The sequence below is a fragment of the Pinus tabuliformis genome, chromosome 7 (genome assembly GCF_031772625.1).
Source record: "Pinus tabuliformis cultivar Carrire ecotype Pingquan chromosome 7, CPIR1, whole genome shotgun sequence".
Lineage (NCBI taxonomy): Eukaryota > Viridiplantae > Streptophyta > Pinopsida > Pinales > Pinaceae > Pinus > Pinus tabuliformis.
The window spans coordinates 472,466,399-472,538,487 of NC_142293.1; the positions used below are offsets into that span (position 1 = coordinate 472,466,399).

Here is a 72,089-nt window from a genome sequence, read left to right on the forward strand (position 1 = left end):
CTACTTTCATAGCTCTCATCCCAAAAAAGGAAGCTCCGGAAACCTTCGAGGATTTTAGGCCTATATCATTATGCAACAGTATATACAAAATAATTTCTAAAGTGATAGCGCTCAGAATCAAACCAATTCTGTCAAGGCATATTTCATCTGAACAATTTGGTTTTTTGAATGGTCGGCAAATACATGAAGCAATTGGTGTGGCACAGGAGGTTCTCCACAGTGTAAAGCAGAAAAATAAGAAAGGAGTTGTCCTAAAAATAGACTTATCAAAAGCATATGATAGGATAAATTGGATTTATATCCGCCTGCTATTAACTCACATAGGCTTCAAAGTGGACTTTATCAGTTGGATTATGGGGTGTATCACAAATGTTAGCTATGCAATCCTCATCAACGGAGCAGCCACCCCTTTCTTTAAAGGACAGAGGGGGCTGAGGCAAGGCTGCCCCCTGTCTCCCCTGTTATTTCTTCTTGTTGCTGAAGGTTTGAGCCAGCTGATTCAAAAGGCCAAAAGGGAAGGTAAGGTAAAAGGTATAGAAGCGGCTGTAAACATGAATATATCTCACCTTCTTTTTGTAGATGACATTTTGGTTTTTACTAATGGTGCCTTTAATGAAATAAAGGAACTAAAAATCATATTTGATCTTTTCCTGAAAGCAACTGGAATGCAGATCAACTCCAGGAAATCACAGATTATAGTGGAAGGCCTAAACAGACAAGAAAAAGCTCAAATAAATTCCCTTTTTCCCTTTGAAACATGCAATATGGAAGCCCCATTCAAGTATCTAGGGTTCTGGCTGAAGCCGAATGCCTACAGGAAAGAGGACTGGAACTGGCTGATTGCAAAAATCGAAGCCAAAATAACTCACTGGAGTTATAAATGGCTCTCTAGAGCAGGGAGGCTGACCCTAATCAAATCTGTGCTGCTGGCCATCCCAGTCTATTGGGCTGCTCTAACATGGGTTCCTAAGGGAGTCTTGGAGAAAATAAGGAGAATTTGCAGCAGATTTTTATGGGCTGGTTCAAAAGAGAATGCGGTTCTCCCATGGGTTGCCTGGGAGAAAGTGGCAAGGCCAAAAGATTGGGGAGGATGGGGGATAAAAAGCCTTCCTGACTTCAGTCTCACATTGGCAGCCAAATCAGGGTGGAGACTTATAAAGATGGAAAATCTTTGGACGAGAGTGGTCAAAAGGAAATATATAGACCCGGTTCCATTAGAAGAATGGATCAGGTTTCCAGCAAAGTATAAAAAGAATGTCTCGGTGATATGGAAAGCTACGGTGGAGTCTTTCAAAGTGATAGAACAAGGATTGGCATGGAAGATTGGGAATGGTAGGAATGTGAAGATAGGGAAGGATCCTTGGGTCGGCTGCAATGAAAACTATGCCTTATCCCCTGGGCTCGTCCAACACTTAGAGAACAAAGGCATACACACCTTAAACCAAGTGGATAAGCTCGGACACTCAACCATTTGGGGACAAGCCTGGAAAGATGAAGAAGACCTAGAACTAGAGCATAGATGGAGGAATGAGTGGAGAACTTACATTCAGGAACTCTCTAGATCCAATGTAAGACTGAAAGATAGCAGGGACGAGTTAATCTGGGCGCATGCAGATTCGGGGGAATACTCATCAAAAAGCGGTTACAAATTCCTCATGACCAAGAAAGGGTGGGGAACTCCTGAATGGTGGCCGAAGCATCTGTGGAAACTCAAATGTCCACCAAAGTCAAAACTTCTATTTTGGTGCATACTTAAAAATAAAATCCCAACCTGGGACATCATGCAGTCAAGATATATGTACGGGCCTGGGAGATGCACCCTTTGCAAATCTGAAGATGAAACCATAAATCACCTGTTTCTTAAATGCCCAGAAACTCTCAAGATATGGGGAGAGGCAGAAAAATTACTGAATAACATGTTTGAATGGGTAGGTGATAACCTGCTAGAGGTATGGAAAAAATGGTGGCATCTATATCCTAATGGGAACATGCACAATCTACCTCTGATCATCAGCTGGGGGGTATGGATTGCAAGAAATAAGAGTATATTCCAGGATAAGGAAACCCCAATGACTGTCATAGCAATCCAAAGTGTTTCTATCTATACTAGTATTCCTGAAGCAGAGGAGAATCAATCTAAAAGACAAGACACAGGAATTCAAATAAAAGGAGTTCCCTGGGCCTTCTTTGACGGAGCTTCGCAAAATAATAGAGCAGGAGCAGGATTAGTCATCTATGAAAACACAAATCACATCCTCAAAGCCTCAGTCGGATTAGGGACCGGTTCAAATAACTATGCAGAAATGTTCGCTTTGAAACTTCTCCTCTGCTGGCTTATCCAAAGGAACACCCACACAATTCAGATCTTCGGAGACTCATTAAATGTTGTTAGATGGGTCAATGGTCAAAGTACATGCAAAAATCAAATACTTAAACCTTTGCTGGAGGAAATTCAGGTATTGAAATCCTATTTTAACAGTTTCTCTATATGTCATATTTTCAGGGACCGGAATGATTCAGCCGACAAACTTTCTAAGGAAGGTTTGCAGCAAAATCTGGGCAGCTGGCAAATTATAGAGGAAAAACAGGGACAGATCAGCAGATCAGATCAGCCGCCCCATGACTAGCATTTTGTCTCTTTTTTGCAGCGTTTTCTTTCAAAAGCTTTTAATTATCTTTCTGAAAACAATATTAAGACTTTTATATGAATACTTATATGGCAACTTACACAATATCCGCAGCTTGTAAGGGTCTTTTTCCTCTTTTGAGGAGACCCATTATTTTTTTGATGGTTGTTCTCAGCCCCTTTAAGTAAGGGTGGTCTCGGTACTTGACCGAACAGAAGGAAGGTATTTTAGATGTGCAGTTTTCCTTGCGAGGAACAGTTGCTCTCTAGCAAAAGGCAGGAAGTTTTTGTGGAAAAGACAAAAGCAGATTTTATAGCTCAATCAGAGATGCTGTAGCATATGCAACGTAAACTTTTTACTTCCTTAATAAAAAGTTTACGCTTTTTCTTCGAAAAAAAAAAAAAAAAAAAAAACAACAACAACAACAACAACAACAACAACAACAACAACAAAACACACACACAATTAGAGAAAATCCGAGGTCTAAAATGGGCCTCCTAAGGAAAATTATAAAGAAATAATGAAAATAATAAAATAAGGTTATATTACCTCATCAAATTTTGGAGTGAAAAAGAAAAAACTACTTTTTCAATTTGCATTTTCAACTTATATCCTTACGATTTTACTCAAATTTCTAGCAGGGGTACTAGTTGGATGCAAAATTTAATTTCCCATCCAAGGAGTACCCATGTTGAATACTTTTGATGTATCCTATTACAAACAATCACGTTTTTCGTTTATTTCTCATTTTTTATGTAGTTGTGTCCAACAAAGTATTCAACATGGGTACTTCTTGGATGAGAAATTAAATTTTGCGTCGAACGAGTGCTCTTGCTCGAAATTTGACTAACACTGTAAGGAGATAAGTTGATATATATATATATATATATATATATATATATATATATATATATATATATATAGTTTACTCCAAAAATGGTGAATCACCCCCATGGTTGACATCATCATCTTCAATTATATTGGTTCTTAGAAAGTTGATTTTGGTTGTACATTTTTGTATCAAAGCCCATTTTTACCTCAAAATTTACATGGGGGGAACGAAAGAAGATTCCCTTACAAGTAGAAGAGATTGTATCAATGGATCATACCTTGCATATAAATAGAGACGACTACAAATCCTTCACCTCAAAGTTCATTCCTTGCAATTCTTTCTTTAGGACAATTATTTTCCATGTTTTCCTCTCAATCCGCAGCCAACAAATTGGGCAAGTAGAGACAAAAGTGCAAATTGGGCATTCTTTTGTATGTGAAGAATAATATATTGTCATAAATTCACGTAATACCCAACAAATGATGAGATCCCCCGAGTGAAGGATACATTTTTTTGTAGGTTTCCTAGTCCTTAAAAAGTTTTTTTTTTGTTTGGAGGCTCCTTAGTCTTACATTAAGAAATTGGTTCATACTTTGGAGATTTCTTGAAATATCTATGCTTTGGTTGAAATATCTATGCTCAACAACATGTTGTGGTCAAGTTTGATCAAGTATGACCTTGTCAATAAGGAAAATGTTGGAAGTGGCATATCGCTAATGCTTATTTTGGGGGGGATATATGTGTTATTCGATATACCGATGAAAACACGATATTTTTTTTGTAATTTTGGGATATTCTAATAATTATATAGTAAATAACACATGTAACAATACATTCCATAATTAAGACTACTTACTACATGCAAAATAAAGCTTGCCAATAATACCCCATTTATAGGTTCTAAATTGAATATAATAAAATTGAATGATAATATAATTTCTCTTTTAAAACTAGTTCCTCACACACACACACACATATATCATCGAAGTTTGGATTTAGATTACTAGTCAAATAAAATTCCATTTCAGCTTTTTTTAGAGGTGAGGTGATAAAATTTATCATAATCTAGTGGTCAACTTACAATGAAAAAAAACCATTTGTTGTTATTTGTGAATGCATGCTAATTCATCACCATTATATAGGAAAACCATGTCTCTTACAATGCCCAAAGGGATGAATTCATGGATGAAAAGCGATGAGTTTTTCAGTGTTGGGTAAGGTTTAATTCCCGTGAGAGCCTAACCTTGAAGCCATGAGGGCACCTTGAGGTAGTGGTTGAATGTGTGATTGCACCTAGAGAAACAATATTTAAAATGGTTTTGTGGCCTGTGCACACATAAGTGGATTAAAGCCCACCCTCATGCACTTCTTTAAATTTTTTGAATTGGAGTAGGTAGGTTCAAATCATGTGATTTTTGACTAGGGTTTGTTGTGTATAATTGTCCATGGCTTGTTTAGTGGGAGGGGGCTCAACCCCCTCTTCCAGATAGATTATCTTAGGAGTTCATAGGAATGCTAGATCGATCAACAATTCGTCCCAAACTTCTTATCGTTCACATCCTTTTTACAACTCAACTAAAGGTAATGGAGATTTCTGTTACTCAAAGAAACCACTACTTAGAGCATTTTGGCAAGATAAATTTAAGGGCGTTGTCTACCTAAAGCAATGTAAGATCCAAAGTATGAGGTCAAATCTAACAAGATTGCAAAATACATCCAATATATGTAGGATCATGCTTTGATCTGCAAGTTCATCGGATTATGGCCCTTTCAAAGGTCCCTTATTAGTTAGATAAAAAAAATGGAACCTAAAGGGACAAATAGATCTGGAGCTAGGAGCAAAGGGCTTCTTCATAGTATTTTTTCTAGCTTGGAAGATAAAATGACGATTTTTAAAGGAGGGCCTTACTTTTTACAATGTTGGGTTCCTTATGTGATTTTGGAAAGAGTGGTACAATCTTGAGAAGCAAGACTTCCTTGCTACCCCGATATGGGTTTAACTCTTTTCTCTTCCAAAGGAATATTGAAAGGAAGAAATCCTTGAAGGCGTTGGCAATGCCATTTGTAGCTTTATCAAGGTTTCCGAGGCAACTAAGAGAGGGAGATACAAATCCTATAGAAGGGTCTATGTCTATATGAATATTTCACTGCCTCTTCCAAATTCAATAAACATTTATTATCAGGATAATCTTTGTAAACATAAATTGGATTATGGAATATCTCATTCAGATGCATGCATTGTAATGAATATGGGCATCTTTCTAGAGACTATCCTCTAATTGCAAACGATTTACCAATAGATCAATCAACTCACAAAGAACATGAAGGTTTTGGAAAATTTCCCAAAAGGACAAGGAGTTTGAGACCTCAACGAATGACAAATTCTGATCAAAACCCCATACCTAGAAACAAGTTCATGTCTCTCTTCTTTGAACACGACCCTAATGTAATAATTTAATCAATCAATCCCCCAACTAGCCGTTAGAAGTATTCCCAACTCTTTTTCGCCCCTAATAGAGCTTGAGAAAAAGAATCTTAAAGGTAATCTGCAAAATTCTTTGCCAAAGTAGCCAACTAACTCAGTAATGGAAGAAGATGAGATTAAATACCTCCTATAAGACATGGATTTGAATATTACATGATTGCTCACAGAAAAACTCGCCTCAATAACAATTCACAATCAATACCAAACCATCAAATATATTACACTCATTCTAGTTCGAGTTCTTTAAATTCCCAATTAAGGGCTCATACACAATCTTTCAAAAATTCCCCAAAATGGTCAAGGAAGACCAAAAAAAAAAAAAACAGAAGAAATAAGAAAAAGGGAAAAAGTGCAAGAATATTAAAGCCTTCATAAAAAACCAAAAATTAGTTAATTAAAAAAAATCATATCGATATGGAAACATTCCTCCTCAACCAAAAAAAACCCTAAAATTTTCATCCTAAATCTGCAGAGAATAAATATATTTATAAATTTACCAATATCTTTGATTGATGTGCCAAGATTTATAATCTTTTTATAATAAAAGACTATAAACGGTAGTTTATGGACTTTGAAAACCTGGTTACTTTTAATCATAATTCGCAAAGAAAGTAAGATTACCGTATCACTTAAAATAACTTGATGGTAATTCCCAAAAAGGTAAACTTTGACGCAATACCTTTGAATTTTAAGCTATACACCTAACTTCTTTCCATCTTATGTTAAATTAAAAACATTTTTTAATCCTACTACAAGATCAACTTTTAACTTAACCTAAACACAATAATAAATATTAACCTAAACGCTCCAAAGATTCTTTCCAATTTTCTCACTTTAATTGACAACACAAGTGTCATATTTTTTAAGGCTTTACTTTTGCATTTTGTTAATAATTTTTTTACGCTGTAGTTTAGTGGTAAATCAAAATAGGGTTAGATCCCCACTCATTACGGCGACAAAAGGTTTCATCCGCGCCAAATTGAAAATATGTAAAAACTTCTATCGTGGGGCAGTGTTGTGCCCTTCGCAAAAACCAAAACATAAATAAATTACACCTGTTACTTCAGATTTCTCACAGCTGCTTGAAAAGGACTTTGGACATGCTTGTCCTCGCCTCACCAACATTAGTTTCATTTGGCTGTGGCCATCTCACTCTACTTACCATGGAGTCCATCGGCTAAAAAATATATCAGGTTCGTCAAATATAAACGGAATTTTGCTTATTTTACAACTCTTGAATTTAAATCCCTCCACAAAATCACATCTGACCCTTTTATCTGCAGCTAACGACGTTCTGGGAGCTCAATCTCGAGCACCTGTAGCTCCGGAACGGGCCATATACGAAGATCACAATCTCGGAACAGTTTTTCACATTTCAAAGCTGGTCACGACAGGCGAAACCCCAGAAAATTCGACGAAATTGATAATATCACAAGGAAATCAACGCTCAAACCCTTCGGACTGGACAGAGGAGCCAGAAAACTAGAACCCTAAGTGCTATGGAGGGGAGTACAGGTGATGGCGGATCTTCCGCTGGCCTTGCCAGATGGAGAAACGATTTCTCTCGGAGATTTCAATATTACCTGGACAAGTCAACGCCACATCCTGTTGGGAGATGGCTTGGATCTCTTGCTGCGGCGACTGTATATATTTTGCGGGTTTATTATGTGCAGGGCTTTTACATCGTCTCTTACGGATTGGGGATTTACGTCTTGAATCTGCTGATAGGGTTTCTATCTCCTCAAGTTGATCCTGAGTTGGAAGGGATGGACGGGGCTTCTTTGCCAACTAAGGGTTCGGATGAGTTCAAGCCCTTCATTCGCAGGCTTCCTGAATTTAAATTCTGGTTTCTTCTTATTCCCAGGCCTTTTTTTTCTTCTCGTGTCATGCTTTTAGTCTTTTCAGTTACATTGTTATGAATGAATTTTTAGGTATTATAACACCCAAGAGACTCAATTTGTCTGTATGAGATAATTTGCCCGACCAATTTATTTTTGAAGATTATGGCTCCGGTCTAGATTTCGTTATAATTGATTTTATCTGATGCCATCTGTTATCAGAGTCTACAGTAATATATGGTTTATGTTTGGCCAAGGTGTTGCCAAAGTTTATTGACTACTGCTTCTTAAGGAGTCCATTTCACTTGATTTCTAAACGTTTCAATCGGCTTTCCATACCAAAATTGTTTTAAACAGTTCAAAAAATTATTTAATAGATTAGTGCATAGTAGTCATGTTCATTAAAAAAGCAGCAAACAATAAACAAAAAGGGGGATAGACATGGTTTGGTGTAGAACCAATGATAAGAAAGGTCATTTAAACTATTTTTGATGACACTTATGAAGTAGAGGAATTGGGTGCCTCCATTATTTTGTCACAGTTTCCAAGAATGAGCAGCGTGCAGCATGGGAACAGGTCCCAGTAGATAAGGTTCTAGATAGAAGCCACTAACAGTCAGCACAGGTCAGTTAAGCATGTTCTTCTGTGGTTGACTAGATAAGGCTTTCAGTGTAGGATTCGTTCCAGCAATAAATAGCCCCCAAATACCAAACTGAACGCTTTTTTGGCTTCTGATGCCCTGTTCATCAATGTTGGATTCTTTATCCTCAATGTTCCAAAATGAGGGGGAGTGCGATCATTTTCCAATTGGTTGGTGACATCTTTTCCTTAGCATCAGTGGTGGTTCCTTTCCAAAGGTATTTTTGCATTAGTTTGTTAATCTTCTTCAAAACCTCCACATGAGTAGATATCATAGGGTGGTGCATAGATTAAAGAGGCATTGTGGAGAGGGCATTTTAAGCTAGCATCTCTCTCCCTGAGATTAAGCTAGTGGAGCCCTGACATTGAGATTTTCCTTCTTAACTATTCTAATTTCAGTGCCCATTCTTTATTTCACAAAAGTTTTATTGCTGTGGGGATCCCAAGGTAGTCCAAGGACTGCTAGTTAACCTTGGCTGAGAACTTAAGTACATACACTATTCTATTTAATTTTGGGGCTTCTTCGTTCCATCAAAATATTTTACTTGTCATGTTATTTACTTCCCCCTACTCAAGCTGGTAGGAAGGTGTCAAGGTCATTTAAAAATCTTTTGGTGATTATTAGTTAGGCACTTCCCAAAATTAGTGTGTTGTTCACACATTGAGCTTGATTCAAAGGATTTACCCACTTGAAAATCTAATCTTATCTTATATTTATATATTTATGTTTATTACATTGCCTTCTCCTTTAGAAATGGTTTTGTCCTTAAATCATATTTATGGAAAGGCTTTACATCTTTGCTCTGGCTTGTAATGTCTTCACCTGATTATTTGTCCTTGATGTTGTCATGGTTGATGATATGGGGTGATGTAAACTTCTAAGTTCTAAGTAGAATTGTCAAATTGCAAATGGATTTGACCATCCAAATTTGATCTTTGTGGAACTATGCCCTCATATGACTCCCAAGATGAATTGTCTTTTGTGAAATTGAATTGCATTGATATCAATATTGTTTAGAAGATATGTCAATTGTTTTCATTTGGAGCGATGTTGATATAATGACTGGTTATGTTATCTTGATATAATGACTGGTTATGTTATCTAATTTTCTGGTTAGGATGTCAATAAGGTGTCCTTGTAGCATGACTTCCCCTTATTGTACTTGTAGTGTTTTCTAGATTTACTTTTGGTATTATATCTTCTTCATGCATCGGTGGTGTTTTGTTGATCATTGAATTTCTATCAGTAAGTACTCTTGGAATTTCCATTGTTTGTACTCCAACATCTAAAAATGTCCTTTCTTTTGATAGAATTTGCACCTTCTTGAGTTTGTGATGTTGATTGGATCTATATTTGTTCCTTTCTCCACAACTTGGATTTCCACATTTGAAGATTTCAATGCTTCCTTCTTGATAAGTTGTTCTAACTTGTTTTTTCTCTTATCACCTTTTAATTTCCTAATTAGTGCTATCAAGTTTTGACTATGATTTTTGAGGCGAAAAATTTCATTGTTTTTATTTACAATAGCTTTGTCAAATTCTTTTTTGTTAAAATTGGCAATTAGGGCCAATCTCCACATGGGTCATCTTATTTATGACAACTGATATCTTTCTTGGATTCCTCTCTCCCAGAGGTGTAGGATTGATCTAAAGATCATCCAATTCCGACATGTAAAAATGAAGATATGAATTTATTTATATTATGGACAAATTGTCAAGGTCGGTCAATAAGCAAAACAAGCATTCAAACTCCCAGCTCATCCTCAACGTTGCATATAAAAGGAGACCTCAAGTCATTTCATCCTCATCTCATCTTCACTATTCTCTCTCTCCTCACTTGATTGGGTACGCTAATCTGGGAAGCTATCTCTCACACGTGTGAAGGAAGGAGGACATTTTTTGTTTGGTTGCGTTGAACAGTTTGATCGAATTTCAAAGGCTGCTGTTTTGGGATGTGTTGACCAGCATTGACCTTCTTTTGATTGCGGATTTGGTGAGGTATCTTCCTCTTAGCAGGCCACGGATCTAGGCACTGAAATTGAGGTGATTTGACCTCTCATTTGACCACCCTAGGGCTGGCTGCAGTTCGAATTTTGTTGACCAGCTTTTGACTGGACTTTTTTGGACTATTTTGGGCTGTTTTGGCTTGTTGTTGGAGGTCGAAGTTGGTTGGGTTTGACTGAGCTTTTTAGAGGAAGAATTTTGCCTTGTTTGACCAGTGTTGACTTTTCTGGTTAGGGCTTTTTTGTTGCTGTCATAAATGATCAGATTTGTAATTTGTACTATCTCTCTCTTTGCTGAACTAGTGAGGAATATAAGAAGAATTGATCAAGGGTTTCCACACATTAGGGTTTGTCCTTGACTGGTGCCACATCTTGTGTCCTTTTGTCTTGGCTTGTCTTTTACTGTTTATATTTATGTTCTATCTGCATTTTACTATCATGCTGATGTGATTGCTAAACTGGATATTGATATTGGGCTAATAAAGAATTTGAAGTAAATTGCTCTTAAGCATAGAACATACCATTGTTACCTAAAATTAACATTTTTGCATCTTTTGCATAGACTTTTCATAATTTTGAAGGATCACCTTTGAGATATCTTTAATGCCTTCTATTGTTACTGAACTTGCCTCAATGTAACATCTTGTAATGTTATCATTTTCTTCTCTTAAGAGAATGCCAAAAGCTTCTCCTTCATGTTTAAGATGAAAGTCTATTAAAGTTGGCAAATATGGCCAAATTCTACTTTGGACAACTCATTTGATGGAGATAATTATTGCATTGAATTACTTTTTTTGAGAGGACTGAAATCGACCTAAAGATCACTAAATTTGGACAAGGAGAAATGTGTTTTTGAAGTGAATCCCACACATGTGCAAATTGTCAAGGTCGGCCACACCATCATGTAGGCTCATGAAGCCCAAGAGACATGTCTTTTGACCCACATCGACTCATATAAATAAGAGTGTCCTCCAACCTCATTTAGCACCTCATCAACTCAACATATCTTCTCTCTCCTCATTCCATTGGTTTGTACAACTAAATAATTGCAAGCTTCTCTCACATGTGCGAAGGAGGACGGAAAAAATCTTAGGGCCGAAAATCTGAAGCTGTTTGCAACTTTGACTAGTGTTGACTTTGACTCTCTGGGAAAAAATTTAGTTTGATCTTTTGGGCATCTTTTTGTTTGGGCAAGCCACACTATTTGGCACAGAAACTGAGAATTTCTGGGGACTTTGACTTGCATTGATTGTAGGCCTATTTGACCGTAAGGTGGACTTCAGGTTGACTAACTTTGATTGTAGATTTGTTTTTTGTTTTGGGCTGACTTTGACTAGTAAGAGAGGTCGAGTTCCTCTCTCCTTTGACCGAGCTGTTTTCGAGAAGTTTGACTAGAGTTTGATTGTTTTTGACTTTTTGGTTAGGGCTGATTTGACAGCTATTGACTGAGAGCATAATTGCAAATTTATTAGGGCTATTTTGGATAGTGATTTGGCAAGTCGATTTTGACTTAGACTTATACTATTGTACTCTCTCTCTCTATTGAACATTTGATATTTATAATAAGAAGAATTGATTAAGGGTTTTCCTCATCTTGGGGTTTTTCCTTGGCTTGAGCCAAATTCTTATGTTCTCTTGTTTTGGCTTGCTTTCTGCATTTTATTGTTTATGTTCTATGTACAGTTACTGTCAATGTGATTAATATTTTATGTGATTGCTATTGGAAAATAAATGGAAATCATCATTAGGCTAATAAAAGGACATTGAAGTAATTGTTGCAAGCATAGAACATACCATTGTTATCTAAAATTAACATAGTATCAGAGACTAGGTGAGGACAAAGCCCAAGAAAGAGAAAGAAAAACAATCATTAAGAGATTTGTTGGACAAAGATTATTAGACAAGTCTCCATGGCCTCTACATCTTACTTCAAGTATGAAGACAAGCTCAATGACAAATCTGACTATCATGCATGGAAGATGACTTTGGACTTGACTTTGGAGGAGCATGAAGTATTGGATTATGTGTAGGGAAAAGTGGTGGAGCTTCCTTCAAATGCACCTGTTGCTGCAAAAACGAAGTATAAAAAAGGTGAGGTCAAAGAAAAAAAAAATTTGATTGACTCCATTCAAAACATTTGGTTGCCGATATTTTTGATTTGGGAACTTCTAAGGAAATATATGATAAGTTGGTTGGGATGTTCAAAGTGAACAATACAAATCGAATTCTCTTTTTGAAGAGCAAGTTGAAGGATATCAAGATGGATAAAGGGGAGTCTATCCAATCATACTTCATGAGAATAACTCAAATCAACAATGACTTGCAATTTGTTGGAGAAGTTATTGCTGACAGGCTAGTTCACTCTTATTGCTCTTGGAGGTCTCTCACGACCATGGGATGTATTTGTCACCACTATTCTCAACAATGACAGGATACCTGGTTTCCATGAGTTATTGGCTAGATGCACTCAAGAAGAGACAAGGATGATGGAGAGAGATAAGTCCTCCAATGGAAATGAGCCTACTGCTTTCTCCGCTCATGCGAAAAGGAAGAATGACGCTGGTTTAAGGAGACAAGGTCAAGTATCTAAGAAGGGATTCAAAGGAGGAAGAAAATGAAGACGCTACAATTGTAATAGGTTCAACCACTGTCCTTGATAGCGCCCTCACAAGAAGAATCTTCCAAGGGATGATGACGACAACAACTACAACAACAACAATAATTACAAAAGTAATGACAATCTAAGGAACAATAGGTTCAACAACAAAGGAAAGAGAATTGCTCTCGCTGCTCAAAATGGAAATGGTTGATCTCCCACATGCCAGGTATGATGAAAGTAACGTTGTGGAAAAACAAGATGAGTTTTATCTTATTTTTGCTCTATCTATTGCCCCTCCTTCGGATACTTTGGATCATTGGTTGATTGATAGTGGAGCCTTAAGGCACTTCATTGGATACAAGGAGGCCCTCTCAAATTTAGTTGAGAAGAAAACTAATTTAAAGATCATACTTGGAGATAATGCCACCTACCCCATGAAAGGGATAGGTACTGTCACTCTTCACTTGAATCAAGGTCAAACCATTCATCTACAAGAAGTATTGTATGTGCCCGATTTGAAGAAGAACTTGGTGTCTTTCTGCGATGGAAGACAAAGGCTTCAAGGTAGCCTTCATTGATGGAAAGATACGTATTTGGCATAGAAACCCTAAATATGCATTTACTCTTGGATTTAGGTTTGATGGTCTCTATCAAGTTGGTGGAAGTCCTTTGGGAGCTTTGGTGAGTGATACTTCTCTTCAATGTGAATTATGGCACTGGAGGTTTGCCCACTTACATTACAAAGCCTTACTTGGGGTAAGGAAGATGGTCACAGGGATGCTCGACTTTACTATGAACCATGGAGTTTGTCAGGGTTGTGCGGTTGGGAAACATACAAAGGGACCTCGAGTGAAAGCAAGGCAATCGATATTCTTCAGTTGGTCCATTTTGACCTATCTGGTGCCTTGCTTGTAACCTCATTTGGAGGATACACATATTATGCAATCTTTGTGGATGACTTTCCACGCAAAACATGGATCTATTTCTTGAAGAGGAAGGATGAAGTGTTCAAATGGTTTCATTCTTTCAAAGCATTGGTGAGAAATCAAACAGGGAAGAAGATTAAGACGTTGAGGACCGACAATGGAACCAAATATGAATCAAATGAATTCAATGACTTTTGCAAAGAGGCTGGCATTAAGAGGGAGACAACGGTTCCATACACTCCTGAGTAGAATGGTGTTGCTGAAAGGAAGAATCAAACAATCACGTAAACCACCCATGCCATGATCTATGATCAAGGTCTATTGAAATTCTTATGGGGAGAAGCTGCCAACACTATCGTATATGTTCAAAATAGGAGCTCGCATCAAGCCTTGGATTTGAAGACACTGGAGGAAGTCTTCACTAATAATAAACCTGATGTTTCTCATTTTAGAATTTTTGGTTGTTCGGTATACTTTCATGTGCCTAAAGAGAAAAGGAATAAATTGGAAGTTTTTGGGAAGAAAGCTATATTCGTCGGCTATAGTGAAAATTCAAAGGCATATAGGATCTGTGTACCTGGTCAAAGAAATGTGAAAGTAAACTGAGATGTTACCTTTGATGAAGACATTGCCCTCGGGATAGCCAAAGATCTCCCCATCTTAAGGAAGGACAATGATGATGTTGTCGAAAATCAAGATGAACCTCCGATGGATGAGCCTATACTTGATATTGATGGACCGATGGATCCTATTGATACATCTCTTGGTGATTCCTCTACCTCAAGGAAAAGACCACTATGGCTTGAAGACACTCTTGAAGACATTGAGAGACATATTGCTCCAAGAGGGAGATTTTGCAAAAGTAAGAAGCTGAACACTTGTGGTTGCCATCAATACTATTGTCCAAGCTGAACCATGCACGTTCGAAGAAGCCGTAAAGTACCAACTATGGAAAGATGCGATGAATGAGGAATATGAATTGATCATGAAGAATGATGTCCGGGATGTGGTCCCTAGACCTAAGGACAAGTCAGTTGTCATCTCAAAATGGCTTTACAAAATTAAACATGGAGCTAATGGAAGTGTTGAAAAATATAAGGCTAGGTTCATAGCTTGTGGCTTCTCTCAAAAGGAAGGATTGGACTATGATGAAATATTTGCACCAGTTGCTCGATATACCACTATCTGATCCATTATTGCTCTCACTGCCAACCAAGGTTGGAGTCTACATCAAATGGATGCCAAGACTGCATTCTTGCATGGCTCATTTAAGGAGAAAGTCTACCTGGAACAACTATAGGGGTTTGAAGTACAAGATCAAAGGACACATGTCTACCGGCTGAAGAAAGCCCTCAATGGATTGAAGCAAGCCCTTAGGGCTTGGTATGAAAGAATTGACAATTATCTCATGAAGTTGGGTTTTACTAGAAGCTATGCTGGTCCAAACCTATACTTCAAGGTTGAAAAGGACATGCCTCTTATTTTGGTCCTTTATGTTGATGATCTCTTTTTGATTGGTGCAAACCCTCTCATTTATCAATGCAAAAGGGAGTTGACTTCCGAGTTCGAGATGAAGGACCTAGGACTGATGCATTACTTCCTAGGCCTTGAGGTCTGGGAAAAGCCAGGTGAGATTTTCCTTTTTCAAGGAAAATACATTGTGAAGTTGTTAGAAAGATGTGGGATGGTGGATTGCAAGTCTGTGACTACTCCGATGGAACTAAACTTCAAGAAGCTATGTGGAAGTGCTCTTGGGCCCAAATTGGCAAACCCTTTTGAATACAGACAACTTGTGGGGGCCCTGATGTTCTTGGTAAACTCCTGATCGGACATATGCTTTGTTGTAAATACTTAGAGTCAATTTATAGTTGAGCCTCATCACATACATTGGGTTGTTGCAAAGAATCTTGTAAGATACCTTAGTGGCAATATCAACTATGGGTTGAGATACACTGCCGAGATTTTGAGGCTACATGGATATTCTGATGTTGACTGGGTTTGCAGTGTGGTGGATAGAAAGAGTACGTCAAGATGTTGCTTCTCGTTGCGTTTTGCTTTGATTTCTTGTATGAGCAGGAAGCAAAAATCGATTGCTCTAAGCACCGACGAGGCCGAATATATTGCAGCTAGTATGGTCTGTTGTGATGTTGTTTGGTTGAGGAAGCTCTTCAGTGATCTATTTGAACACCTGTTGGATACCACTGCTATCTAATGCGATAATTAGAGCGGGACTCGCCTTTCAGAGAATCCCGTGTGTAAAAATTTCAAGTCTGAAATCGTATTGCAGCAACTGGAATTAATTATTCTAATTGTTAATTAATTTAACGATTTATTTGCTACGACAAATATCGAATAAATCACACTGCAACCTTCACAAATAAAATTGCGGAAAATAATAGTGTTGGAAATTGAGAAATAATCTACTACACACAAAATTATCACACTTATTTTTAGACTAAAGTTTACGAAAAAACCCAACTTGGGAAAACCAGTGCAGCAACTGAGGGTTTTTATTATTATGCAACAATGAATTTATTCAAGTACAATCTGGATGCCGAACACTGGCAATCCTGTAGAGAAAATACTGGCAAAAATCTAGTGAGGAATTTTCCTCACCCCATAAGCAATTCGACATTCAATACTGGAAAAAATCTAGTGAGGAATTTTCCTCACCCCATAAGCAATTCGACACTGAATACTGGCCTCTGAAACCCCTCCACGAATTGCCTTGCATCACCCTTTGTGCAGGCACAGATTTGTATGGATTGGATCTCACACTTAGTTGCCTCTTTAGCTTGCCACAAACACTGGCAACGTTTTGCCCGACCTCTGTGAAATTATTTTGCCTTCGGAACTCTGAAACAACTTCCAGAATTTGCAAATCAAACTACCTCTTAGAGGCTTTTGCGTAGCCCCGTTGTGGCTATCTCTACCTCTCTGTAGTGTACTCTCCGGATTTGGAAAATCTTCCCTCTAGACTCACTGTCCCTGCCCCTCTTTGTCTCTGCTTCTTTCTTTGGTTCGAACTCTTCCTGCTACTGCCTCTGGAAACTCAAACTCTCAAAGGAAATTGATCACTGCGTGTCTCATAGGTGCGTTCTCCATCTACCCATCGAATTCTTGTAATCTTCTGTTGGACCTCCAATAACCAAGATTAAAACTTAATCAAGGGCCCAAATTATTTCCCAGTCAATCTGTGTGAGTTTCTAGATGATTCACACCTTATCTTAATTAATTATGATTAATTAACCACTTTTCCTAAGTTTAGAATTGAATTTCTAGATGATTCACTCTTTATCTCAATTAATTTTGATTAATTAACCACTTTTCCTAAGTTTAGATTTGGGAAATATTTAAAAATAAGCTAATAATCTAATTGTGACACTTTTAGGGGGAATTTCCAAAAATGATTTCTGGGTTATGGAGAACTCTTGCATTTTAGCCTCTCCACAAAGTTTCGAGACTAGAACACCTCTGATGCTACAAAAACTAATGCTCCCTCTTAGCGAGGAAGGTGTTCAAGTGCGACACTGTTGCTACAACACCCAGTCTCTGTATCACTCTCTGTCATGCTGCTGATGTCTAGCCATTGTGACTGCCTGCCATTGCCCACCAACCACTGTGCAACTCTGATGCTGCATCTGTGTTGCTGTTGACATTGCCATACTGCTGCCAACTTTACATTTGCATTGCAACTCCCTCTCATCTGTTGTTGCTAGAATTGATAAGCATCCTAAATACTGAATCAACTGTGTTCAATATGATGCATCTGTCTCCTGAGTCCTGACTGCTACTAGCTGCTGCATTGTCCATTGAAGAATCTGTATTGCTGCTGACTCTGCATTGTGCCACTCTGAACTGCGCTCACTAGCATCTGACTGCTACTAGTTTGCAACTGTCACTCCAGAATCTGACTGCATCAACTGACACTGATCCACCTCACTACTGAATATTGTGGGCCCCCATAGCAAGGTAATGATCCATGAGGACACCTCAATGGACCCTAGCCTTGTCTGCATTGCTCTGGGACTAAAGCTCTAGATCGCCCAACCTCTCTCTTGGTGGTATAGCTGCAAATATCGCGAAATCTTCTTCCAACCTGGAGGACAACTTATCGATCTTAGCGGAGGCTGTTACCTGGTCCTGCTTCTACTACTTGTCCTTCTTCCTGAGAAGACACTGTGTACTGTAGTGGCCAAACTCCCCACACCTGAAGCACTTGACCTTTGACAGGTCCTTCTTCTTCTTCTTTTCCCCTTGTCCTTGATTGGGACCCTTTGATGCTAGGGCCACATTCTCCTCTTCCTTCTCACCCTTCAAGAACTTTCTACTGCTTCTGCTGATGGTGCTCTTTACTAGAACTTGCCTCAACTCCTCCTGCTGTAGGTCAGACCACATCCTGTCCCACCCAGTGAATGTGTTTCGTCCCAAAATACTCCAGACGAAGACTTGCCAATCCTTCGAGACACTGTTCAGGGCCAACCGTACAAGCTTTGTCGGACATCCTAGCCTTCCAAAAGACATAGTTGGAGGCTCCCTCCAACCTATCCTGATCTCTAAGCCCAGTTGTGGCTATCTCTAGATCTGGTTGAAAATTTCCCCCTTTCCCTTTGCTTGGCTATTGGATTTGCTACACGTAGTCCCATTTAGAGTGAGGAAATCTGCTCACAGCTACTACCTATCTGCAACTGGAAAAATTAGATCTCTAAAACTTGAGATCCCCTGAGAGAAATTTTCCCTCTCTGTGTACTATTTCTCTTCCACTTTACGTTAATTCTGCTACTACAAACTGTTGCAAAATCCTTCTGCACCCAAACAAGGAATCTACTAAGCGAAAATAACTCAGTTGTTGCTCCCTTTGCCTGCTGCAATCACTGAATCCGGCAAGTCGAATTTTTTTGCCAACTTGCGTTGAAAAATTGATCTGCCCAACAATTTCAAACTCCCTGGCTTAGAGTCTGTGCAACCCCTAGAAAAATCGTCCTGCTGCTCCTTTTGAACAACGAATTCTTCTGCCTCTGCTTCTAAGCTTCTCCGTTTGATCAATCATTCTCTGATACCACATGAATTTAAAATCTGAAATCCTATTGCAGCAACTGGAATTAATTCTTCTAATTGTTAATTGATTGAATGATTTATTTGCTATGACAAATATCGAATAAATCACACTGCAACCTTCACAAATAAAACTACGAAAAATAATAATGCTGGAAATTGAGAAATAATCTAGCGCGCACACAAAATTGTGACACTTATTTTTGGACTAAAGTCTACAGAAAAACCCAACTTCGGAAAACTCGTGCAGCAGTTGAGGGTTTTTATTATTATGCTGCAGAAAATTTATCTGAGTACAATCTGGATGCCAAATATTAGCAATCCTACAGAGAAAATACTGGCAAAAATCTAGCAAGGAATTTTCCTCACCCCATAAGCAATCCGACACTGAAAACTGGTCTCTAAAACCCCTCGACGAATTGCACTGTGTCACCCTTTGCATAGGCACAAATCCGTACGACGTGGATCTCACATTGAGATGCGTCTTCAACTTGCCACTGACTCTGGAAACGTTTCTCCTGGCCTCTGCAAAATTCTTCTGCCTTTGGAACTTTGAAATGACTTCCTGAATTTGCAAATTGAACTGCCTCTTAGAGGCTTTTGTGCAAGCTCTCTGTGGCTATCTCTGCTTCTCTGTAGTGTACTCTCCGGATCTGGAAATCTTTCCTTCGAACTCACTATCCCTGCCCCCCTCTGTCTCTGCCTCTGTCTCTGGCTCGAACTCTTCCAATTACTACCTTTGGAAAATCGAACTTTCCAAGGAAATCGATCTCTGTGTGTCTCACAAGTGTGTTCTCCATCTACCCATCGACTTCTTATAATCTTTCGTTGGACCTCCAACGCCTAAGATTAAAACTTAATCAAGGGTCCAAATTATTTCCTAGTTGATCCATGTGCGTTTCTAGATGATTCACACCTTATCTCAATTAATTCTAATTAATTAACCACTTTTCCTAAGTTTTTTTTTTGGTTTGGTTTCTTCTTCTTTGTTGATTTACCCAGTACGAAAAAAGCTTGATTGTATTATATAAAAGATATAAAATCAGGATATTACATCTAGGTATAGCTGGATAGAGAGAAATAGCCAAAACTTTTCCTTAGTTTAGACTTAGGAAATATTTAAAAATAGACTAATAATCTAATTGAAACACTTTTATTTGGAATTTCTAGAAAGGATTTTTGGGTTATGGAGAACTCTTGTGTTTTAACCTCTCCTCAAAGTTTCGAGACTAGAACACCTCCAATGCTACAAAAACTAACGTCGTGTTCCACAACCGCTCCAAGCATATTGATATCAAGTACCACTTTATTTGGTATATGGTACAACGAGGAGCAATAAGGTTCCAAGACATCAGGACTGATGAGCAGGTTGTTGACATTCTCACGAAGCCCTTGAGGAAGGTCAAGTTCTTAACCTTCTGAGAGAGACTTGGAGTCGTGGAAGGACCCTCCCATGAGGGTCCCGCTTGAGTTGGACATTGAGCTCTGGGAGCTCCTGGGGGCCTGGGGTACTTCTTAGAGCTATGAGCGACCATAGGGTGAGTGGTTCACCTTCCCCTATAGGTATGTTGTGTACAGGGTGAGTGGTTCACCTTCCCCTGTGATACCCCATGATGATATATGAGAGCATAGGGTGAGTGGTTCACCTTCCCCTATGATGGTTGACATGTGTGTAGGGTGAGTGGTTCACCTTCCCCTATGATTGATGATATATGCATAGGATGAGTGGTTCACCTTCTCCTATGGCATATGAGCAAGATGAGTGGTTCACCTTCTCCCACGGATGCCCCAACATACATCCTACCCATGTAGTCTGAGACTCTTGGGAAGTACCTCTTATCTGGCCAATGAGTTGGGAAAAGAGAATAGGGACCATAACACTACAGATGGATACATCGTGTATTACTGTACTCCCTATATCTAGGATGCATGATGTTCAACAAGTTGATCCGGGATCAAGTTCGATTAGGGTTCTACCCTGGTTATGTGGATTGACTTTCTCAGTGGAGAGTGGCAAGGTCTTGCGACTCATTCTCCACTGATTCTTCTTATTATCTATATCAGTGTTCAACAGAGCCGAGACGAGATGCAAAGTTTGTTCATGATGAGCTCAATATCTTTTCCAAATTAGCAATCACATCAGCATTAAAGTAAATTGTAGATAGAACATAAACATAGATCGCAGAAGACAAGCCAAGACAAGAGGACACAAGATGTGGCGCTAGCCAGGGACAAACCCCAATGTGGGTAAACCCTTGATCAATTCTTTTTATATGTTCTTCAATAGTTCAGCAGAGAGAGAGAGAGAGATAGATAGTACATTTACAACAGAAGTCAACACTTTGACTTATCTAGATAAGAGCATAGATCATCTCTACGAACATGATACATGAGATCAGTTGAAGACATGCTACTTCAACTGATTCTCCCGGGTGACTCCTTCACCTATCATTGTGCTGCATCTCGTCATCATGCTGCACCTCACCGTGCTGCACCCATCATCACAATGCTGGACCTCATGACCATGCTGTACACATCATACTGCTGCACCTTATGCTGCACTGTTGTCCCATCTGCCATTGTTGCACCATGCTGCCACAACTGTCCTATGCGGCATACTGGTGTCCCACTGTTAGTGACATAGTCATTCCATGTTTGCTTGCTGTCCCATCACAACTTGCTATACCTTGCTGCTGTCCCATGTGACTTAGCATACCTTGCTGCTATCCCATGTGACTTTGCGGAACTAAGTAGCCTTGCTGTCCATGCATCTTTGCAGCACTATTGTAGCCTTGCTGTCCATGCATCTGCTGTTCCAATGCTGCTTTCATTGCTGCTTATGTGGTGACTGGTTAGGGCATCTGGCAGCCCTTACCAATGTTTTAAAACTCCGACTCCGATTCCGACTCGGCCGAGGGTTGACTCCGACTCCGACTCCGACTTGGTATCGACTCGGTCGGCTCGATTTCAATGACTCGGTCCTTGTAAAAAATACATTAAATATTTATTTTTTATAAAAACACATAATTTTAAAGATTTTCATTCATGTTTCCAAACACACAGCATTAGAATATAGATAGAAGACAACATATGATCAAAGTAGGCTCATGAATATATCCATTATATCAAAATGGCACCCAGTACATTGTCCAATACATACACGATGATGATATAGAGATCAAAACAAAAACACATAACCAAGGAGGCTATAAATGGCCTCTACAACAAAACTCTGTGACTAGTACTACTGGCTACTGCTAGAGTTGCCAACATCATCTGGCTCAGTGTTACTTGGGAGCAGGAGCGAAAGTGGGGAGCGAGAGCGAAAACGGGAGCGGGAGCGACATTTTGAGAAGCTCTTGGTTTGGGAGCGAATCCCAGAGGAGTTCGACAACCAATGTCACTAACATCAAGGTACATAGAGGGATTGGTGCTCTTGATTAAATACGAGTTCCAGAATCCATACCCTAATACATGACAAAATTCAATGGAAACATTGCAATCCTCCAATCCTGAAACCCTGAAAAACTGATAAGTCTGCTGGATTTTGAATGAAATCTAAAATTCTACTTTCTCCATATGAAATCCAATGAGACCGAAACCACTCTCAAACATCCTTAGTCATTTCATGGTAATGTTAAAAATTTAAGTAAAAGGATGAAAATGAAGATTAAGGAGATTGTCACTTTTACTTTAAGAATTTAACATTACCATGAAAATTTATAACTGCTTGGAGTCCAAACCAACCAAAAAACAATTTAAAAATCCATTAAAATTTTATTAAATCGCAGTTTGACATGATGCTGGGCGTTTTTTTGTGACTCGGTCGAGTCATAACGGAAACGGCCGAGTCAGCCATGACTCGGCCGAGTCATTCAATGACTCGGTCGAGTCATGGCTGACTCGGCCAGTCGAACCATTCCAAAGGTCGGGTCATAGAAAAAGGTATTGGCTCGGATCAACCCGGCCGTTTCGGTTTCGAAACGGCCGTTTCTTAAAACAATGGCCCTTACACACCCAGCTATCAGTCCACAAACAATCCCTTAAGGACTATGGCCCACCTAGGCAAGCTTCTTTACTAGCAACGTTGCCTCCTTAGGATGTGAATCAACCCTTACACCCTTATCGCACACCAACAATCTTGTTGCTGCTGTCTCCACAGAATGGCCACAAATTTGCAGCGTATTGCTTTTATTCTCCTCGACCTGGCTGCTTGCCTCTTGTGCTCGTAATTGTCCTGTGCCCACGCTGTCCCTACAACCCTTTCACGCTGTCTAGGGCGGCCTCCACGCCGTTCCTTTGATCCTTCATGCTGCGGCTAAGGCTCCGCTGTCCACAAACCTTTCACGCTGTCTAGGGTAGCCTCCATGTTATCCCTTTGATCCTGCATGTTGCGGCTAAGGCTCCGCTGTCCACACAGACCTTCACACTCTCTAGGGCAGCCTCCACGCTGTCCCTTTGACCCTTCATACTGCGGCTAAGGCTCCATTGTCCACACAACCCTTCACGCTGTCTAGGGCAGCCTCCTTCTTGACTGCGTAGAGGCCAGCGTATAGGCTAGGGCTTCTTCTTGATAGCATTAGTGCTTAGACAACGTATTTCTTTTTCTAGACTGCGGCTAGGTTATGTGTAGAAGCTAGGGCTAGGCTGCGGCTAGGTTATGCGTAGAAGCTAGGGCTAGGACTGCGGCTAGGGCTTATTGTTATGCCTTCTTTTCTCCTGTGTGTTAGGGCTACTTCCTCCTAGATTTCTCTCACACTAAAACCCAAGACAAGTGGAGAGAAATCAAGAGAGAAGTTGTGTGTGAAATGACTTTCAAGTCATCTCCTTTTATACTAAAACGTTGAGCACATGTGTGGGTTATTGGGTTGCTGGCCGACCTTGACGAATTGTCCCATAACACAAATAAATTCATAATTCCATGAATACTTATCAGAATCGGAGGATCTTTAGATCAATCCTACACCTCTCGATGAGAGGGATCCAAGAAAAATATCAGCTGCCATAAATAAGATGACCCACATGGAGTTTGGCCCTAGTTGCCAATTTTAACATGATCTTTGTTACACAGCTGCTCAACTACATCTTCATCCTCGCCAATCTTCCCCATGGCTGACTCAATATTTTCCTCTTGATAATCATTACCATCCTCGTCACGTTGTGTAAAAGCATCTCCTCTGTTAATTTTACCTACTGGAAGACAAGGTTGTGATAATATATCTTGTGCTACATCCTCCATGTCATAAGAAAGGTCTTTCATTTCCTTTTTCCCCTTCACAATTGAGCACAAGTTTAGAAACTCAACATCCAGATTTCCTTGAGGTTCAAGCTGCAATTTATCTCGAGTTTTTTCTCCATCCAGTGGCCCATTCTCTGATCCAACAAAAGAGTCATTGCCGACTGTATGCTTTCACTGTCAAGATGCTTTACCAAATTCATGTCATTTTCACAATCAAGGGGTGCACTAGCTGTGGCAGCTAAAGTTGGCATTCCATCTTTCAATTGATGGCTGGACAATCCATCACAAATACTGTCTTTGTTTCTTTCAAGTAAGTCTGGCTGATTGCCTACCTCCTCTTTAGGGGGATATGGCCATGTCCATGCTTTCGCCTTTGCTTCAACTTTTCTTATACTTTGCTTTTCAGGCTTGGGCTTATGATCGGTATCCCTCGATTTGTTTTTCTTGCAACTAGCCTAAAAATCGTTCCATTTACCTGCTTTCTGCTGCATCCCCACATTATTCAATTTGGGTGTTTGATCAGTCTTGAATGTCACGGTTGTGGCAGCCATTATATTCTGCTTAGTGGGTTGACCAAAGGTGAGCTGCCCAAAAACTGGAATTGATATGCCAGTGAGCCCACTGGAAGCAGCTGGTTGTCTGATCAAAATTGCCAAGAGAAAATACAACCCAGTCTGGGCATGATTTGGTGATTGAAGGAAAGAAAATGCACCCTGTCTGGGCATGATTTGGTGATTGAAGGCCATTGAACAGAGGAGGAGTTGATTGTGCACAGCTTGCTGGCTTGCTCTGTGACAACATTGTTGGTGTGCTGTTAGAGAACAAGTTGCTCTCAAAAGCAGGAGTGTTTTGGCCAAATTTTGGTGTTGAAGATTGACTCATTCCAAATGACTGAGTACTTCTAAGGGGCGTGCTCTTATCATTAGGTTCAGAAGATTGATCTCTTTTATTCTAACTTCAACTTCTTTGATTCCTCAAAAGCCCTTCTGTTCCAATATTGCAATTCTTTCATGGTTTCCGCTTGCTGCTTTTCCAACTTCTGCCATGGTTCTGCATATTCCTCACCAAGTATTTTTTCCTATGGTTCCACCTTTAAACACCCTCGAGGCTGGCAGGAGAGCCAGCTCTGATACCACTCTAGTGTGATAGGGTAATTTGGCCCTAGGGCTTCTTAGGGCGACCAGTGTTTCAGCAGAATTTTCTTGTACAAGAATTTAATTCAATACATATAACATATATTTCAAATAAACAGAGTTGGCTTTTAAATTAGTGCAATAAATCCAACAGTGATATCATTCAACAGATCCACAAAATGATATAATCCAGGTTCAACAGTTAATAGTTTAATAGACCAGAATAAATTCAACAGCACAGCAATACCTTAACCAGATACTTGACTACTCAAGATCAACTAGTAAGAAACCCTATGTGAGTTCTATCTAAATTTTGCCATAGATTCGTACTTGTTTTCTGCCTCCGTAATATCTTCAGAGTCTTCTCAACTCTCTGCTTGGACCTACTCAACAAGTTGTGCAGACTTCAGACTTCATAGGTCTTGGATACCTTCTCTGTTCCGTTACAGGGGGCCAAATTTCCTTCAGGACATCAGATCTATAGAACAGGCATCAAAACACTTCATATTGACCACTGGAGTATCACAGGAAGTCATTCATCCTCAGAAGATGCTCCGTATGCTCAGAGAATCAACTTCGGGAGGTTTCCTTGCCTCAGAAAAATTGGATTATTTGCCTCGGATATATCTTCGGTGCCTCAGATTTCGTCTAAATAGCTACAGAACACGATGACTGCCTCAGAAACTCGTCACTCAGCAGGCATTTCGCTCAACCTTCAGAGGAGCTCGGATTACTAGTAGCAATGCTTAGTCTGTCACGGATTCCAGCCTAAGTACTTTGGAAGCCACAGAAAGACGGGAAACTCTACATACAATTGCAGAGGCTTCTGGTCCAGATCTTCGTTGGCTTCAGGAGAATCTGTTTCAGGAGTATGACACAGTATTAGGCTATTCCAACTTCGTCTAACCTCCAGATCAACTCACATCGCCAAGAAAAGTGCTTGAATTGTCTTGCTACATATGAAGTTGTCCTGGAACGATTTGCCTTGATGAATCTCTTCAGACCAGAGATAATCATGCTCCAGGGCAAGTAGAAAATAGGAAAATAGAGAGAAACTAACTTTATCAACTAGGGTGGAATCTTTCACCACCAAAATTTATAGGAAAAAGGGGTCGTAAAACCCTCAGAGCCTCAGGCTCAAAGAAAAACAGAGATAAAATGATTCAATCCAACGAAAATCCAAATGAATTCAACCCTCTTGTATTTATAGATTTCCTCGAGGGGATTCTCTCCTTAATTAATTGAGTAAATTCACTCCAAACCCTAAACTTGGGTTTCTTTGCCCAGATGCCCCAAAACTTGCCCAGACATTGGGTATTTTGGGGTTTTCCCCTTTATCAATGACTAGAGCCTACAGGGATCGATAGGCTACTTCGTCTCGGGGTTTTTCCCCTTTATCAATGACTATAGCCTACAGGGATTGATAGGATACTTCGTCTCTTGGACAATTAATTTCTCGGGAACATTACATTCTGTGTGGTTGTTTCAAGACAAAATGCTGGTTGATGGATCAGTGATCAAGGAGATGAAAATTTGTTTTTCAGTAGCAAGTGCAATGCTAAAGCATTGCACTGTATCCAGCAAGAAATATTGAATTTTTAATTGGTCGGAAACACTAAGGCCATGTTGGCTATATGAGAACATTTCCCCTAATGCCTTGAGTAGGGTTACCTCTCTTTAGGGTCACGTTGCTGTAATCACACTGGTATTTTTCTCTTCACTTATTTCTTTGGTACTTTATAAATTTGTTTACAAGTTTGGATTATGTTTGAAAGAAGTGTGGGGATGTCAGGGACTGCTGGAGAGACCCCAAAATTTTGCAGGACAACACCTCCAAAATATAAAAATTACAAATTTGAACATTTAGATATCCATTTTGATGTAATAAGTGGTTATTCAATACCCTTTTATAACATTTTATATCCAATTTAACAGATGGTTTAAAACCACTGGTGGAATCTCATCTGAAACTCAGAAGTTATTAAATGATTGCAACATGATGGTTTGTTTCAAAACCTCTTTTATAAGATTGACTAAGTGGTAGGATCCATCGTAGAGAGGAAATATGAACAAATAGCAAAAAATATAATTTTTATATTTTATATGTCACTTTTGGTGACCTTCTCCCTGGAGGATGGTTGACGTCCCTAAATGGTTGAGGGATGCGTGCACATCCCCAGAACATCCTGCGTGTGCTGGGCACATCCCAGGGGCATGAAAAAACTGTCGCTGGCATCCCATTGATGCAGGGGGCATGGAAAATGCATGTCCCTGTCCCCATGAAATGATGTGTTTGACTGTATTTGTTTTTTTGTGTTCGCTTGCTAAAGATAATTTATGTCATCGTTACCTCTAAAATCAGTGGAAATCTTCTAAGATAAATATTTTATATTTCAATCTGGCAGGTATTCTATAACAAAGGCATTCTGTATTGCTTTTGTGATGACATTTTTTTCAGTATTTGATGTCCCCGTATTTTGGCCAATATTATTATGTTACTGGGTGGTGCTTTTTGTGCTTACAATGAAGCGCCAAATACTCCACATGATCAAGTACAAATATGTCCCGTTTTCTATAGGCAAGCAGGTATACTCTTTGTTTGTTTGATTATATTTAATCATTTATTTATATCGTTCAAGTTGCCAATATTCTTGTGTTTGCGTCTTGGTTGTCTTTCTAATGTTACTGGGTGGTGCTTTTTATGTGTACTAAATGTGATTCCCTTTTTTTCCCTTTGGATTTCAGAGATACTCAGGGAAAAGGTCAACTGACAAGGCAGGCTCTTCTAGGGATTGATTGTCAGATTAAAAATTGGGGACATTCTATATTTTCAGTGCCTACTTGTGTTGCACTTCTGTATAAATGCCTGTCTGATTACTGGAAGTAAATTGGGCATTGCGAACAGGCATGTAGTTTTTGGTTAGGGAGCATGACAAAGGAATTTGGATCATATAATTGTAATGCAATTTCCAGTTTTCAACCATTTAGATGAATATTTGCCCCTTTTTCCAGCTCAAAATATGGCTCTTATGATATTTGGGTAGGTTTGATTTATGTTAATCATTATCCATGGGTTGGACCTTGTCCATGTAGTGTGTCTTTTGAATTTAACCCATTATTGTTGAGATTTGCATTGCATTGTCTCTGATATGCAGGCGACAATTGAACCAATTGAAAGAAGATATGTCTCTATCAGATAATTATGATTTGGAGGCATATCATCTTGCATATGACTTATCTTCTTGCTGTTCTGTCAGTTATCTAGGGATTGGATCACTAATGGATTACAGATTGAGCTTCAGCTGCAAGGGTTTGGTTTTCAAACAGCTTTATTCCATGCAAGTTTTCCCAACAGTGTGATGTCTTTGTCAAAGCATTTAGGCTGCCAATATATTTAACAAGCTTCCATGGGAGTTAGTCCTCAATTTTACGATATGCTTTAAAATAAGGATAGCAAGGGCATTGATCTCAGGATCCAGTCTGATGATCATGTCCAACAGACAGGTACTTGGGTAAGTGTCTGGCTTTTGTTTTGATTTCTATCTTCATAGGGGTTTCTGCAGACTCTTCTTTATCTTGTTTAACTGTTACCCCAAAATATCCTAGTTAATCTTATTTGAAGCCTATTTCACTTCTGTGTGGATAATTAATGCAACAATATCATTTGTACAAAATTTCCCTCAGGTAATATCTCTTGTAATATAAAACTTCTATACTGCAAAAATTTGTAGTGGTGAATGTATACTACATATAGTGTCATGGGATCAATTTCCCCTAGCTTTAACCTATTGTGCAACATGCATCCTGTTTACCCATCAAGTGGTGTTTTGACCAAATCGTATTTTGATAAAATGTTTTACATTTGTATCTCCTGATCTTTGAACTTCCAAGCGAATTGAATGATACTGAATTTTCCATTTTGCTTCTTTGGTTTTAAATTCGCAGCTTATGGGCTGAGGTTTTCAAAGAGTTTGGCTCACAATTTTTTGAAGTTGGGTAAAATTTTCTTGGGATAATTTTTGCCTGTCTTCTAGGATGAGGATTTGACGGATTATTACAATTTGTCACATGTATTTCTAAACGATCACATAATTAGAGTTAGGCTTGTCGATTAACTATACAAGGGTAGTGGATGACAAAATGCAAGATAACTATTTCTCAGAAGTAAAAGAATCTTCAAAATTGGTATTCATTCTCTTCATGTGCTTTACAAGGTGCATCAACAGCGAGGATCTTTTACAAGTTGAATTCTCGATTTATTTATTCGAACAAACACTTCGTGTGTAGTTAAGATTTTCTATAAATAGCATTAGCAGCTTTTAGTTTAACCCATGCATTATCGAATAATAACATTGTGCCACAAAGCCAGTGGAACATTTATTTGTCAAACAAGGCTTTATTATCAGCGATTTATACCCTTGGTAAGAAGTCATCTTTAAATCTCAAGCATTGCATATTCGATTTTTATGCATGTGCAAGCAGGACTGTCATCCAAGTGGTATTCAGATATGTATGTCAAATATAACAAACATGCTTGAAATGTGATAGGGAGCAATTATCTGTCTCATTTTTATTTTGCAATCTTCACCTTCAAATATAAATCTTCCTTCTCATGTCCAATCCAGAGATGAGTAGGTTTAAGCTAATTTACGAACACATTATCGAACTTAATTATGAGACACATGTCAAGGATAACTAGTATATTCAGAAAGCATTACGGAGAGCTAATTCTCCAGACAATTCTTCTTTTTCTAAACGTTTGAGCTGTGAACACTGAACTCAATCCCAATTCTTGAAATATCAAATCCTCCATTATCTTAATTTATTAAAGTGTGTGTACATTATTGAATATAAACTATGTAACAGCAGTACCAAGAAGCAACTGGTGATTGCTACATTTATTTGATTTATGTCTTCTGACAATCTTCTGACAACTAGTAAAACAGAACATATTAAAGTGTCTGGACATTGATGAGTATTAACCATATGAACAGCACTATCAAACAGTACCTAGAGATTGCTACATGTTTTTGTCACCGAATGTATGCCTTCTGACTCCTTACAGTATAGAACAGTTAGACTCACGTTTATAGAGCTAATAAAGTTTTTCATGAACTGTTAGAAAATCTGGTTATAGAATTTTATTTCAAACGAACAACCAGAGATTCTTTTTTCTGTATTAAGCTTCCCATCTAGCATATATTTCTTAGTATTTGTGCTCAAGCCATGTAAAATGAGCACATAACCCTCTTTTCACAGTGACATTGTGTTTGGATACGGGCTCATACGTATAGGCGAAGTTGATTATTGGGTAGAGTCTCTGCGTATAGGCGGACATTAATTTCTAGGCTAATTCAGATAAATATTTCATACATGGGCTTTTCGGTATGTACTGTCTTTGCACTTAACGTTGTATGTGTATGGCAGTCGAACTGTAACATAAATGCTAGATGAAGAAATGATAAATATTGCGTTTTGTTCCAAATGCTAACTACATATCGTAGCCCTCCCATTGCTAAAACTGTAAACTATACAATATAAATTCAACGGTCCTGAACACAACATGATGCCGATTTCTTTTGACAGGGTATTATTTTTAACAAAAACCGATTATATTAATTGCTAAAAGAATTACATATAAGAAAATAGGTGGTTTTATAACCAAAGCGTAGAACATAAGGTAACTCGCTAAGAGTCAGAAGACACTATCAAAACACCGGATATATAGTGGAGGATTATGAGAAGTAAACTTACTGTGTAATAGGTACTTGACTATTTTCAAGAACTTACACCTTAACACATGCTAGAAGAATGGCCCTGGGGTTCTGCACCAACGAATCTGCTGTATGAGCATTAAACATTGTGACTATTGAAAACATACATCAGATATGTAGTGGAGAAGAATGGCTCTGGGGTTCTGCACCAACGACTCAGCTGAAAATATGAACATTAAACGTTGTAACTATTGAAAACAGACATGTTGTGGAGAACTCTTATTGAGTAATAGACACTTTATGATTATTCTCAACGACTTACTCAATACATGCTAGAAGAAAATATGAAAAGATGAGAATATGAGCATTAAATGTTGCGACTATTGTAAACAGCACGAATTTTAGATCACTCATGCCAAGATGCAATTGTAGCTCCAAGATTATTAGTGTACGTTCACACATCGAGAAATCCATGATTAAAGGTACACCCGACCAAGACGATTTTAAACGGTCTCTTTATGTTTAATGGTACAACCTCCCCGTTTAAAGATTTTTAAATGATACTATAAGAAGGAATGGGCCATTAAATACCATTTTTCTTTGATGAAACAAATCTTTCACAGAGATTGAAGAGAAACTTGGATTCTATCAAGGGCTATGTAAAGATATCCGTAACATGTTTTTGTACGATAGTATATCAAGGAAATGAATTGGCCTCGAATAAGCCATCAAATAAAGTGCATGTGTATTTCAATGTGCTTGTTGCATTGGTGCTTGATTGGGTGCTTCATATTCTAACTGACACTCCCAATGCTGCATCATTAAGTAACGACATGTCCTTGCAGAAAATCATATTTAAAGTACTTTTAAAGTGCATATTACTATGCAAAGGATATTCTGCTATACTCTAAGTTGGTTTGAATCAAGATTGTCAGGGCAGTTGTTTGCGATGGGCTTCTGATCATGAGGGCCACTAGTGCAATGGGAGTCTGTGAACCCCATAAAACAAGTAGAATGCCTTTTAACATAAAATGCACACAGAACCACATACTAAATATACCACATTAAATCATACCCCAAATGTAGTGGAAGTATTTACTTTGCTATTTTTTAATGACTCTCATGTTGACCTGCTTAATGTGAGAAACTAGGCCAACAACAAAATAAATGTCTATAAATCCATTGCAAAACATCTACAAGTTAGGTATAAGCCATTTCCAAACATCTATCTATACAAATTGGGATCTACCTTGGGTGTGGTAAGACTTGGTAAGAAGTTCAATTCCAGATATAAAGGGTGCTGGTGCTGGTTTATTGAAGCCTTAGAAGAAATTAGAGTGCTTACCTAGGCTGAGAAAGGTAGGTAGCTTCATTTCTTTGCAAAGTCAAAGACCAAGAAAATAATGTAAAACACGTAACTCTAGTGATATCAATTTTACTTTAGAGACCTAGTATCTCATGGTTGATTAAATCACCATGGCTTTCAATGAGGATCAAATCATCAGAAGGGCTTATTGTTCACACATTTAGTGCAACTCTAGGAAACCCATGATAAAAAAGAAACTAATCCATCTTCCCCTACCAAATGTAAAACACCCATCTCTGGTGATCTCAATTTTATTTTTGAGATTTGGTATCTCATGGTTGATTAAATCACCATGGCCAGAGATCTCAATTTTATTTTTGAGATTTGGTATCTCATGGTTGATTAAATCACCATGGCTTTCAATGAGGATCAAATTATCAAAAGAGCTTATTGTTCACACATCTAGTGTAAACCTATGAAACCCATGATAAAAAAAAGTAACTAATCCATCTTTCCGTTTACACATCTGGTGTAAACCTAGGAAACCCATGATAAAAAAAGAAACTAATCCATCTTTCCCTACCAACCTTATGGTGTTCGTTGGAGTCCATTAAGAAATTTCATGAAGCGGCGAATAGGAATGATGTTCTCTTGAATAAATTAGAGAGGTTTCTCCATATAAGATCTATGCAAAAATGATTTCTTCATTTCTATCTAATAAACCTTTGGCTACAAGTAATGGACCCTACAAACAAGTGAAATACCAATTAATAATAATAATAAACATTGCGAGCAAATTGAAATACCATGTGGAAGCTAAAGGGAAAATGTGTACATACTACATTCTCATGTTCCACATTTAGTAATCTAATAGAATGTTCCACAGTAATGTAATAGCCAAATAAAAGTTTTTTAATAATATTCTTTGGTGAGCACGATTGATTTCAGTCAAACTTTAGAAGAACATGTTCATGATGTTTGGGTAGATCATGGGGTGGGCTTGCTAAGTTGAGATCATCTTAGGCTTTCCAAGAAAGTAACCTAGGTCACTTTCCAACCTTTTGGGTAGGGACAAATTGTCAAATAATTTCACGAGCTTTCTCAGTAAGTCTACATCAAAATTTGGATTGGGAGGGATTGAAGAATGAAAGGTGAATCTAGAGGAGATGATGGAATTGTGTTCAAGGTTGAGTGATTTTATCAAGTGAGATTGATTAGGCCTTTTATGATTTCAACAATGGTTTTTGTTATAGTTTGAATAATATTCTCACTAGTTCTCTTTCATCTAGGGAGCAATTGAGCAATGGGCAACTTGCTAATTTTAACAAAGTATTATTCTAACTAGTGAGAATGTTATGCAAACTAGTACAAAAAGTACCTAGGTAAGTTGACGAAATTTGTTAAATTTTTGATTAGGAACAACATACAATTGTGTAGGCTTTGCAGAAGCAGGATTCTTAAAATTAGTGGCTGTGTTTTCAAAAACTTGTTCATGGTAAGACCAACACCATAAAGATTGTAACTTGAAGTATGTTATGGGAAATTGCTATACAAATTATCTTTATTAACCATACAGTGACAACCCTTCTTCTAGTGCCAAAATTGTTATTGGAGATCTTGTACAATTAATAGTGATTCTCCCCAATAAAAGGTTTCAATTAGATCTTACCCTATTTGGAATAGGGAATCTATGTTACGTATGGCATGCTATCCTTTTATTGGTTTTGAGAGGTTTTGGCAATTGGGATAGGGTCAACTATTTTTTTTGTGTGATGCAATAAATAAGATACAACTATTCTATAACTCACCCAACCCCTTTTATACATTGTTGAGGGTATGAGGTATCAAAATTTTGCTTCAATTTGAAACTCTATTTTGAGATCACTGTCACCTTCTATTAATGGAGAGCTTTTCAGCGGTTTAAACTTTATTAAAATCCAAGTTTAAATCATTGAGATATGATTATTTGAAGATTTTCATCCTTTGCGCCATGCCAATGTTACTAAACAATTCCCGTGTGGTAGATGACAACGTACCCTGGATCCATGTGTCACACCATGTGGGATGCGAGTCAAAACCAAGGCCATACAACTTCACCATGTCATTTACTAGCTCCAATTATTTTGCTTTATGTGTATTTGCATAAGTGAGATTTTAAATAAAACTTTCATCCATTAATTCCATTTAAATACTTATATTTCAGCTTATTTAAATAACAATTAAACCTCACATGCAAATAGAACTCACTATTTATGAGGTGAACTCCAAATTTTTTGTTGATAGCTAAGAACACCAAACTTTTTACTGACTCAGGAAGAGGTAGAACCTTAAACTTTTTATTGATAAGTTCAAATCCCAAACATTTCCCCCCAATTTTTTTATCAATAGTTGATGAGTCTAACCCCCAAATTTTTTGTCAACAAGACTCATCAACCATCAATGAAATTTAATATGCTACCCTTTGGAAAACTTTATTCAATCTTGTTGACAACAAATGACATTATTGGCCATCTTAAGGCTTTTACTTTTTTTAAACCCTTAAACCATTCCTCTACTGTTATGTTTTGGGAAACTTTATCTAATCTCGCTGATCATAGTTGATACCCTTTTGAAAACTTCATTCAATCTTGTTGATGGAAAATGACATTAATGATCATCTTAAGGCTTTTAACTTTTTAAACCCTTAAACCATACCTCTACTGTGGTGTTTTGGAAAAATTTATCTAATCTTGTTGATAGTAGTTGACATTATCGACCATTGGTGAAATTTAATACTTTTACGTTTTGAAACCCAAAAGTCATTTTTGGACAACAAACGGCAATGCTATCGATGAATTGCATATATGATGATAAGGAAAACTTTATCTAATCTTGTTGATGGTAGTTGACATTATCGACCATTGGTGAAATTGAATACTTTTACCTTTTGAAACCCGAAAGCCATTTCTAGACAACAAATGACAATGCCATCGATGAATTGCATATATGATGATAATTTGTAAAAATCATTTGCACTTCCTACATTAAATCTAAGCGAGTTTGCATTAAACATTAGAGAGGATGATCTCTATTGAGGGAAATCAATCAAATTTAGGAAGAACACTCTGTACATCAAACTCCAAATGGTCATTGTTTGGGTAAAATGCTTGCCCATAATTCCTTTTTCTTAGATATATTAAACATTCATGAATATAAGTGACCATATGTAGATAAATATTCTTATATGAAAAGCATTAAAGGAAATTTTGCTCTTGGAATGGATTATCATTAGAATTTACACATTCACTTGAGTGAAAAGATTTCCTACCAATATTTACTAACCCCAAAATTTATGTAGACATTGTCTCATATACCTAAGAACTTATATATTTGAAATTTCAAATTCAATTCCTAGGAATAAGGAAACCTTAGCTATTTCTCATACTCACATAAATAAACATAATTAAGAAGAGTTACCATAATTTAAGCAAAGTCTTTAGACTAACTAGGTAGGATTCATATGTAATTAAGCATACTTACCAAGAGTTAGTGCCCACCATTATTTAAGCAATTCTTAGCACAAATATAAATAAGAGTAAAAAAGAAATGGGTAGAGCTACTGGTGGTTTCTACCCACCTAAATTTATGCATGTTTTTTCCCACTTCATATATCAATTTATTGCCAAAACAACTTTTGTAAATTTACAATAATATATAATCATGTGGAAATATATCTAATTTAAACATAAATTTAGACCTTTGCATGAGTATGTATGTATATACCTTAATCATATGACCAAATTCTCATCATAAGAAGCACATTAACAATAAACAAATGAACATGGACAACACAGGTGAAATTCCAAGATGTCAATCGATTTGGGAAAGAGTCTTTTCTACTCAACTATAGGCTTATATACAGATAAAATTCTACAACTGGCCACCCACTAGCAAACCATGATACCATAAAACTGATAACTCATGCTAATTGGGCTAGATGAAAACAACTTTCATTCACACATAAATTAGAGTTAGGAATCTCCTTTCCCAACTAAGTTCGAGCTTTATGATCTTCAGATGTCGCTCATCTTGGTTAGCAAAGAAAATAAGAGAATCCCTTCACTTCTCTACAATCCCTCAATGGTTTCTTCACCTCTTACTTGTCATGCTCAACTAATGGATATCAAAACACAACCCACTTTGCCCATCTACAACATAGAACTCTTTTGCAAGTGTTTGATAGGCAGAAATTCTTTTTTAGGGAGACCAAAACCCAACAACATCATTTGAATCCATGTTCGACACTTTTTTGGGCATATTTGGGTACTCAAAACACATTCTAAACATTGAGAATGCTTCAACGATCATTCCACTCGAAATCGACAACATTCTACTCACAAATTTCACTACTCTGTACTTGTGTGTCTCTGATCTCTATGGGTGTCTCTCTTTTGGCATGAATGAATAAATTCCTTGTGTCCATGAATGTCTTACACCCATTTCCTTTCATGGGTCTTTGCACCCTTCTATATTTTTCCATAATCAATGCAATCTACTGCTATACAATCCCATATTGTGCTCAATCATCCAAGAAATTTGTGGGTCAACTTTAAAACCTAAGAAATATGCTCAATGCATTCCTCCCATTAAGTTCTGAAGCACTATTATAGTTGCCACACCAACGTCCAATTTTATGATGGTGACTATTCGAACTACCCATTCATTCACAATCAATTGGTTCTTGGACATGAGGGAAAAAGGCTCAAATTTAAATTCAATTATCAAGGTGACGTTTTGGCAAGACAATTACTGCAACACCGTTATTGTTTTCCCACTAGTGGTACCATAGCGTGTATGAGTGCTTCTATCTTCTTAGTTGGCAATGTTAGCATATCTATTAAGCAAACATTTATATTACATATACGTTGTTCTTAGATTCATACAATTCATTTGTTGCAATATTGACACATTCATGCTGAAACATGAAATATAATGCCATCAACATAATTAATTACTATCGATTACAAGTTAATTCGAGAGTCAAGATGGGGATATTACATATTCTAATATGTAAAAAACAGAGTGATGTCTAGGTTAAACTAATAAAATTGATGAGATATTGCAACACAAAATATATTACTTGTTTATTTATTTAACAAAAGTTTCTAGAAAAAAAAAATTTAAATAACTAGTTGCATAACAAAGAAGTTTGAAAATGAACAACCAACTGTAATAATATGCACATATCTATAAACAAACAATTTGTGAGATAAACAAAATAAGATAAGTTATTCATACATAATAGATATTTATATCATAACAGCAAATGCTTACACTATTGCAAACTTAGTAAAAGTTTTACACATCATAAGTTTTAGTATTGAAGTTTGTCTTTTAAATAAATTGGTCAATAATGGTTTCTCATTTATTATTTATCTATAAAGTAAATTGGCCAACAGTGGTTTCTCATTTATTATTTTTCTATAAAATAAAGGCCAACAATGGTTTCTCATTTATTAATTTTTTATAAATTTTACAAAATTGTAGAAACAAAAGGCCACTCTTTTCAATCAAATTCATCTTATTTGTATAAAAGGAATGAGGAAACTAATGGGTTTGATACACCACAATAAACTAAGTGGGGCAGTTTTTTGGTGATTAGTATAATTAGCAATTGGGGTGGTTTTGTACTCATATGACACATGGTCCATTTCATCAGCTATTACTATGACCATTAGTAGTACGTTTTGTACTCATATGATAAAGGGTTTATTCCATCCATTACTATAACTATTAGTGCACTGTGTTTGCTCCTAATGTGGTCACAGGTAAGTGAGGTTTGAACCAAGGACCACATAATCTTTACATCTTACAATGTAGGCATCTTCAATGAAGGCATGAGTGAAAGAAAGAAAACATGGATGAAACAAAATTACACATGGATGCAAAAATGGAATATCTACCTCAATGCTTGTCCCGCAAATAGCAAGGAGCTAAAAAGTTTTGTTATGGAGAAGTTTCGTAAAAGTGTATGGGGAAAAGAGTTGGGTAGAAAGAAAAAGTACTACATTGAGGAATTTGACTGTATGTGTGATCTACAACAAAAAGAGTTCATTGGAGCTAGCATTTTGTGGAGGGCAAAGGTTCTTATTGCTCAATTAAGAACCAACTCGCATCAACTTCGGTGTGAAACAAGATGGTGGAAAAGGCGTAAAGAAGCTTGGGAAGAGCCAGGGGTGTACATTTTGCACATCGGAATGTGATGCATTCATAGACATCAGAGAAAGTTATGGGAATATGTTAGCATCGGTTTTTTGGCATTGTCTTTTCAGCGAGGGGATTGTTGGAAGGTTGGGCCAACTCATCCTCAATTTGAATAAGAAAAATATTGAATTGCAAACGGCGAAACGCAGAGAAGTTAGTCCCATAGACTATTTATAGTGTGGTGGACGTTAAAATATTATTTCATTTCATTTTTATTGCTTGTTAGCTACCCCTATAACCCCTATAACTTTGTGTTCTTTCCCATATGAAGATTCGAGTCCCTTTGATTCTTCTAACCTTTTATTTTACTGTTAAAATTTTCTTTTGGTTGTTTGAATTTCTCTTTTATAAGATAATATTTAATTGATTTTAGGAAGCTCCGTGCAGAGGCTTTGTTATGTTGTCAAAGTACTATGTATTTTTGGGTTATCAATGTACTATGAAAGTAAGATGAAATGAGGAGTTTTCAGGAAAACCAAGAGTTTCTCATAAGAATTTGAAGTGAATACCAATAGTTTGTAGTTTTTTTTTGGTTGGGGTATATCACCAACTCTAAGTTAAGCGTCAAAGCATAGAGTTAATTCCTATTCATGACAGTGGTAGTGTAGTTCTAACTCCATGTTCCCTCTTAGAATCACTCCTTCCCGCTCATAATTTGCGCTTCACTACCTGTTTCCCAAAATGTGTACCGAGCCGTCGATGCTTCTTTAGCTTGTAGAGACGCCTGAGATTCTCGTAGTGCCTCTCTCTATAGTATTATGTGGCGAGCAGTTGAATTATTTTTTGTGGGAGTAGTCTTTAACACGACTTTTTGAAAGCCTTTCCGGCGATTTTTTCCGGTGAAAATCCGGCAGTAATTTATTGGAATCCAAGTTTGATAGCTAATTTTTGCACAATGAAACCGTCCCAGGGGTTTTTCAGGGTGCTGAATCCGAATATGCAGTTAAAAAACCATTTTAACTGCAACAAATCATGATTTCATCTCAATTTCTTTCGCCGGATTCCGTCACCGGAATCTCAAAAAGTCGCATTATAGACAACTCCTTTTTTGTGCCCTCCCTTCTCTCCTTGTGTGTAGCCCGTCTATAGCACATCTGTGTGCAATCTTGGCTAGGGTTTCGAGCTTAACTATTAGCATTTCAGATCTACAAACCCATGATGATCTGCACTGTCTAGATTATTCCTAGACAGAGTTATGAAGGCTCTCTCGAATTTGGAGGAGAAATATTAGTTATCTTGGGCCATTCTGCTAACATAAGTTAAGGTACGATTGTTTAAAGAAGGGTTGATTCTTGAGAAATAATCACTAATCTGTCAAATATGGTGCTACCAAAACACACCTAAAAGCCATTTTCAATTTAGATTTAGTGAAGGCAACCCAAATTTTTCGGCGTCTCTATGCTCGCGCATATGAGGTTAAGTTCCTCGAGAGAAGACCTGCACTTTTACAGTTAGATAGATGGGGAAGAGGTGGTTTTTGTAACAATACTTCTAGTTGCGGAACCGTAAATGAGAGACTCAGGTTTTTTTTTCTCATAGCAGAAGATGATCTCACAAGAATGATATTGGTAGTGTTCTGTGCATCGATCCCTCAATCGATTCGAAACATTTTCTTGTTTGAAACGCCTTTCACAACACATCCTTGTTGCTCACTGGTGCCAAGATCGAACCTTGAATCATTATTGAGTATGTAGCTAAGAAATTGGCATAATCCACCTTATATATCTGCCCTCGCCAATCTTGTTAATGCAGTCCATTCTGGTATATAATTTGGGCGTATATCTTTTTGATGTTCTCTGTTGATAGCTTATTTGTCATCCATGGTGGTCTGCACTCCATGGATGCTTCTCTTCTTGATGCACTGAGAGTCCAAGTTGGTCTTTGTCTGTTTCTTAGTGCTTTTCCATTTTCTGAGTTTCTTACTTCGAATTTCAAGCCTTGTTCATTGTGTATTCCATTGTAGTAAACTTTGTAAATGTTTCGAATATCAAAAGGAATCAATACGGTCAAGCTTAAATTGGTTGGATCCCAGATTTTCTGTTACATGATGTTCTCTATCTCCTTGGGTCATGTAAAAACTTAAGTTTTTTTTTGTGCACATTTGACAACAAGGTTGTTCTATTCACTTATTTGATGGAAAGGTTGAAATAAAGAGATCTTTATACAACAAGGTTGTCATGACATGATGGGAGGATGAGAAACTATTGAAGTTGAGAGGGACATCTTCACATGGGCATAATTGTGGATACCTCTCTCACCATGATGAAGGTATATTGTCTTCTAGTATTTTGTGGCATGCTAAATTTGGACACATTAATTATTATAGTTTTCACATTTTGAAGAAAAATGGTGTTTTTGGTTTACCCACCCTTCCAAGGAATTTGAAACATTGTGAGGCTTGCATCCTTGGAAAGATAGTAAGCAACCTTTTCATGACTCTAGTTCAAGAGCACATTGAAAACTAGGATTAATAGATTCTCATTTGTGTGGCCCATGCCCATTCCATATGCGAATGGCAATAAATATATTATCACTTTCGTTAATGATTGCACCCATATGTGTTGGGTGTACTTGTTGAAAGATAAATCACAACCTTTTTGATACCTTTAAATTTTTTAATGTGTGGATCCAAAATGAAGCACAAGGATCACATATTGGCTCTCTTTGTGTTGATAATGGAGGAGAATATATGCATCTAATGAATTTGAAAGCTATATTTGCTAAAATGGGATTCAACATCAAAACCAAAATGCCATACAATGCTCAACAAAATGGTGTCATTGATGTGAAATTAATGTTTTGTGTTGATGTAGTTCTATGTGTAGCATATGTGAAAACAAGTGTCCATCTCATGCTCTTGGAAATAAGACTCCATAGGAAATGTAGTATGACAATGTTCCTTCAGTGAGGCATCTCAAGGTCTTTGGTTCCACTTGTTATTCTTCCTATGGAGTAACACAATAAGCATGTTTCGAGAAGTCGAAAGTGCATCTTCTTAGGGTACTCAAATACCACCATGGCATATCATCTTTATCATAAGTTAAATCATGTTTATCAGAACTTAAACAAAGAGTTCATTCTTTTCAGAGATGTAATTTATCTTGAATCTTCCAACATTGACAAAACTATTAAGTGACAACTTGATCATCTAGATAGATTCACTCATGTAAAGACATCATGAATATGATAATGAAATTCCTTTAAAGGGGGGATCCTTATCTTGGATCAATCTTTGGATTCTCCTTTTAAAGCGCCATCTCCCTATCATGAAGTTTCGAACATTTGAGATGATCCATTGGATAATGCGACTGAGAGTATTGAAAGGATAAACCTTGATGCCGCACCATATCAAGCAATGGAGCAACTTGGACCATGTTAGAAAGGTTGCCAAAGTGCCTTATCAAGGCACTTGAAAGTGTTCATCCTGAAAAGGACCTTAGAATGACAAAAACTAGAGGTTCCATTAGACAAGATGGAGGTGATGTAGATAATTCTGATTCAGTTGATGTAGATGATATGGATGTTCCATATGATGTTGAATTGGATTTATCTATTAACTTTGAACCAACTTCCTTTGAAGAAGTTACTTCTCAAGATGGGTGGAAAGAAGCAATGTAGGAGGAGTTTGATGCTCTCATCAAGAATGGGACATGGAAATTGGTGGATCCTAAATTCAAAACCAAACCAATTGGATGTAGATGGTGTTGGAAAATGTAGTATGGCAACTATTAATTCAAATTTTCCTTAACCTTAATAATTGCTTCTGAACTTTATTATCTTCTTATGATTCTTTATTAGATCTTCTTCATCAAACAATTACCAAAAACAAAAATAGTAGAGACAGTGGACACAAAAATTAGGCTCCAAGCCAGGGAAAAACCCCTCTAAGGGAAAAACCCAAAAAATCTCCTCTTCTTATAGAATTTGCTTCAAATGAGACAACAAAGACCCAAACCCTAGACCAAGCCCACCTCCAAGTACCAAGTCAACCCTTCATGAAGTCCTCCCAGATAGATCAACACAACTCAATCTCACATCAACTAGCTTGAAGATGCAACTTTGATCCTACATCTTTGTCTTGCAACTTTGGCCATGTAGATGCTGCATAGACCCTAATCCAACTTCTTCAAGAGATCCTTCTTTGAGAAAAATAGATCCTCCCAAGGTCAACGAGGTCAAGACAAAATATTCGCTCTTCCAACAACTTGATGTTGCAATTCGACTTCCTGCCGTTTTGGCCTTCCTTAAAGTTGCAAAGCCCCTAATTCTTTGCACGTGTGAGATAGATAGAGCCCAAAAACAATTTTCTAAGACTTCTCCTTACTTTCTTGATCTTCGCTCTAGCCTTCTTAGTCCTCCCAACTTCAAATCGAATTTTTTTTGAGAGATCAAACTTGTGAGTGCGTGAGTGCCAAATGAGGTCGAATATGCTTCTTTATATGACCTTTCCAAGGGGTCGAATTCCCTTATTTAGGCTAACTTGTACTTTAGAGGTTTCCAAGACTTTCTGGACTTGAAATAAATTATTTTTCAAGATACATTTTCCCCGGAAGGGTCTGATAAACATGATGTTGACTTTCCTAACTCATGACAATACATCCTATGACCTAACAAACCCTAGAAGCATGAAGAACATGCTTTTACCTAGAAGAAGAACATGCTTTTTCTTCTTTTGTTTGTTACATAAGATACATATTGAAATGAGTGCAATAACAATTATGAAGACTAGAACTAGTTACATTTCCAATAGATGGGTCGTCAAGAACAAGTAAAAATTAGAGGGCTCACTTGAAAAGCACAAAACAAGGCTTGTTGCAAAAGGATTTGCACATAAAGAAGGTATTTCTTATGCTGACACTTTTCCCCCACAACAAAATGGGCCACCATCTGTACTCTATTTGCCTTGGTAGCATAGAATAGATGGTAAGTTCATCAAATGGATGTGAAGACTATTTTCTTGACTTTATATTTGAAAGTTAATTTCTTCATGTTTCAGCTAGAAGGTTTTGTGGTGAAGGGACACGAAGAAAAATTATGTAAATTCATCAAATCTTTATATGGCTTGAAATGAAAACTAGGAAACATAAGTTCCTTCCTTGGCTTCCAAGAGTTTGAGGCCAAGAAAATAATGCAAATGTCTTATGTTTGTCATTTTAGATTTCTTCTTAAGGATGCTTTTCACATGGGTTAAAAGTTTAACATCACAACTAGTGAGGATAAGGTCATCAACATAAAGAACAAGTATTATGCGATCGTTACCTACTTTCTTGGTATAGGAATTAGGGTCATAAATGATATTTAGAAAATTTGGTGTTGATAAAAGGGTATTAAATTCTAACATACCAATCCAAACGAGCTTACTAAAGGCCATAGAGGGATTTCTTAAGGTGGCAAACAAAGTTGTAGTCATTTTGAACATAGCTAGGAGGTTGTTCCATGTAAATTTATTTGTACAAATCCCTATGCAAGAAGGTGGATTTGACATCAATTTGATGGAACTCCCATTTATATGAAGTTGGAAGGGATAAAACAAGGTGGATGGAGTTCATTTTGGCAACAAGGGCAAATGTTTTAATACGATTAATTCCTTCTACTTGAGAAAATCCTTTGCGAACTAACCTAACCTTATGTCTTTCAACTCTTCCATCTAATCGATACTTAGTTCTATACGTCCATCTGCATTTGACGAGTTTTCTTCCCTTCAGAAGAGGTCCAAGATCCCTGGTATTATTTGCCATTGAGTAACAACATTATTCATTATTATGTCCCAATCTAAATGGTTAGAAGCTTCCGAAAATGTTTCCAAATCACCAGTATTTGATTCTTGATCCAAAATATTGGAGGCTTAGTGGAAATATGAATGTGTACAATAGCGATCTAAAGGAATACTAAAAAGATTAGTAGTAACTTGTGTTGTGTGGACCCATCTAGGAAGCTATGGTGTTGGTGCATGTTCATGTTTAATAGACTCTAGTAGAAGGTTGAGTAGTTGGAGGTGTAATTTCATCCTCATTATTTCCATATGAAGAAGTAACTAGAATAGGAGCACTATCAAAAAATTTGGGAAAAGAAGATGGCACACATTAGGGGAGTTTTGAGGTCTAAAATAGGCCTCCTAAGGAAATTATAAAATAATAGTGGAAATAATAAAATAAGATTGGATTATATCATCAAAGTTTATAGGGAAAACAGAAAAAACATAGTTATCGATCAAATGGGAACTATTACCTCAAAACGGGCACTAGAGCCCAAAAATAATTAAAAAAACATGAAAAACAACCAAAAAATAAAAAGTGTTGATTCTGCATCACCATTTTTTTCAGAGTAAATTTTCAATATTTTTTAAAAATAACAGCACAAAACAATAAAAGCTATTTTGTTTGGTGCAAAAAACACCTTGAAATCGAAAAGTGTTGATGTCAGAATAACGTCTTTTTTTTCAGGGTTTATTTTCAACATTTTTTAATAATGACGTTAAAAATAAAATATCGTGATTCTGAAAAACTTTAAATTTCCAATGTTTTTCAAGCATGACATTAACGATAAAATATCACGTCTTTGAAAACCCTTACAATTCCAACGATTTTTAAGTATGACATTAAATTTAAAATATCATTTCTTTGAAGAACCTTAAAATTCAAACAATTTTCAAGCATGGTGCTAAAAAAAATATTTATCACTGTTTTCAACCATAACATTAAAGATAAAATATAATGACTTAGAAAAACATTAAAATCTTGACAATTTTTCAACCATGGAATTAAAAACCAAAGATTATAACTACAAAACAATCTTAAATTTTCAAAATATTTCAAGCATGGCATTAGGGAAATTTTTTATGATTAAAAAAAATTTAAAAATGAACACCTGAATGAAAGAGTTATTATACCAAGAGTAATTTTTTTTAAATGCTAAATGTATAGCAATTTTAAAATCTTAGCCTAAGACAACTTAATACATTGCAAAAAAAATTAAAAATCAACTATCAAATTGACATGCAGTGTAGGTGAACTCAACCCATTGTAATGAAAACTTAAAGACCAACCATGAAATTTATACATTTTGGGGCAGAGTTGATTCATTATAACAAAAAATTTAAAATCAACTATCAAATTGCACATAATGGGATTGGGTTGCTAGACAAGTATCGACACAGACTCTACAAAAAAAAATATACATATATATATATATATATATATATATATATATATGAAAACAAAAATTCAGATATTGAAAAAAAAACACAAAAATACAAAAGAAAACAAAAATTTAAATATTGAAAATAAAATAAAAATAACAAATAATAAAACATGAAAAAATCAAATATAAAAAATATATAGTAATGACAAAAAAAAACTATAAAATGTAAAATAAATTAACCATATCATGTAAAATTAAAAAAAGAAAAGAAAAGAAAAGAACCTAAAAAAAAAAAAATTACAAAAATAAAATACAACACTAAAAAAAATTTAGAACTTAAAAAAAAAATTGCCCAGCCACTCCGAGTCCAAACCAGCCAGAGGTGGCAAGGGGACGATTCATGACAAAAAATAAATTAAATTTCATAAAATATAAAAGAAACAAAAAAACCATAAAAATGAAAAAAAAATAAAAAAAATTCAGAATTAACTTGAAAAATTTAGATAAAAAATAAATAAATAAAACAAAAAAATAAAAATAAAAAAATTAAAAAAATATATATAATTTAAGAAAAAATAAATAAAAACAAAAAAACCATTTTTAAGTTAAAAATAAAAAATAAAAAATTTAAACATCATTTAAAAAAATGTTAAATAAGTACTATAATAAAAAAAATAAAAAAAGAGTTTAAAATTTAAAATTAAAATTAAAAAAAAAAAAAATTTTTATTTTATTTATTTATTTTTTATATTTTTATTTATTTTTTAATTTATTTAAAAAAATTAAAATTAAAATTCAAAACATATTAAAAAATAAAAATTCAAAACAAATTAAAAAAAAATAAATTAAAATTAAAAAATATTAAAAATAAAAAATAAAATTAGAAAAATAAATAAATAAATAAATAAAACAATTAAAAAAACAATACAATTAAAAATAAATAATAAAAAAACAATTAATTAAAAAAATAAACAATTAAAAAAAATAAAAATAAAATAAAAGAAAAACAATTTAAAAAAATTTACCGCCTCCGCTTTAGCCCCGCCTTCCTCCCCTTTCCACCCTCACACCTCTCCTATTCAAGGATGAACTCGATAAAGAAGAAAAGGAACATTCGATCTAAGTAATAAAATTGCAGATATACAAAAGGACACAAAAAAGAAGAACAAAGAAGAAAAAGGTCTCAACCCTCTGTGATTTTACCTGTGGCACTGTAATTTGACCTATGCTTGACTTGTAGGAGCTTGCACTTGTAGCATAGGACTGTGAGATGCATGAAAAAGATCTAATTTGTGACATTTAAAATTTAGATCTCCGGCTTATATACAGTGGCATTCAGAATTGTGGCTTATCTACTATAATATTCACACTTGGTACACAAAAGTTCAAACTTATGGTGGCATAAAAGTGCAGAACAATGGAATAAAAGGTTCATAATATTGGGCATCTTTTGGAGCAACTTAGTAACCTTTTTGGAGTAGACTTGAGGAGCAGTCTTGAAAACTTCTTCAAAGTATTAAAGCAACCTTATTGAAGTTGTTGGAACGCACTTAAGAAACCCTAATTGAAGCCTTGAAGAAGCAACATTGTTGAAGCCCTCATGGAGTAACTTTGAAGAAGACTGTTTGTGTAGACATGAAGATTATTGGAGACACATACTAGGATTGTTGAAGTTGACCTTGATGAACTAGCCCTTGAAGCATTTTGTAGACTATATGAGGCATTTGTTGAAGTAGATCTTGGAGATGCCATTCAAGACTTGTTAAAGAATATATTACAAGTCTTGCAGCTTGAAGCCACCTTGAATAATTTAAGCATGTTGGGAGGGTTGAAGCCCTAGATGATTGGAGTCCTCACACAAGGTTGGAACCTTGTGGAAAACCGGTTCAAAGCCTAAATTATGGAGAGGATTGGAGTCCTCATGTAGACCAAGTTGGAGCCTGGTTTGAAATTGAAGATTGGAGTCTTCATCTAGGGTTGGAGCCTTAAAGTATTATTGTACTTGAATTGTTGTAAAAAAGGAATGGAGTCCTCATCATTCTTATTTATAAAATTATTCATTTGTTGTACATATTGTGTTTTGGTTTTACTAGGTGGTCTTAACTGGCATAAGATAACAATCGTAAAATAAATATTGATTCCCCCCCGCAGTATTTCCAACAATTGGTATTAGAGTTAGTACCTTCAGTCTCAACCTAACAACTGGAAGGTATATCCTCATATCAAAAATGGAAAAATCAAGGAAGAAAACCTCTCCTCCTCAGTTAAGAAATCAGAAGACAATCAGATTTACAATGTCCCCATGCTCAATGAAACAAATTTTGAGATATGAATGAGAAGAATGGAGGCATTTTTAATGACCCTAGGATGTAAAGTATGGGAAATAATTGTTATTGAAGACACAACTTCAAGGGAATCTGATACAAAAGCAACGAGTACCATTCTAAGTAGCTTACTAGATCCTATAAAAGTCAAAATGGAGAAATGCTCATTAGCAAAAGAGCTCTGGGAGAATCTTCAAGATCTTCAACCAAAAGGAATTTTACTCATAACCTCGTATCTAGAATATGGTATCCAAGAGCTCAAAAAAAAATCAAGAACCAGAGAATACAACTGAAAACAAAAATTGAACACACCAAGAGCAAGAAAAACCTAGAAGATGAAGAAGAATTCCAAGTAAAAAATGAAGAAGACCTCAAAGGAAATATTGTAGCTACCCTTGAAGAAATAACCAAACACAAATAAGAAAATAGAGAACTAAAGAACCCAAATCTTACAAAGGAAGAATTTTTCCTCCTAAAAGGACAAGTTGATGAAGCTTTAAAAGAAGGAAAAATCATGGCCAACCAACTAAAATAAAAAGATAAAGAAATTAACAAACTTAAAGCAGATATAATCTTCCTTAAATTCCAAGTAAGTGAAGTAATAAGAACGAAAGAAGTAGTGGATAGTCAACTGACAAGGAAAGAGGAAGATTGTGAGAAGTTAAAAGAAGAAATTCTTTCTCTAAGGAAATAGGTTGATTAGTTGAACAAGAACTTGAAGAGTTCTCAAGTATTGGACAACATCCTATGTTGTCAAATATCACTACTTGACAAATTTGGTCTTGGATATGTAGGTGAGCCTTCTAGCAAAAGTGATGCAAATCCTAAAGTATCAAAGAACAAGAATGTGGAGAATATTGAAAGTTGTGCTAATACCCCTAGCTCCAACAAAAGCAAGGAAAGGAGTCAAAATAACATTAGAAGAGCCTATGCTCCAAGAAGATATGTTGATGCTGTAAAAAATGCAAGCAACAATGAATATCATCAAAGAACCTAAAGTCAGAATAAATTCAGAAGTGCGCCAAGACAATCCTCATCTTCGAGGTATCAAACTATATTTTTTGGTCATTGTTACTCTTTTACAAATTTTGGGCACATGGCAAAAGATTGTAGGGCTTACTGCAAAAGTTATCAATGTTGGAGAATGTAGTAGGGTAGCTATTAATTCAATTCTCCTTAACCTTAATAATTTCTTGTGAACTTTAGTTATCTTCTTATGTTCTTTTATTAGATATTTTCATCAAACAATTATCAAGAGCGAAAACGGTAAAGACAATGGACATAAGAAGTAGGCTCCAAGACAAGGCAAAACCCCTCCAAGGGGAAAATCTAGAAATAATCTCTTCTCTTCTTATAGAATCTGCTTCAAATGAGAAAACCAAGACCCAAAACCCTAGACCAATTCCTCCTTCAAGCACCAAGTCAACCCTCTCATAATTCCTTCCAATTAGGTCAAAGATCACCCAAGTCAACAAAGGTCAATTCTTCTTCAACCAACTTCTTGCTTCAACTTCGGCCCCCAAATTCGAACCTACAACTTCAACTTGCAATCTTTGGCCTTGTAATAGTTTCAAAAACCCTAATTCCTCCACACATGTGAGAGAATAAGGCCCAAAAACATTTTTTCCTTCTTATTGACTCTTCCTTGCTTCCTTGACCTTCGCTCTAGCTTCCTTGATGTTCATTGCTTCAGATCAAACTTCTTTCTTGAGATGATTGAATTGGTGCTCAATGAGGTCGAAGCTACTTGTATATATACAAATCTAAGGAGGTCAAATAGCCTCTTCTAAGTTGACTTGTCATTAATAGGGCTGACTTGTGCTAGGGGCTGATTTTGACTTTCTAGACCAAAAATAAATTCTTTTGCAAGTTACATCTTGCCCATTAGGGTCTTGTACAAATGATATTGAATCTCTTGACTCATGACAATATACCTTATGACATGAAAACCCTAGAAGCATGAAGAAAATGTTTTACCTAGAAGACCAATCAAAAGAAGCATTAAACCCATGTTTGAAAATAATATTTTTTCTTTCTTTTGCTTGTTACCTAAGATATACATAATGATGAGTACAATGACAACCATGAAGACTGAAACTAGTCACATTTTCCAATACTCCCTCTTAATTAGGGAGGTATTCATAATTGTACAACTAATATAAGGATATTCTTAAACTGAAGAGTTCTTATAAGAAGAGGTGTATTGATAAGCCATGTTTAAGCATCAACATTATGGTCAACATTGTCAACATAGTAAGGCCTTAACTTGACAAGCTCTTCTCATATCAGAGCATAATACTGGGAGGCTTTACGCAAGATACCACACTCCCTCTTCAAGGTACATACCCCATTCAGATGTTCACTAGGTATGTCCTTTTAGGACTATTCTTATATTGGAATCCTAATCCTCAAAGAATATTGGTCCTCTTCGACCACTCTTGTCTTGGATACCTTTCCAATCCTCAAAGGGTGTCGGTCAACAAGAATACTTCCTATCTTAGATTCTTTATCCTAAAAGAATATTAATCTCAAATGATTATCCAATCCTCCATCCAACATTCTCTCTTCATGGCCTTCACATAAACGTACAACTATTAGTCCTAGCCTAGTGCATGACACATGAAGAAGAGAACACAAATGTGATGTCTATCATCACTCCCTCTAAACCAGAGAGGAGATCCACATTCCTCTTGATTATGGAATTGATTCTTGCTCTTTTTCAAGTATTCAAGAATACTCCTTTTACTCCCTCTCAAATATAAAGGACATTTTAAAATTCATTTCAATTTGGGAAGTCATAACTACAAGCTCTTTAGCTTGTCTTCATAAATGTATCAACTACTAGTTTTTTATAGATATCTTCAAGTAGTAGTTGCATGGCTCCTCCTTTGTTTTGCATCTCATTATATTGAGCTTCTTTCTTTCCTGATGTTATGGAACCATCTTCTTCCTCTATACTTATGATAGGATTAAGGCCATCAACTTCACATATCACTTTCCTCTAGTTATCATCAATGAAGGAATTATATTGAGCCTTATCAAACTCAAGCTAATCATAGCTCCCTCTTGACATGAAAGAGATCTTTTTCGTTGTGTGAACATCAAGTTATTGTTGATCTAGATTTTCATTGATGTCAATATGGAAATATTCTGGATAGTAAATAATGACGTGAAGCCAAGCAAAGCAGATCCGTGAAGCAACAGGAGTAGGAAGATTTCATTGGAAGCCATCAAAGAAGAGCTATCGAACCAGAGAAGAGCTAATCGGAAGAAGAACTATCAGAGTAGTGTATCGGAAGTCATAGGAGTAAAGAGAAATCACAAGAGCGATGAGCCAAGATAATGCAGATCTATCGCATATGACAAGAGAAAGAGCCATATCCAAGGAAGTAATAAACCATGGGAACCCTTTCGACAATATATAATATCGACAGAAATCATATCGACAATATATAAAAACAAATCATAGAAATCATACTTGCAGTTCTATTTTATGCCACCACTCAAAACCTCCGATTATGATATGTAATACAAACTCGATAGTTCCATTACATATGCCTTAATATGATATCGCTTCTGCCACATCGCAAGTCTCTTTAAAGCCTTGTCATGTTGAAACCCCCGATTGCGATTTGATCTGCGAACCTGATCTATTTATGAAAACAATCCTAATGTAATATCGCGTCCGTTGCATCGGAAGTTATGTATCGCAAGTCTTAAAAGGATGTCACACTAAAACTGTTGATTGCGATAAAGTGGTGGACCCGACGGGCTTATCAAAAACTACTTGATAGAATATCGCATCTGCAATATCACAAGATTCAAAAGATTGACATGACCAAACTTTCTATTGCGATAAAGGTTGTGGACCCGACGAATTTGTTAAATATCGTTTAAATATTATATCGCATCCACTCCCTTGGTGATAGGGAAATCAACTGTGTTATGAGCATGCTTGTAAGAGACCTCCAAAATTTGCGATTGCAGGACTTTCACGAATTGTGAATGCGGGATTTGAGAAGATTGCAATTGTGATTAATAACATAGCATGTGGGACCTCCATGTGGGCCTTGGATGAATATTAAAAAGGGCCTCTCCGATATATTGTGTGATAAGAGACCTCTGAAAGTTGCGATTGCGATTAGCGGTGACGTGGCATGTGGGGACCGCTAAACTTCTATTATAATATAGTAATAGCCTCTCTGGTTTCTCCGTAAATAAACAAGTCGGCCTCCCTCCAAATGAACGCATATTTTGGGTATTCGGGAAAACCGTATAAATACAAGCTATAATACCTCACCTTAAGCATCGATCTGGGCATTGGGCACACAAAAGAATCAACAGTTCACAACTCATGAACTTAAAGAAACAGAGAGAGTCGAAGGGTGAAGACGGAAGCCAAAGATCCAACATTGAAGAAGAAAGCTAAAGGTCGAGGAAGTTTGCTGGTTGGGTTAATATCTATAAGGGGTTCGTGAAAAAGTAGTTACTCCTGAAGCAATTACCACGACAATAAGAACAAAGGGTTAAAAAAGAAAGGCTTAGTGCAACTTATCAAAGATATCTTGTTGAAAAGCATCAACAGATCTTGGAGACGTTATTGAAGATCATGATGGCTATTTGAAATCATCATGAGGTAACTTATGCAGAATCTGTTCGGGAAATATGAGGAGTTGTGAAGAATCCTTCATATGAAGACAGGTCGTCATGAATATAGCAGTGATGTTGTAGGTTGACAAAATTCAGTGAAGACGATTTTGGGAGCAGAGAATTACTATAAAACATATCTAGACATAATATAGTAGTGGGTTGGAGCCTCAAACAAGATAGGGTTGGTGCCTTGACAAGATAGGGTTAGATCCCTTGGGGTTGGTGCCTCAGAATTGAAAGGATTGGTGTCCTTGGAGTTGGTGCTCCTAAATCCAAGGTTGGTGCCTTGACAAGACAAGGTTGGTGCCCTAGAGGTTGGAGCCTAAAAAAAGACCAAGTTGGTGCTTGACAATGGGTTGGAGCCCTATATATATTGTACTTTATTTATTGTAAAGATTATATTAATAAAAACATTTATTCCTATTGTTCATTTTGTGTTCTAAATATAATTGATTTAATTGGTAGAAATAAAAATTGAAAATAAATTTTGATTCACCCCCCCAGTATTTCCAACAATTGGAATCAGAGCTAGTACATTCACTCAAATCCTAACAGCTTGAAGGTTGATCAATTAGAACACATATGGCAAAGCTAGGGAAGAAAGTCTCAAATCCTCCTAAAGATGCGTCTCTCTCAACCATCGAAGTTGAAATCAATCAATTTATAAAGTATCCATGGTTCAATGGAAACTTTGATATATGTGAAGCAATAATGAGGAATCTCTTCAAGACTCAAGGCATTGAAATCTGGAAATAAATGATTGTTGATAGTATGATGGATGGAGAATCCAAGGAGTATAATGCAAAAGCAATGAAGGCAATCTTGAATGGGCTACCCGGTTCTATAAAGAACAATTTCAGAAAATGTTCGTCAGTAGAGGGTATATGGGACAAACTTCATGACCTTCACTGAGAAGGAGCATTGACCATGACCACTAGTCAAGAAGATGATGGAAACCAATAAGGAAATCCAAAACCCATCATAGAAGCTGAAAATGAGAATGATGACATCAAGGCTAAACAAGACCTAGAAGATGAAGAGAATGAAAAATATTTTGAAGAAGATCTCCTCACTAAAATTATGGCTGCCATGGAAGAGATTATCAGTTTGAAAAAGGAAAACGAGGAACTTAAGAAGAAAGCACTTGTTGTTGACCTAGACCAAACAAGTAAGAAAGTTGACCTTGTCAAGCTTCAAGTACAAGAAAGGGATGAAGAGCTTTCCAAGCTTAAGAAGGAATTTCATCAAAGCAAAAGAAAGCATAATGAAGAAGTCATATCCATGACAAATCAATTGGATAAAGCAAAGAAACGGGAAAATAACTTGTCAAGCCACCTTGAACAAAGGCACAAGAGCTTGAACAAACTTGAAGCAGAGATTGATCAATACAAGTAAGAGGTATCCTCCCTTAGATCACAACTAGAAGAAGCAAGGAAACAAGCACAAGGAACTGAGAAGACAATGGAAGTATTGGTAATCATAGAAGGACAGGTTGATGAAGTAGAAAAGGAGAAAAACACCATGATATGCAAACTAAAAGCAAAGGATGAAGAAATATTCAAACTAAAATCCGACCTCAACCTTCTCAAGGCCGAAACATGTAAAGCTACAAGGATCATGGAAGAAATGGAGAGCAGTCTAGCTAAGGAAAATGAAGAAATATTCAGAATGAAATCAGATATCATCTCCCTTAAAATAGAAGCAAATGAAGCAACTTGTATCAAGGAAGAGATTGAGAAACAACTTGATAAGAAGAATAATGATTGTGAAAGATTGGAAGAAGAGATTGTCTCCCTCAGAAAAAAAGGTTGAAGGGATGGACAAATTTTTGAAGAGCTCCAAGCCTTGGATGACATGCTCAGCCATCAAAGATCCCCATTTGATAAATCAAGTCTTGGCTATGAAGGAGAATCCTCAAGAAAGAATGATAATTCTTCAAACAAAAAGGATGCGAGGAAGGTAGAAAGAAATATTAATGTTCCCAGTTCCAACAAAGGCAAGGATAAGAGTCAAGGCAACAATGAAGGAAGTATCGTTCCAAGAAGAAATGTAGATGGTGTCAAGGATGCAAGAAGCAATGGTTATAATCAAAGGATCTCAAGGCAAAAAGACTTTAGAAGTACATTAAGAAAACCTTCTTCTCCCAGGTACCAAAGTATATTTCTTGGTTATTGTTATTCTTGTACAAACTTTGGACACAACAAAATATTGTAGGGCTTATCACAAAGATAGACATTATGGTCCCCAACAATCTTTGAGAAGCAATTCTACAGGAAGAAATCATGAATTATTATTCATGAACAACATAGAATGCTTCAAGTGTCATAGCATTGGTCATATGGCATGTGATTGTAACTTAACTTGGGTTCCTACACAAGCTAGAACCATGCAAAAGAAGAAAGTTACACAAGTATGGAGAAGAAAGAAAATGCAATCTGAAAATCTCCCGAACTCTCTAGCCAACAACACATGTTGTTGACTTGATGAAGATATCCTTGATATTCCAAGTATTTGATGATGGGATTTTGCCAAAAAGAGACCATGCATATAGTTAGGGGGAGCCTGTGATTGTTGATCATTATTGCAGAAGCTATTCGTGAAAGGGTCCTTATGAAATCCTTGATGAGATATATTAACAATCATTCTTTGATAAATATCATTTCTCAGGAGCACTACATTGAAGAACATGATCTTTTAACCATTCTTTGGACTGTTGTTGAAGATGTTTTCCACTTGATCACTAAGCAGAAATTGGAGCAACAAAGAAGGCCATCTAATGCTAGAGAAATAGGGCAAATAACTATGTTGCTGGTATTACAGAAGTTGAATGTATCGACTCAGGGATATGATGTGAGAACAGGTAAATCAAGGATAGTAATAGAGGAAACCCTCAAACAAATAAACACATATGGGAATGGAGCTTGAAGCAAGAGCAGTTGGCAACATCTAACATAATATAAGCATTGCAAAAAGTTGTCAACTAGTAGAAAGAATTTAAAAGACAGTCACAGATTGGATATCAAAAAAAAGAAAGGGGAGAATGTTGTGCTATCGAATATAGCTTAGAAACTTAAGGAGAAGCACATAGATACAAAGGAATCTTGTTTTGAAGAAAGATAGCAAGAATGACAATTTTAGTGGCATTTTCTCTTGATTCGGACTATGAAGGCCTCTTAATTCTAATTGTGGAGATAACAGAATACGGTGTAGAAGCGTAACAACTTGGACTTGGACATTTGGTGTATGACTATTTGGAGTATGTTTTGAAGCATTGAAGAGGAGCATCTTTAAGCATTGTTGAAGCCATGATGAATAAGTTATGATACATGAAGAGGGGATAATGTGCTAGCTGATGGTTGAGGCAACAATCCTTCTATAAAGGACAGAAGCAGTTTGACAGGGGGAGTAACATACCCATAAAGATATACTGTTCATAAAGAATGGAAGCAGTTTGATAAGGGGAGCAGTTCGACAGGGGGAGTAGTTTGACAGGGGTAGTCCTTCTGCACTCCTTTGCTATTAATGTCAAAGGGGGAGAGAAGAAGAATATTATTGCCACCAATAAAAAAGGGGGACATTGTTGATCTAGATTGTCATTGATGTCAATATGGCAATATTATAGATAGTAAATAATTATGTGAAGCCAAGTAGAGCAGATCCATGAAGAAACAGGAGCAGGAAGAGTTCATCGAAATCCATCAAAGAAGAGCTAATCGAAAGAACAGCTATCAGAGCAATGTATCGGAAGACATAGGAGTAAAGAGAAACCACATGAGCGACGATCCAAGAAAATGTAGATATATCGCATATGCCAAGAGTAAGAGCCATATCGGAGGAAGTAATAAACCATGGGAACCCTTTCGACAGTATATAATATCGACATAAATCATATCGGCAGTATATAAAAAAAAATCATAGAAATAATATCGACAGTTCTATTTTATGCCAACACTCAAAACATCTGATTGCGATATGTAATACAGAACCGATAGTTCCATTACATACACCTTAATATGATATCGTGTCCACCACATTGCAAGTCTCTTTAAACCCTTGTCATGTTGAAACCCCTGATTGTGATTTGAGTTGCGAACCTAATATGTTTATGAAAACAGTCCTAATGGGATATCGTGCCCACTGCATCAAAAGTTATGTATCGCAAGTCTTAAAAGAATGTCACACTAAAACCTCCGATTGTGATAAAGTGGTGGACCCCACGGTCTTATCAAAATCTTCTTGATCTCCAGTATCATGAGCTTCAAAGGATTGACATAGAGAAACCGCCAATTGCAATAAAGGTTGTGGAATCGACAAATTTGTTAAAGATTGTTTAAATATTATATTACATCTGCTCCATCAATGATAAGGAAATCGACTATGTTATGAGCATGCTTTTAAGAGACCTCCAAAATTTGCAATTGCAGGACTTTCACGAATTGCGATTGCGGGATTTCGGAAGATTGCGATTGCGATTAATAACATAGCATGTGGGACCTCCATGTGGGCCTTGGATGAATATTGAAAAGGGCCTCTCCAATATATTGTGTGATAAGAGACCTCTGAAAGTTGTGATTGTGATTAGCGGTGACGTGGCATGTGGGGACCTCCAAACTTCTATTATAATATGGTAATAGCCTCTCTGGTTTCTCCATAAATAAACAAGTCAGCGTCCCTCAAAATGAACGTGTCTTTTGGGTATTTGGGAAACCTATATAAATAAAAGTTATAATACCTCACCTTAAGCATCGATCTGGGCATTGGGCACACAAAAGAATCAACAGTTCACAACTCGTGAACTTAAAGAAACAAAGAGAGACAAAGGGTGAAGACAGAAGCCGAAGATCCAACTTTTAAGAAGAAATCCGAAGGTCGAGGAAGTCTGTTGGTTGGGTTAATCTCTATAAAGGGTTCGTGAAAAAGTAGTTACTCCTGAAGCAGTTACCGCGACAATAAGAACATAGGGTTAAAAAAAATAGAGAATTGTTTTTGTGCAAACATTGAGGCTTACCGCAGCTTATCAAAGATATTTTGTTGAAAATCATCAACAAATCTTGGAGACATTATTGGAGATCATGATGGCTATTTGAAATCATCATGAGGTAACTTCTGTAGACTTTGTTTGGGCAATATGAAGAGTTGTGAAGACTCCTTCATATGAAGACAAGTTGTCATGAATATAGCAGTGATGTTGTAGGTTGACAAAATTCAGTGAAGAAGATTTTGGGAGCAGAGAATTACTATCAAACATATCTAGACAAAATTTAATAGTGGGTTGGAGCCCATAGGGTTGGTGCCTTGAAGGTTGGAGCCTCGAACAAGACAGGGTTGGTGCCTTGACAAGATAGGGTCGGAGCCCTTGGGGTTGGTGCCTCAGAATTGAAAGGATCAGTGTCCTTGGAGTTGGTGCTCCTAAATCCAAGGTTGGTGCCTTGACAAGATAGGCTTGGTGCCCTAGAGGTTGGAGCCTCACAAAATACCAAGTTGGCGCTTGGCAACGGGTTGGAGCCCTATATATATTGTACCTGATTTATTGTAAAGATTATATTAATAAAAGAATTTATTCCTATTGTTCATTTTGTGTTCTAAATATAATTGATTCAAATAGTAAAAATAACAATTGAAAATAAATACTGATTCACCCCCCCTCTCAGTATTTCCAACAATTATCTTTATGTACTGCTACCTTTTAATACCAAGATGATGATGTAAACATCTTGACTACAAAATCCTCTAAAGATTACTAGAACCAATTACTCAATCCATATGTTCTTTGAATTGAGTTTAATACCAACAATTGAACTTACCTCAATTGCCAATTTTATATATTTCTACATATACTTCTAGGTATCAAAACAATATGTCAACTAGATAACTGGTACAAAAATATTAAATATCACATTTACCTTATTATGATGGCCCTTTCATCAAAGTATTTGCTTACCCTAGTCCTTTTTTGATTAAAGTTCTTTCATATGATCCATCTCTACATTGTACAGGAATCGTTATCCATGCATCCATTTTAATAAAGGTGTCCATGGATCAAACTAAGTTGCAAGCTACAATATCTTCTTTGGAGTTGTCATTATTAACTCTATTTCTATCTTTTGGAGACCATACTTGACGTTAACCAATATAATTGTATTTACGCCATGCTACTTGGTGAGAGAGTCTTGACCTTTACCCATTCTAAAGAATACTAAACTTCTTCCTTCAAGCATCGAGTAACCACATGGAATACTTATCGAGCACATTCTCATAACCAACTCTTCTTGTATGATTCTTGTAGATATGAACTTGACCTTGTAGAAGAGTTACTTAAAATATGCATAACTTTGCTTCCATACAACTATCTAACCTTCCTTTCTTGAACAATCTTGCTTTTTATACTTGTCGAAGACAGGTTTCTTTTCCCAGGTCTACAAATACTTTCACTACGCCCTTCACCATGCAACTTGACCATTTTCATTCCTTTATCCTTCAAGAGTATTGTTTCCATACTGGATGGAATATATATAAGTCATAATGCTTCTTCAAATAACCTTCCTAAATGATAGTTCTTATAGGAGGATCTTTAATTGATATGAAATGGAGAAGATTAGTAATGATGTCCTAATTCCCCATTCAGAATATAAAAATGTGCTTTAGGTTTGTACTCCAAAATAGCAAGTAAAAACATGAATTTTATGTGTGTTTACTTAAGTTAGTTTCATGAAGAAAACTTAAAACATGAAACCAAAACACTGAATGGAAGCATGCATAAAACAAAAATACACCAACCATTGATAAACGAGTTCACCCCTCCTGGGCTACATCTCCTTGGATCAGCTCTAAAGGCATGACCCCTTCTCATTATTCTCAATATCTAGAAAAGAATAGTACATAAACTGCTGAAATGGAATGGCTAGTTTCTCCTTCAAAGAAACAACTTCTATAAAATTTCTCACTCCATACACATGTTAACTTACAATCAAACATGTAATCCTTCAGCAAACACAGGCATCTTACACCAAGACCCCGTACTCCAACTTCCAAGAGCATAAAAGTATTACAATCCACTATAAGTACTTAAACAAGTCTCTTTCTCCATACACATACAGAGAAAAGAAGAAATAAAGGTACAACACTGCTGTAATGGTTGTTGTAGAAAGCACATGGAGGCTGTAAGACCCCTACAAGGTCATCTCCACCTTCATACTCCTCCATAAACTGAATCAACACTCTAGTTGACGAGAGCACTCATAGGCTTCACTTTACAAAAAATACTATCCATAAGTTCTCCTTTGCTCTTGAAACTTGTTCCAGTGGTTTCAGCATGCCCAAAAATGGCTATCTAGCCTCTCTTTTTGGTCGGAAATTGCCTTAGTTATGAATTCTGTCAGTATTTCCACAATTTCTCTCCAAATCTCGCTTGCTACCAGTTAAATTCATTATCCGCAGTTAGAATTGGTAGTTCCATCGAAATTGGTGGTCCCGCCAACTTTCCTGCCTATCTCGCGGTTAAGGGCAGAGTGGTCACATGCAGAGTGGCTTTTCCGGTGGTAAAGGCGACGGTTTCACAGTTCTGTTGCAAATCGCAATCGGCATAATTTGGCAGAGAGACAGACAAAAACTTCTTTCAAAGACTGCGATGGCGGACTTAACGCATTATCCACCACGGTTCATAACAATTTTGCGTCCGACGCCCTATCAGATATCGCAATCGGCGGAGTCCCTCGGTATCATATATATATCAAAGGTGTATAATCACAATCACATATCACACCAATACACTGCTAATATATATATGATATCGAGTGATTCCTCCGATGAGCGATTTGCGATGGCGGACTTAACGCATTATGCACCACGGTTCATAACAATTTCGCATCTGATGCCCTATTAGATATCGAAATCGGTAGAGTCCCTTGTATCATATATATATATATATATATCAGTGGTGTATCGGTGTGATATGTGATTGCGATTATCACAAATCACAACCCGAATGTGCGATTGCAATATGCGATATCACATCGCAACTGAACTGTGCCGGAACCGATTCATAAAACCTGTGATTTGGCCTATCTACTCTGGGGGACGATTACCTTAACTCCTCCGATATGCAATATGCGGGACCCAATGGAAACTTACCACCTGGTGCTTCCCCATTCACTGGGACCTTTGCCATGTCATCCAATCCTGCCACGTGTCCAAGTCAAACCTGAACTTTGACTTGCTCTAACTTCTGCATACGAGCTCGGATTTGAGTGCTGTTCACACCATTGGATTCAGAATGATGAGGTCTTTGATATGAAGCTAAGCTTATCAAGATTCTGACACTTTGATTTTTTTGGCAAATTTTGAGCTCCTAATCACTCTTCCCCACTGAAAAACTTTTGGTCTCCAAAAGTTTACTTTCAATTGTTCAACATTTGAAGGTACAGTTCCTTCATTTTTCCAAACTCGATCCAATCGATGTTTGAAGTGCCCTGACTTGTACTTGTCTTGTCTTTTTCTCAAGCTAAACTTCAAATATAACTTGACCAAAGAATTCAAGTTTGATGTTCTTCTCAGATTTTCCATGTCACTATGGCTATCCACATCAACATCCTTCCCAAGAAGGATTCCAAGGTGCTAATCCACAAAATCCTTATTGAGGATAAGATCCTAAAAATAATTTTCCAAATGAACCAAAACAAGCCTCACATAGTGAATACTTCTATAACTTGAGTGCTAAACACATTTGGAACATACTAAATGTGCCGCAACTACTCATACAACAATTTTGAAATCGACGGTTTGAGAAAGCACTTTACAAAATGGAATAAACTTGACTCCCAAGTTTTCCATTCAAATTGACTATCAACATGCCAAACTAGCATTGTAATGCTTTAAAGAAAACATTGTTGCATAGAATGATTTACCTTTTTTTTCCACAGAAAAAAAGCCGAACTTTCTATTATAAATAGAATGTTACAAGTATATGCAAAGCATTACATAACGACTTGAATTTCACCAAGAAGGGAGAAAAGAAGTCGCGCCTGGAAGGTAAAACAACCCTGAAGAGCGGATGAGCTCCGGTTACAGCTGCCCATTAAGAGGCACAACACGCCTCCAACTGAGGGAATAGAATTATTTACTTATGAACATCACTTTTACAAATTACCCAACTATGGGGATATGCAAATAGTGCAAAACAGAAATTTACAAACTTCCGCTAGACAAATAGTCCGCCCATTTCTTACCCAACCAGGTAAATGAACCCTCTATTTGAACTTTCTCTTCTTCTAGAGCTGCTTCAAGGATGGTCACATCTTGCGTCACTTTTTCTTTGTCACTTACTCTTATGGTGCTTACATGATTTGCTTGCCCTTACCATGATGAAGTTGTGGAAACAATTTCCAACACTTCTTGACCCAATTCCCATTGATATTGCAATGAGTACATAAGTTCTTTTGAGCTCCTCTTGGCTCACTTGCCTTTAACCTTGGCTGGGATTTTCTCTTTTTGGTCTCAATTCCGGTAGACATAAACATCTTCTTGATGATTGCTTTCCTTTTATCACACTTATCTACACAATGGTTAGATGAAAGGAAAAAAGTGAATGGAAACATTTTCTTCAACATGTTATTCAAATCCGTGTGTTGTTTTCCATTATGAACAACATTCGAATTATCCAAATGAGTATACCTCTGTTTGATGTCCTTTGGCTTTAGTTACTTGCGTGAGGAACTTGCATAACAAGAAGAATTTAACCTCCCTTCTTCTTCAACGTTTTCATCTCTCTTTGGAGACATTTTCTACTTCTAGTCCTCCTTACGCTTGAGGAACCACGCGGGAACCAATTCGAGATGTAAACTCCAACATATTGCCTCCTCGTGTCCTCCCTTACGGAAAAAGGAACACGATATCCATGAACTATCGCTAGAATACCATTCTTATTTTGCAACATATCCTAAGCCTTCATATTTAGGCCTCTCCTTGGCTGCAATTGGATTTTTAATGCCTTGTTGGTTTACTCCAAGGCCTCCTCCCTTGTAACCCATCTTGGTCAAGATCTTGGATCCAATGCCTTTACTGTGTTTTTAGAAGGCTGCAAATGAATTTACGCCAACACTTTCGCATAAGGAAGAAGAATGTAAATTCTTACCATTTGCTTCATCTTTCGATTTACATACGAAGATGTTTTCGAACTCCCTTTTGATTTGGGATGTGTCCTCTTGGAATCTTTGGCTCTCTTCTTTGAGCTCCTCGAATTTGGGTGCTAATAAAACCTCATCTTCCACATCATGTGGAAAAAAGGTACAAACTTGTCTATCTACCTTCTCGGAGGGACTTTCTACACTAGCATCTTACATAATAGTTGTAGAAAAGCATGAAGATTGTGGAGAAGATGGTGGTTTATCACCATTCTTGTTACCTTCTTCCCTCGGAGAACATTCTCCTCTTGGAGGTCTAGAGATTTCACCTTGCAATTTGGTATTCCTCTCTACATAGAAGAATTTCACCATTTCTGCCATGTCTAAGAAAGCCTTCACATCCTCTGACATTCTTGCAGGCTCTCCTCCTTGGGACATGCTTTGCTTGAAGCTTCTACTACAATTTGAGGTAGAACTTTGTGGTGGAGATTGTAACAATCTTGCTCTCCTTTCCAAAACCTTCTCCTTAATGAGCTTCAAAACATATTCACTTGCGAACAACAATAAATTCCTCCTTACACAAAGAAAACCTATGCTCTAATACCAAATTGATTTGAAATGGAGCAGATTAGTAATGTTGTGCTAATTCCCCATTCAGAATATAAAAATGTGCCTGAGGTTTGTGCTCCAAAATAGCAAGTAAAAACATGAATTTTATGTGTGTTTACTTAAGTTAGTTTCATGAAGAAAACTTAAAACATGAAACCAAAACACTGAATGGAAGCATGCATCAAACAGTAATACACCAGCCATTGATAAAGGAGTTCACCCCTCCTGGGCTACATCTCCTTAGATCAAATCTAAAGGCATGACCCCTTCTCATTATGCTTAATATCTAGAAAAGAAGAGTACATAAACTGCTAAAATGGAATGGCTAGTTTCTCCTTCAAAAAAAACAACTTCTGTAAAAGTTCTCACTCCATACATCTGTTAACCTACAGTCAAACATGTAATCCTTCAACAAACATAGGCATCTTACACCAAGAACCCATGCTCCAACTTCCAAGAGCATAAACAATACTACAATCCACTATAAGTACTTAAACAAGTCTCTTTCTCCATACACATATAGAGAAAAGAAGAAATAAATCTAAAACAATGTTGTAATGGCTGTTGCAGAAAGCACCTGCAGGCTGTAAGACCCCTGCAAGGTCATCTCCACCTTCATACTCCTCCATAAATTGAATCAACACTTTGGTTGACGAGGGCACCCATAGGCTTCACTTTACAAAAAATCCTATCCAAAAGTGCTCCTTTGCTCCTGAAACTTGTTCCAATGGTTTCAACATGCCCAAAAATGGATATCTAGCCTCTCTTTGCATCCCATTTGGTCGAAAATTTCCTTAGTTATGACTTATGTCAGTCTTTCCACAATTTTCTCCTCAAAATTTGGATTACTACCAGTTAAATTCATTATCTGCAGTTAAAACTGGTAGTTCTGCTGAAATCGGCGGTACCATCTATCTCGTGGTTAAGGGCCGAGTGGTCTCATGCAGAGTAGATTTTCGGTCGTAAAGGTGATGGTTTCACAGTTCTATCGCGAATCGCAATCGGCATTGGCAGAGAGACAGACATAAACTCCTTTCAAAGACTGTGATCAACGATTTGCGATGGTAGAATTAACGCGTTATGCACCACGGTTCATAACAATTTCGTGTCTGATGCCCTATCAAATATCACAATCGACAGAGTCCCTCGGTATCATATATATATTGACGATGCATAATTTCAATCGCATATCACACCGATACACCGCTGATATATATATGATACCGAGGGATTCCGCCGATGAGTGATTTGTGATGGCGGACTTAACGCATTATGCACCACAGTTCATAACAATTTTGCGTCCGATGCCCTATCTATTATCACAATCGGTGGAGTCCCTCGGTATCATATATATATCAATGGTGTATCAGTGTGATATGCGATTTTGATTATCGCAAATCACAACCCGACTGTGTGATTGCAATATGCAATATCGCATCGCAACTGAACTGTGCCGGGCCGATTCATAAAACCTACAATGTGCGATTGCGATATGCAATATCACATCGCAACCTGTCTTCTCCGGAGGTCGATCACCATAACTCCTCCGATATGTGATATGTGGGACCCAATGGTAACTTGTCACCTGGTGCTTCCCCATTCGCTGGTACCTTTGCCATGTCGTCCAATCCTCCCACGTGTCCAAGTCAAACTTGAAATTTGACTTGCTCTAACTTCTGCATACGAGATCAAATTTTAGTGTCGTTTGCACCGTTGGATTCATAATTTCGAGCTCTTCGATATGAAGCTAATATTATCAATATTATGACACTTTTATTTTTTTGGAAAATTTTGAGCTCTTGATCATTAATGATCCTTCTTGCAAAATGACTACCTCTAAAAATATGTTAGAAAATGATAGGATGAATTATAATATGAAATATGGTCCAATCTTCTAATTGTTTGAAAACTAGATGAATTTTCAAAGCAACTTGATTATGTAGACTTTAATTCCTCTACTATCATATGCTTCTATCTATGATGCCATGCTTTTCCAAAAACCAAGACTCTTCTAGAGAATGAAATAATGCATGCTACTCTACTTTATACTTAATAAAAGAAAGACAAATTGCATAAATAACCTGGTAGGGATGGATATTCCTTCAATAGTAAATATCCTTGGGATCTTCTCCTTTTGACTTCTTCTCAGGTTCTCCCTTTTCTTCAACTATGTGAGCTTCACTTCTTTCCTTTCTTTTGTTGTTCATATTGTTTGGACAATCCCTCTTAAAGTGTCCATACTCATTGCATCCAAAGCATTGAATCTTGGACATATTTGGATTTCTTTTGGACTTTCCAAACTTCCCTTTCTTCATCTTCTTGGACCTTGCAATAAAGGTTTGAGACATTTCATTTGATTCAGTGTCATCCTTTGCCTTGATCCTAGATTCTTCCAAGATAAATTGAGCCCATAAATCCTCAAAAGGTGTAGTACCCTTCTTTGATTATATAATAGTTGCAAAACTGCTGATCCGGATTTAAGCAGGAATGCAATAGATTACAGAGATAACCATAAATACAGAGATGCGATAACCGTAAAAACAGAGATGCAGCGGAAATAATACTTCATTTCATTAATGGAAAATACTGAAATATGCTTACAAATAGAAATAACCCAGCTAGGGCGATGGTAGCTTATCTCTGAGAAGAGATGTGTCGGCTACATGCCTCTGAACTGTTTTGAACTGTGTTACAATGAGGCTCGAGGGCCTATTTATTGTTGAGAAACAATGAAAAACCCTTCACATTCCAAAACCTAACCCTAGAAGATGAAACGCCAAATTGTGGGCCCCGTTTTTGGGTAAGTTGGTACATCAACTTCCCGGGGTCGCGAATTGGTCGTACTATCTCCGTTTGACGTGCATGATAGCCCGTTGGAAAGATCTCTCCGAGGACTACGACGGAAAAGACGATTTTTAGATAGAAAAATCGTTGGCAGTGGATTTCCCAAAAAACGTCGTTTAGGGCCTCAAAATGGCTCCGGAAGTTTAGGACCCGAAAAACTGCTAAAAATAGTAAACTGTGCTATAATTAAGGAAACATAAAAACTGAAAGAGACAGTTGTGGGGGTCCAAATGGGATAGGTGGGTGGCCACCAACATCCACCTGGATCAACTGCTCCAATAAGGTGGCAAAGCATTTAATACACAAATAGTCATTTCTAAATAGGAAATAACTTCTCTAAGCCCTTGAAACTGGTCCCTTATTTGTGAGATATTCATGAGATAGGTGGCCATGTCTTCATCCTTTGATTTCCTTATTCTATATAATTGATTCCTCAAGGAATTTTTTTGACCTAATGTACTTATAAAGTACAACTTTACCAACTTATCATACATAGCCTTGGATGTCTTCAAATCAACTACAAAGGGAACAAGGTGATCTTTTATGGATTCAACAATGATCCTTTGTGCTCTCACTTCTCCCTTCTTGTATTTTGCTAGCTCTTTAGTCTTATATTTCTTTGGTTTAACAAATTCACCAAGAACATATTCCATGACTTCTTTTTTTGTGAGTGCCAATTCAATCCTCTTCTTCCATGCTAGGAATTTCGCTGATCCAACAAGCTTGTTGCTTTCCTTGCAAAATGTAGCCATATGATCTATAGATTGAGACATAAAAGACAATACTTGTAAACCAAAAGTCTTCCTTCTTGATACTGTCTCCAACTATCTTGATGTTTTCAGGATCTTCAAAGACTTCAAATATGCCCTAGAATGATGAGTTCTAGGATGCCTTCAATAATGTCTTCGAACAACTTCAAAGAGTGGATGATGATATGAAGATTTTTTTACACTTCTTGTTCTTCAAGATGACACACTAGATAATCTTCAACAAGAGTTTATCCTTCCTTTAATGAGAACTTGAATCTTCTTGAGATGATTAGAGCTTTGATGAGAGTTTGATGTAGTAACATTCCTTCTATATCAATAGGTCGTCTTCTTCTTTGTGTATTTTTGCAAATGATTCGCTTTGACAAGAAATCACTTCTTATTTCAACAAGATGATCTTCAAACTACCTTCTTTTATTCACCTTAACTTTGATACCATGTTGAAGAATGTAGTAGGGAAGTTATTAATTCAGTTCTTCTTAACCTTAATAATTTCTTGTAAAATTTAGTTATCTTCATATGTTCTTTTATTAGATATTTTAATCAAATAATTATCAAGAGAAAAAACAATAAAGACAATGGACACAAGAAGTAGGCTCCAAGCTAGGGAAAAAACTCTCTAAGGGGAAAACCCATAAAAAAACTCTCCAAGGGGAAAACCCTGAAAAAAATCTCTTCTCTCCTTATAGAATCTGGTTCAAATGAGAAAACCAAGACCCAAAACCCTAGAGAAAGTCCTCCAAGCACCAAGTCAACCCTCTTAGAATCCCCTTCAAATAGTTCAAAGATCACCCAAGTCAACAAAGGTCAATTCTTCTTCAACCAACATCCAACTTCAACTTCAACCTTCAACTTTGTGTTGAAATGTGGCAACAAGAATATTCCAATTTAATTTGTCCTTGAATTAAATTGTGAATTAAAATCAATTTAGTCTTAACAACTACTTGGAAATAATTAATTAATTTGTTTCAAATTAATTAGTTGGATAAATTCAAGTTAGAAGTCTTTTTGAAGTCATGCAAGAGTTATCCCTAAAGTTTAGGAGATAAGGTTGAGTTATATTTGAGTTGTAATTAGTTAACTCAGTTTACTGAGTTGAGTCCAGTTAAATTAGTTCCAAACTGTTTGAGGAAATAATAGAGAGTTAACAATCAGTTGATGCATGCATTCATCCAACTAGTGCTACTCCAGTTAATTGAAGATTCTCTCATCAGAAACTCATGCATGTCTATTCTGAGAAAGACCCAGTTGAGATTAAAGACAAGGACAATGTACTATCAGTTGCAAGTGTTTTCTTATAAAGAAAACTCATGCATGTAGAAGGAATAATTCCTTGAGGATTGCACAGTTTTGATAGTGTGTGAGAGCAGTGTTCCACTTGGTGAGGTGAGAATCATCCACTAGGAATAGCGCAAGGAAATAGGAGCTTGGAGGGCAGAGAGGAAGACTTGTGAGAGGCCAGGATTTCCTGTGAGCATCTGTGAGGATTGTACTGAGAGCTGGCTAGCTGTGAGAGCTAAGGCTTTGTATGATTCCTATGTATTTCCACCTTATATGATAATATAGATAGTGGGGTTTTTAGCTAAGGCTTTCCCTAAAGTATTCTGATGTGTATTGTGCAATTGATTCTTCTTCTTCTAGTTATATGTGTTCAACTTGATCTTTAAGCTTCCAAAAATTGATAGTAGAAGTAGGTTATAGTATTCTGCTTCGATTTATATTGCATTATCGGGTTAACCTACAATCATATTTTCTACATAGGTCTCAGAGTGAGATTTGTAGAGAATTAGAGAATTTTTACACTTTGAACCTACAATATTAAGCCCTATAATAGTTGCAAAAACCTTAATTCCTTCACACATGTGAGAGAATAAGGCCCAAAAATATATTTTCCTTCTTCTTCTTGAATATTGCTTGCTTCCTTAACCTTTGATCTAACTTCCTTGATGTTCTTTGCTTCATATCGAAATTCTTTCTTGATATGATTGAATTGGTGCTAAATGAGGTCGAAGTTGCTTGCATATAATATGAGGAGGTCGAATAGCCTCGTCTAGGCCGACTTGTGCTAGGAGGCTAATTTTGACATTCTAGACTCAAAATAAATTCTTTTACAAGTGACATCTTGCCCAATAGGGTCTTGTACAAATGATATTGAATCTCTTGATTCATGACAATAAATTTTATGACATGACAAAACCTAGAAGCACGAATAACATGCTTTACCTAAAAGGCGAACCAAAATAAGCATGAAACCCATGCTTGAAAATAATATTTTTTCTTTCTTTTGCTTGTTACATAAGATATACATAATGTCATGAGTACAATGACAATTATGAAGACCGAAACTAGTTAAATTTTCCAACAATCAAGACCCCAGAAGGAAACTTACAAGTAGACAAGAAATAACTCCAAACAGACCTTGTATTCTAGTTGCCCCATCATTCAAGTTCAATGTGAAATGCTACCAATGTCACAACCTTAGTCACATAGCACAAGATTGCAGAAGTAATATGAAGTGGGTTCCTAAACCATAATGATGTTATGGAAAACCCAATCAAGTTTGGAGAAGGAAACATGAAGGACCAACATTAGAAGAACAAAAATTGGTCTTGAATTTTCAAGACTTAATGTTCCATGTCAAAGATGATTGTGTTGTGCAAAGTTTCTAAAAGAACATAAAATTCCTAAGCCCAAGTTTGCCCAAATGTTTCCATCACAGTTGGCATTAGATGGACAAATTCATAGTAGAAGCTTCCATTTGACATCACACTGGACTCACATCTAGTAAAGGAAAGATAAATCTCTTACTCTATAATTTACTTTGGCAAAGACTTGCATGTAGGTTCATCTAATCTGCCATTTCCATATAATAAGAGTGAAGCCTAAGGAATTGAGGGGTCCTTATCATATTGACTGCTCTTTGCATTATAGAAGATTTCATTGTGTATGAAATGCAAGAAGCCTCATGATGAGGACATATGTTATTACTTTTCAACTTTGATGAATTTGTTGTGTGAGATAAGATGCAAAAGATGCATTTGGATGCTACTATGATTCTCAAGTCTGGCTACAAGGGAAAACGATCAAGTGGTTCATGGTTTAAAAAATAAAGGAGAATGAAATTTTAAAAACAAAAATGTGAATCCCTTTTGAAAGATATATATTCAATTCATAATGGGATCATTGTAATCATCAAGTAGAGATACAATAACTTCCTACCATATTTTCAATGTTGACTTCTCCTTCTTGTTGATACCTGAGCATACACAATATTAGCACAAAATGAACTGTTGATAACATACAATTCCATGGTCCACCCTGATGGGAGGAATGGTCCTTCATGCTAGCCCATCTAAAGTTAAATTGAGAACCATGGCGTTGCTTCAACAATTTTAATAAAGGCATAGGAGACAATAATGTCAATGCTGACTGTTTTCTTCATTATTGCCTCCCTTGTGAAAACGAGTTTACTGTACATATTCTACTTGTTATTAGGGCTTATATCCTAGTACGATCTATTATCCTAAATTTTGAGATGCATCACTTTAACTGCCACACAAACTAGGCTACCAACTCCCTCCAAGGAATGTGCAAGGACACTTCCAACATTACAATTTCTGCAGTCTCCTTGATGGAAGGACAATCAAATTCACCTCTTGAGATATTCAAAAGAATGGAAACATTTACGTTCATAGTGTTAGGGGTCAGGTCCGAAACTTCACATGCTTATGAAATAATGTCACAAATGTTCTCAAGGCCTTGAATAGGTGCCAAATTTTGGTTCTCTTCCATTGCAATCATCCATTTTTGCATATTATGGTTGACATCTAATACAATCACCTCAAGGAAGAGAAGAATCCCATTCTAATCAATTAAAATCTTTAGTAAAAACTTATAGATAGGTTGTGCTCTCTTCTCATCATTATCTGCTCATGGGACTGATTATGTCCACTTGATATTTCATGCTCATACCTCTTATTACCTTTTTCAGCATTAGCTTAACCTTCATAGATGATTACATGCCTATCCTTGTAATCAAATCCTTTATATGGAGAAATATTCCCTTAATCATATAAACGAAGGATCTTACTATCATTCCTGAGTTAGAAAAGCATGGATTACTAGAAGTAGAGAAAGAGGATGCACAACATGCCACAAAATTTGAAAACCCACACAAGAATGCATGGAACTTCTAAAAAGGTGCACATTGGCATAAAATACAGGGGGAGTAGATGACAAGTGAAGAACTAGGGTTAGGTGGAGTACCCAATTTTCCATTGATGTCAAAGGGGGAGAAAAATGGAGTTTCTATAGAGTATGTTGCCATCAATGACAAAGAGGGGAGATTATTGAGATGTTTGTCATTGATGTCAAAGTGAGGGCCATCCATGGTAAAAAACAAATGGTTGAGAGGTTTTTAGATTTCCTACCCAAATGATAGTAAGATGATGAGCCCACATGAAAAAATCTAGAGATAAAACAAGAGTATTGAAATTAAAGCAATGCACTAGGCATCATTTCCACAAATGAAGGAAATCACAACATAACACAAGTTGCTGGCATGATATCTTACCAAAGCTCCGAGAATAATTTTTGGCTACCATACTTGCAATCCCTGGATTGTCACCTAGATTGCACTCCTCCTCGTGAAGGTCTTGTGGCATTGGACCCTCTCATTCACTATGACCTCAATTTAATTATGAAGAAATGCCTAAAGATCTATGAAACCAACAATGCTTGTGTCTGCAAGATGTTGAGTTTGTTCGTTGAAATTCCCAATGGAAAAGTTGTAGCCTTGTGGGTATTTATATGAGAAGCTCTCTGATTCTTATGATGCGTGCACCAGAATGAGATTAACAGACCTTCATGGTAACTACCCTTCTCACAAGAAATTCCTGATGGAAGTAGACAATGATATGGAGTTGATTTCCTATACAAGTCCACCCCTAAAAAAGAAAAAATATTAATGCACGGGTTGTTTGCATCAAAACCACAGGT

General features: G+C 36.8%; 1 protein-coding gene across 1 annotated transcript; it reads left to right on the forward strand.

Moving 5' to 3' along the window:
• Positions 1–6,955: 6,955 nt before the first annotated feature.
• LOC149247998 (protein RER1B-like) lies at positions 6,956–28,395 on the forward strand. The gene is made up of 4 exons (XM_089458326.1): positions 6,956–7,137; positions 7,228–7,790; positions 27,782–27,962; positions 28,122–28,395. Exons 2-4 carry the CDS (start codon positions 7,444–7,446, stop codon positions 28,170–28,172), a joined length of 579 nt encoding a protein of 192 aa, XP_089314452.1. The 5' UTR covers positions 6,956–7,137; positions 7,228–7,443; the 3' UTR covers positions 28,173–28,395.
• The last annotated feature ends 43,694 nt before the right edge of the window (positions 28,396–72,089 follow it).

What these genes read in the sequence shown, in the direction of transcription:
- LOC149247998 (XM_089458326.1), top strand. Translation starts at nt 7,444, where the DNA reads ATGGAGGGGAGTACAGGTGATGGCGGATCTTCCGCTGGCCTTGCCAGA. An exon ending in CTTCCTGAATTTAAATTCTG is followed by an intron (nt 7,791 to 27,781) that starts GTTTCTTCTTAT and finishes TCAATCTGGCAG; the next exon opens with GTATTCTATAACAAAGGCAT. An exon ending in CGTTTTCTATAGGCAAGCAG is followed by an intron (nt 27,963 to 28,121) that starts GTATACTCTTTG and finishes TTTGGATTTCAG; the next exon opens with AGATACTCAGGGAAAAGGTC.